The sequence below is a fragment of the Xiphias gladius genome, chromosome 2 (assembly GCF_016859285.1).
Source record: "Xiphias gladius isolate SHS-SW01 ecotype Sanya breed wild chromosome 2, ASM1685928v1, whole genome shotgun sequence".
Lineage (NCBI taxonomy): Eukaryota > Metazoa > Chordata > Actinopteri > Istiophoriformes > Xiphiidae > Xiphias > Xiphias gladius.
Genome location: NC_053401.1, coordinates 19,394,905 through 19,466,993, shown reverse-complemented (window position 1 = coordinate 19,466,993; position 72,089 = coordinate 19,394,905). Strand labels below are relative to the sequence as shown.

Sequence of the window (72,089 nt, the reverse complement as noted above, 5' to 3'; positions counted from 1 at the left end):
CCTGTAAGGGCACATCTCTTATCTATAGACTGCAGTGAATATTTGTTTGCATAGACAAGGCAGTGGTTTGTGGACTTCTTTTGGCTGACATAATCCCATAACCCAATCAGGTGAGCTCAAGTGCCCATTCATCAACACCACATTAATTGAATATTGTTCTAACATTTTCTGTGTCATAAGACACATTATTCCTTGAACTGTAACATGCAGAAGATTGGTTGGATTCACAATTTGCAAGGCTTGGGAGAAGCTAGACACTGAAGAGTTAATAGCTTAGCTATTTAGCTATTTTGTTCAAATGTTACAAGTGTTTCTGCTTGGTTGGAGCTTTGTCCTGACCTATTCTAATAACAGCAGTTTAATATTAGTTCAATCTTTGAAAATTCTTTCAAAAAACTTGATTTAGCCTCTATATCGATCCAATGATCACATAAATTTGGGACTGTATTTGAAGAAACCAATGTTTCAGCTGTTTTTCAAACAGCTTTGGTAACACTTACTTACAGTTCACTAATTTCCTAATTATTTACTATGACGTTTCCTGTAAAGAACTAAGTAATTTTGTAGTAAATAAAAGGAAAATAGAGTTCTGAGACTGTCACTAGTTTGTTGTGTTGAATTGTTGAAAATGTAGATTACTGTATTTTTTTTATTAAACTTTACTCTCAGCATATGTTGAATAGTATGCTGCCTATTTCTTCAAGATCGGCTGCGCACTAATTAAAAGGTGCCTTGGGAAATGATGGCAATTAATCAGAATGAATGAACTGAAAGTGTACCAACTGAACGCTGTCACTGTTTTCCATATTATTTGTACTAGTCTCTCCCAGGAACCGTCCTTTGAATTTACAGCTCCCTCCACGGAAATGACAGGAAACTATCGGATCTGTACAACAAAGCCTTGCTGGTTTTGTGTTGTGCTTTGGTGTGATTAGATATCCTTAGCCCAAGGTTTAGATAACCCCTGCACTGATCAGTGCTTCTCAGAATCATACTCTTGAAAGGTTACCAGTTGCACAACAATGACTCAAACACTCATGATGTCATTTCACTGCTTTAGGCATTCGTGTTTATATGTGTTTGAAATATACTGTATCAGTACAGGCGTGTAAACACTTACGTTAATGGGAATTCAGCTAACGCTCTCCTCCACAGAGACACATACATTTATAAGGAGAGGCCATACTTTTAGTGCTTGGTGCTGCAGAGACATTTATTCCCTGTGCAGTGGTGTTCGCAGCAGACTAAAACCTCATTCAGTCTTCTATCCTGATACAGTGGGAATAAGCTATATTGATTGATTAATTGATTAACATTATTCTCATGAGGGAAAACTGATTGGCAGTGTGGCCACAAGAACACAAGCCATGAAGCAAAAGTCAAAGTAAACATCAAAGAAAAAATGGTCATCACCAATATCTTAAAAAACTCATACCAGGAGGATATAATTCAGGCACTTAACCCCCTTTAAAATGACATTATGATGATAATTATGACTATATGTGATAGTCATACTATCATGACTATCACATATCTTGTCAGTAATTTGTCATTGGTTCACTTTGACCTTTCCCCGTTTCCTGTCTGCTCACTTGTATGTTTCACTGTTGTTAACACGTACTTTAACTCCCCGCTGCAGAGACACAGCCTCCCTCCAGTGACCACTCACAACATGCTGGACGACTCAACAGATCCCATCCTGTCCAACGTCAGACGCATCGGCCTCTTCAACTCCAGGAATGACCGCGTCAAGGTAGACACCACATCCTGTATGTTCACTTCATGTTGCGTTCATCATCGTTGTGTTGACCTCTGCAGTTCATGCGTAGCCTGTGAGTTGTGAATCCCCCGGTGACCATGAAATGCAAGTTTGGGCACGATTTTTCTCAGAACTAGAGAAGTGTGACTTTATGTGAACGAGTGTGGAGCACTTGCAGTTAGAACAAAAAAGATTACAGATGTCTGACTACCAAATTTTATTATCATACATCATCATGTAGTTATAAAAGACTGTTTATGGTGAGTGCTCTGTTGGTAGATTTCTTCTGGGGAACATGACTATGGTCAGTGAATACGTACAAATGAAATGTTTCGATTAAAAGCGGTGATAGAGAAAATGTCAGTATGTCATCACAGTCAGTAGAGTCTATCCTGCTGAGTTGATAAATGGCAGATAATTGCCAATGGTGACTTATGAACATTTGTTTTTCTATCCTATCTCTCCTCCTCCTTTCAGATTATCTTCCACCCTGAGTTCCTGTCTTCCACCAGTCCCCTGCTGCCAATGGACTACGAGGACTTTGTTCGCGGCTGTAACCTTGGAGTGTTCCCCTCGTACTATGAACCATGGGGGTACACACCGGGTAATTTTTTACCCCCACACTGCAAACCTATCCTACACACACACACACATGCAACTGCACACACAAATGCTTCATGCTCCTGAGGTACAGAGGCACTGCAGTTGTTACGCAAATCTCCACGGCAGGCACACAAAGTAACGATGGATTTGTTCTTCAGTATTTTGTATATATCTCATGCAACCTTTCTAATAAACCAGCCTATGTGAGCCTATGACACCTGGACACCAGTTCAGGCTTACAATGAATGATGTACTGTATTTCTAACACGTCATATACTCACCGCAACGTTCTTATCCAGTATACCCTGTGTAAAAAGGCCAATGCTGTAGGTGCACTGTTACTCACAAATGTACTGTAAACACATTTCCAATACTTTGAAAAAAAGACTTTATTCCAGCTTTGAACTACATTTACAACCCATATAGGTCCTGGAAACGATTTTCGGGAATCCATGGTTCAAAACTGTTAATTCACTTATTGGTTTTAGGACAACAAACTTTAACACCCTGATATCCCCCATCCTTATAGTTCCGTTGAGATGGTCTAATTAGATTTGTAAATATGAAATTAGCTCTTGCCAGACATTAAGTGCCCAAAATTCGTATTATATTCAAAATGGCAGCAGCTGTATTTTGTCACTGAACACTTGGAAAACCCCAAAAACAGATATAAATGACAACAACAAGCATATTAGGGCTGAAACAAATGATTATTTTCAACATCGATTAATCTGACACTTGTTTTCTCAACTAATTGAATAATTATTTGGTTTATGAAATATCAGAAAACAGTGAAAAATGCCCGTCACAATATCTTAGAGTTCAACATCACATCATCAAATGTCTTGCTACGTTCGACCCACAGTTGAGAACCCAAAAATATTCAATTTACTATAAATAGCAAATCCTTGCATTTGAGAACCTGAAACCATCAAATTCTTGGCATTTTTGGCTTGACAAATGACTTAAATGATTGAATACCAAAACAGTTGCCAATTTATTTTCTTTTGATCGAAAAATCAATTCATATTGCAGCTTTGAAACACCCGGTCCGTTTTCTGAGCTGTGCTGTGTCGTTCTGTGTTCCAGGTGAATGCACTGTAATGGGCATCCCCAGCGTGACCACCAACCTCTCAGGTTTCGGTTGCTTCATGGAGGAGCATGTCTCAGACCCTGCTGCCTATGGTATGGACACACAAACACACACACGCAGTTTGAGGCATTACGTGTGCACTTATCCTCAAGGACTGACTATGTTTGTCCTTTTACTCCCGTCTCCCTCTTCTCTCTCTCTCACTCAGGTATCTACATTGTGGACCGGCGGTACCGATCCCCTGAGGAGTCCTGTAACCAGCTGACTCAGTTCATGTTCAGTTTCTGTCAGCAGTCACGACGTCAGCGCATCATCCAACGCAACCGCACTGAGAGGCTGTCTGACCTGCTGGACTGGAGATACCTGGGACGGGTCTGTTTCTGCTACACCAGCAATAAATAGCTGTTTGATAAGAGGAAGACTATAAGATGATCTTTTAATCAGGCAGGGCAGGAGAGATGAAAACAGTATGCCTTCGACCTTGCTTCTTCCTGTTTCAATTTCTAGGAATGATCAAAAGTTGACATGAACGTAATCAACACAATAGTAGCTTGCATACAGTTAGAAGGAAATTCAAATTTAAAGCATGACTGTCTGGGAAACAAATTAGGTTTGAAACTGAGTTTTGGTTAAGATAATTTTCTGTAGGTTGTGTGAAAAGCAGAGCAAGCACAGCCCAGGTCCAAAATGGGGTTTAGACCCTATTTATCTGCTACCGAACAGGGTTAGGATTTACTCAGAAGAATGTATCAGATTTAAATTTGAGATGGAAACAGGAAACCTTCTACAGTGTATTCCCCCCCTTCCTCTTTTACCCCTTTGCTTTCATCCTGCAGTTTGTAATTATAAAGCTGAGATGCCTTTAAAAAAAAAAACCCCAAACAAAGGAGCAAAACTTGCAAGATGTGCAGTTACATGTTGTCTAATTGTTGATTTACATCTCCTCTGACTTGTGAATTACAGTTCTACATACATGCCCGCCATCTCGCACTTAGCAGAGCTTTCCCGGAGAAGTTCAAGATGGAACCCATGGCCCCTCTGAAGGTGAGCAATGCTGTACAAAATGATAGCGTTTGTTAATGAGTGAATGAATGAAATAGAGAATGAATACCTTTGCCTAGGCTCCAGTTGTCTAAATTATTTACTTTAATGGCAGAAATGGTTTTAACATTTTGAAACTGCATCTGGATCTGCATCAACATTTGCCCAATTCATTCATTTCGAATACTTGATGTGCAGTAGTTCACATTTCAATTAGAGATACTGTTATATGCTATAATGTCTGTCAGGCTTATTCATTTTATGTAGCAAAGAATTCTCACCAGCAAAGTGAGCACACTAACAACTTTACACTTACACAACTTGTTGAGCGCAATATCAATGGTGCTGCAAACGAAAGGAAGGAAGAAAGAGTGGAATGGAAGGGAAAGAGAAATGGGAGCAAAAAGGGAAAATGAAAAGAAAAGATAAAAAATGTTACAAGGGTAGTGCAAGTCTGAGACGTCTGATGTTGCACCTTCTTACCAGCACACGAACGCACCACCTGACAGGTACAATCCATGAGGGAACTGATTGTGATCGATAACCTATTTGCAGCAAGTTTGAAGTCTGTGCTAGAGTGTTTATTCATTATACAAATGAACTGAAAGCTGCTTGGCAAACTGAAAATCCTATACAGTGTAAATGATAAGCACTGTTTTTTCCAATAACTGTATCTCCATAGACAGAGGGTTTCCGTTACCCCCGGCCCTACTCGGTGCCCCCCTCTCCCTCAGCCTCCCTCCACTCCACGCCCCACCACAGTGATGTGGAGGACGACGAGGACGAGCCCTATGATGAAGACGAGGAGGCTGAGAGGGACCGGCTGAACATCAAGGCTCCATTTGTGCTGGGTGGCGTTCCTGAGGGGAAGAAGAAGCAACGGGGAGAATCAGGAAACTGAGAATTAATATGACTGGCTGCAGATTGTACACAGGATTGTCCAGTCACCCAGTGCCTCTGCTAAGTGTGTATCACAACATTGAAATCACAATCTGATTACCAGATATACTGTACATTAGTGAGGGAGATGTCACTTCCCTGTTACGGTAGACTTACCCATTTCCACTGCCATTCCACTGCTGCTGCTGCCAGGTCACAATAGAACCCTTAATTTTTTTTTAAAAAGACCCAAATGTATTTTGGAAACGGATAGCATTAGTAGTACTTGGCTGGAATATACTAGAGTAACCATGTTCCTCTCAGTCGGGTTATACAGAAGAAAGATGTCTGCTTCAGCCACTATGCAGATGACACAGTCTTATTTTCTAGTGCAATCCAGTGATTGTAGCAGCCTAAATAATTGTCTGCTTTAGTGACACAGTGAAATAAAAAATGCATTTTACAAGTTTTAATCCTGAGTCCTTGTGTTAATTGTGTAGTTTTTGCTTGATTTGTGTCAAATATATGACACAAACAAAAACAAAGCAACAACATTTCACAAAACACAACATTTCACAAAACACGACATTTCAGTAAACACAACATTTCAGAAAACACATTTCACAAAATACGACATTTCAGAAAACGGAACATTTCAGACAACACAACATTTCAAAAAACGCACCATTTCACAAAATACAACAACCTTTCACTAAACAACATTTCACAAAACACAACATCATTTCAGATTATGGAAAGGATATCTTTCAGCTCTTCTCGTTTGTGATTGGACAGAACCCACGTCAATAGTTTGTTTGCGTATGATGTCACCAACTGCAGATTGAGGGCAGGACATGATTTTCTACATAGCAAGCAATATCACAAGCTCTCAAAATGCCTATGGTTTGCATTGTTTGTGGTTGCTCGAATTGATCAAACCGAGAAACCACGAGGAGCTTTTATTGTGTACTGTTGTTGTTGTTGGTAAGGGAGAAAAATGCAAGAAATTGACCAAAAAACGCATAGAGTGTGGCATGCGCTTGGGAGGAGTCGGATAATGCTTGTGTTTGCAGTGACCACTTTGTCAAAGGTAACGTAATTTATGTGGCTATGTTTATGTAGCTAACTGTTTGTTACTTTGTAATACCCCTGTACCCTTGTAACTGAACAACATTACGTAGCAACAATACCTAATGCTAGGTAATTAGAAAGAGTTTTCTGGGGTAAATCTCTTTAGACTGCCCTAGTGCCTTAAAGGATATTGAGTCTGTAGACTGGGCTCCTACAGTTAACCTCTGGTCAGAAATATGGGGAGAGGAGAGGATGGAGTCCAGAGACGATCAACAAAGAACGCACAGAAGGTGAAGAGGCCTTCCTAGCTCTCCAGGAGTCAGCGGAGAACCAAGAGCCCAGGGAAATCCCTGAGATGTTACGTGAATGACAAGATAAATGAAGTGTATTAACAAGTGTAGCCAGTATCATAGATTATAGTTGGATAAGGCAGATGTAATTATGTCAGCAAATAATGTGAACTTTGAATTAGGCTTACACAATGAAGATAACTAAGTTCTCAACAGTGGTGGAAGAAGTATTTAGATATGTAATAATACTCCATTAAAAGTAAAAGTCCTGAATGAAAAATCTTACCTAAGTAAAAGTACATAAGTATTAGCAGCAAAATGTAGTTAAAGTATTAATAATAAAAGTACTGGTTTAGTCCCTTTGACTGATATATTATTAAATCTGACATCATTAGATGATTAATACTGAAGGATCAGTGCATAGTGGCCTGTTGCTGTTGTACCTGCTGGAGGTGGAGCTAGTCTGAACTACTTTATATACAGTTTTATAAATGGGGACACCAGATAAATCTGAGGGGTTGTGAGATTATTAATGGGAGTAAAAAAGAAAAAGAAATAAAGTTCTTCAATCTTTTTTCAGTTTCTGGATTTTTCTCTAATTTGTGATTTTTGGTAAAATATCGGATCATTTGAACATTTATTTAAAAGAGACCATATGAGAAGTTTAGAGGTAAAAATCATTATTTTGTGGCGCTGTTAACAACTCATAGACATTTGCAATGTGACCCCGATTACGCACAGCTTTTTGTAAGATACCAGAAGCCAAAAACCACCGGCAAACCACTGGTTTAATCTTTAACAATGTGTTGTATTTTTAAAAGCTTGTTATATTATCGATTTTGTAAAAGGTAACTGAGTTGATGCTACTGATGATGGGTCTGAGTGGTTCGCTTTCCTTGTGTATCTTGGGGAGTCCACGAATGCAAGGGGTGGCTTCCCTGGGGTACAGGCAGTAATATAGTGGTCAGTCAATGGCTTTCTCCTTTTCCAATTGTTGTTCGCAATTTATTACCTTCTTCTCATAGCTGCTGGTTGGATCCTGCCTCAGTGTCTCGTAGGTGGCTGTGTGTCTGAGTAGACTGGTCACTTTGGCATGGTAATCAGCTGTGTTTAGCACTACTGTGCATCGTCCTTTACTGGATGGCAAGATGGTGATGTTCTGGGCCTCTTTGTAGCGATGCCAGTGCCTTCCTTTCTTGGATGGTGACTGGTGTTTATTGATGATGTGACTGCTGATAGAAGTAGCAGGATGAATTCTGAAGTGTATAGGGCTATAATATCTGCTCAGATTCAGCCAAATGCTGCAAAACCGATAGGATGGTGCTTCACAGTATAGATGGGATCGAAAACGTACTGCGAAGGCAACCCAAGAGCTTCTCAGGCAAAGAAATGGAATATTCTTCAATGGCCAAGTCAGTCACCTGACCTCAACCCGAGTGAGCCTGGTTTTCACTTACTGAAGACAAAACTGAGGGCAGAAAGACCCACAAACAAGCAGCAACTGAAGGCGGCTGCAGTAAAGGCCTGAAAAAGCATCTCTCCTCCTCCTCATCTCAGGGGAGGAAATTCATCATTTGGTGATGTCCATGGGGTCCAGACTTCAGGCGGTCATTGACTACATAGGATTTTCATCCAAGTAGTAGTCTTAGTCCTCTTTGGAGCAAAATACACTACATGGCTGAAAGTTTGTGGATACTTGAACATTCCAGCCATATGTGGCAGGTGAATTCCAAAACCCTGTTAATTTATACAGCCTCCACTTAAATGGTTTCAGTCTTTCCACCAGATGTTAAAAGCTGGATGCAGGAATTTTTTTCTCATAAAGCACCAAGAGCAATAGTGAGATCCAGCTCTGATGTTGGGCAGTAAGGTCTGCTGTGTATGTGGGCAAGTGTCCACATACTTTTGACTACATCTTTCTAAGACAAAATGCCAAAAAAATAAAAAAAATAAAAAAATGGCAAATATTAGACTAATTACAGATTAGAAAGACTAGATTTTAGGAGCTCTCATTGGTTATGTCCTCCATGCTCATATAATAAAACCTCGATTCATTAGTATACTTGAAATGCCATTATAAATACTGTATGTTTATTTTACACTTTGCGAAAAGTAGAAAGATACACTCAACATGTTGTCAGGGAAGTTTAAAACCTCAGACAGTCTCAGACCAATAGTGCTATGAATTCAACCTCTTTTTATTAAAACATCACATTTCAAACATAGTCAGAGAATTCATATTTACAAAACAACAGTTCTTCTCCCTCACACAGGACTGAACAAGTGGCATTCAAAAACAAAGACGGTGTTTTCTGGCAACTTTACAAATGTATGAAAGACTATCAGAAGTATTCTCTCTTCCACACCGGCAGCTCCTGGAAATACACCTCCTCTGGGTTTTCATCGGCTAGAAGAGAGAGAGAGGGAAAATTGATATTCAATTATAGAATTAAAATAGAAATCTTGAGACAAAGCCAGAGTAGAAGACATGCAATCTTTCATCTGGCATTCCTTGAATGTCCTTAAAAGTTTGTGGACCAGAGGGAAAAAAGTGAAATTAATAAATGGCTCTGAGAGAATTGATCTCTCTCTGGAGCTCTTTGTCCTGTAGCATCAACAAGTCAAATTCAAATGAAAAGAAGGTAATTGTGTCCCTTTTTGACCTGAAATTAGACCTTTATGATGACATTTTTTACCCCAGACTGTACCAGTCTCCTTTAATTTCATCAAAAAAGGCCTTGAAAGTTTTTACTGAGATCCTTGAACTTCATGTCTCAGTGTGTGTGTGGGAACCCAGTATTACTTGCACCTGCTAAAAGTGTATCTAAAAGATTTCTCAAGCAGGTGTTCAGAGAGCAGGATCGTAAGATATTTTTTGTGCTTAAAACCATTGAAACGGCAAAAAAAATTAACTGTGGACACTGGTGTTGCAGTAAAACGTATCCAGTTCTTATCGACTAGTCATAGTAATAGTTATTCAGTTTGAGAGAAGGCATAATTTCTAGTGGGGATGGGGGTGCCCCACACTTTTTTAAATTCTATTTTGTCCCCCCAGCTCCGCAAAATTTACTGTTTGAGTTTAGATTCCTCAATGAAATCTCTTTTAACAATGTCCCCCGACTGTCCAGCTGCCAAAATCCAGATGAAAAAGCTCGGAGTTGTTCCCTTTCAATTTTTACAGCGCTCTCGCAGCGGTGAGCTTTATGACCAGCAGCGAGTGTTTTCTCAACTTTTTTTCGCCCTGGCTTTTGCTTTCCACACTAGATACCAGGACGCCCCAACCCTTTGTCTGCTGGAGGTTGCTGGGGCCGATTGAAGAGCTGCAGGCGCTACCGAGGACCGAAAAAAGCACCACCACCTCTTCTCCATGTTTTTTTGGGTTAAAAAAATCCTTAAAGGTATATTTGGATTTACAAACTATAAATACGAGAATTGAATATCAATCAGTCAAGTGGGGAAAAGATGGTTTTTTACTGAATAAAGATGCAAACACAAAATTATCTACAAATAAAGGTAAATGTGATTTGAATAAGGATTAGTGTCCTAATAATACAGCAATATACGTAGAATTTCCCTTATTCTTTTTTTAATACAATTTTTATGGAAAGCATGATAACCATGACATTTGTTATCGTACACACACACACACACACACACACACACACACACACACACTATATAATTTTTTTTTTTTTTTTGACTTAACCGTGCCCCACCTCTTCTAAAACCATACCTACACCCTTTAGTTTGACCTGTACACCTGGTCCAGCTGCTGTGTGTCAGCTGGTACAGATGCTGCTCTCACCTCCCTCTCTGGCCTGCTGCAGGAAGTTGAGCAGGACGGAGGCTGCCTGGTCCACACTCAGCTTCTCTGTGTTCTGACTGCGGGTCTCTGACATGGAACAAATACGAAACACAGATTATCTGTACACTTCAAGGACCAAAGTTGATTCTAGCTCCATGACTGTTTGGGAAACATTTGGGGAAACTTTCTTTTGAATCATCCCTACCAAGTAAAAGAGGTTAACATAGTTAGTTTTAAACAAAAACAAAAACTTCGTCGTACCTAGGTGTAAGGTGTCATAGACATCTCCTTCTTTTCGGTCCTCTGAGATGAATCTGCGTCCCTCTGGAAAGAAAAAAAAAGTTTTTGGAAGGTGATGTCTATTTTTGAAGAAAAAGATAACAGCAATATAAATGAACACACACAATATGTAATATAGCCACACCACTTTTACAACCCAGATCGTCCTTTTCAGAATAGAAGAGCTGTTTTTATTCAGTTACAGGGATTTTATATTTCACAATGGCTGTGACCTTTCGCTCTCGCTCTCGGTTTCCCAAACTGTCACCCTTCATCACAAAGTCATGTGTCAGTTTGGAATAAAATTTCACGATTATATTACACGATGTGTTTGTATTTATTCATACGATTCTTTATTCCATCATGTCGCCTTTATTTAATACTGAACCCTTTGGGTCTCCATACAGGCATATTAACAGTAGGTAAATACATACGTGTGCCCTTGAGGTACAACATAGCCTGCGGGGTCCAATTTCTCCGTTGGAAAGAGCCCTTTAATGAAGAAACAAAGGAATGGGATTTTGTTGCTGCATAAGTTTTATGTTTCTGCCTTTGCCTTTTAATCCTGCTCTCCTGTTCCCTAACAGTCATTCTGTCAGTATGATCATAAAGTCATCCTCAGATTATGAGCCCTTTTTCTTCAGATGAAACATCCCTGTCAATAGTTTTTATGAAGAGAAATAAACCAGCTTTACCTTCGGTGCACCCCAGGACTGTGAGATAAACGTCGCCAGTAGTAAAAGGGTGAGTACGTACGTCAATGTGATGGTCCTCAAAGCCTGTGGGAGACAGAGATAAATGGGAACAAAGGTTTTCCTTCACAGCCGGTAACACAGCAGCATCCCTCTCAGAGCATGACTGAGGCTGACCCGTACACTTCGGTGCGTAATTAGCGCATTACGCACAGAATGCGCGCACCGTGCACGCAGTTTACACAAGCCTTAAATTCATTGAGCAATTTTGGACCGTATGGAAAATAATGTAACTGTGAATATATACGTAGATACGATCTCTGTTTGAATAATGTTTTTCAGTCATATGTTGCGTAAAATGCCATAAAATACTGGACTACATTTACAGATTGTCGTTTTGTAAGAAGTCATTTGTCGTGGTGTTTTATCAAAAATGTATTTGCTTTAATGCAGTCCTTTAAAAAAAAGCAAAACAATGCATTCAACTGTTTTACGTTGGAAAGTAATCTGTATAGGCTCCTACTAGAAAAGGTGAAACTACGATGGAACCGGAGAAAATCGCAGATCTTTCCACCCAATTAAGCCAAAACTTCTCGTCCAGCGTACTTACTTTCATGGTGTCAGCGGTCCCGTGAGCCTGGTGTCCAGCAGAGAGGATGAGAGAATAACAGGTTCAGAGTGGCTGCAGGCGGTGTCCCCTCTCTTTGTATTTATATCCTCAGGGGTGGGGAACCCTCTGTGCTCCGCGCTCCTTCATGATGCCAGCAGCTATAGGTCACGCCAATTTGATGAAACGGGGGCGGCTGGGAAAGTGAATGAACGGAGCAACCGATCAATTCTGCTCCTCTCATTGGGGGCTGTAGTACACTGTAAATATTTCTGAATTAAAACAGCTGCCATAAGCACTTCAAGCCCCCCCCCCCAGTTTTTCAAAATTACTCATGTCGGAGCTGCAGGCCGTTAATGTAAAATGCGTACTGGCTCGGCGTGATGTCACTGTCGATAAGAGCAATAATATTTCCCCCCTCTTTGGGAATATTGATATGTTTGCACTGCGCTCACTGGAGCAGAACACCAATGGATGAGAGCTGGAATTATGGCGACCTGTCCAGGGTGTAGCCCACCTCTCGCCCATTGTCAGCTGGGGTTGGCTCCGGCCCCTGACGACCCTCAAAGGATACGAGGTATAGCTAAACGGATGGATGGACGGATGGGGAACCACGTCCACTAATGAATGGGATAATCGAGAGTCTGCAGAATGAGCGAGACCGGGGTCCCCGGATTTTACTGTCAGATTTTGATGTCAGACAGTCCACAGGGGTATTAACTGTCAGGGCAGCGACACTGCGCACTAGGGCCGGGAGACAGCCAGGATTTTTAGAGATACTGAGGTCATGAGTCGAAGTTCCCCCAGTCAGCCTCCACCACAGGCACCAGATAGAAAGAATGTAAAATGCATCATTATCATCATCATTATTTTTTTTTTTATTCAGGCTATTTGTTAATATTGTATGTGCAATTTATTTCCCCACACGAAGGTCTAAAGTTCAAGTGAAGGAATACTGAAACTTTGATTTACCTGAAAGAAATGTAAATATACTGTGCTAAATCTAAAAGTACTGGCCCATGCTTGTCTGTGGCATAACGTCTTAAATCCCCTTCCCCCACATTGTCCTGACACTGGAATTGGGGGTGATGCATCCAGGTGTGGAAGTAGGCAGGGTTTAAACATCCCTCTCAAGCTCTCTTTTTCATCCTTCCAACAACTACTTCCATCACTTTTCCTGCGAGCGACTGAACGCAACATCATGCATGTCTTTGAGAAAGTGTGCCATTATTCCCATTGGTACGATTCTTCACCTTCGCCGTTGACTGTAGGCGTTCACAACAGATGTAAAAAACTTCAGCCTTAAGACATGGTCAGACAACTCTTCCTACCCTGCACTTAAAGGATAGGTTCACCATTTTTCAAGTCTGTCTTAAAACAGTAGTCGAGTTCCCATATGAACATTGAAAGGGTTCTTGGTTGCTGTAATCAGTCCTCCTGTTCGTACTGCCCATTAAATGATACCGTCCTAGCACGCTTCCAATGGAAGTGATAGGGGTCAAAATCATCATCCCTCGCTCTGTGCAAACAAACATTTTAAAGTTCTTCTGAGGGTAATATGAGGCTTCCCTCTTACTGTTTCCCCAGACAGCGTTTCTTTGCTGGTCCATGGAGGACGGATAGTAAGAAAAAGAAAGAACTCTGTTCCAAAAGACTCTAAATTTGGAAGATATTCAATTGGTTTGACGAAGTCAGATTCCTGAAACCTCATATTAGCTTCAAAAGAAACATTGGAATATATTTTACACAGTAGGAGGACTGTGTATTTTGCCCCCTAACTTAGCCTACATTTGAAGTTCATTGCGACAGATCGCTTAATGGTCAGTGTGAATGGGAGAACTGATTAGAGCAAGTCTTCATATGGGCACCCAGGCCCGGCGCCAGGATGAAGTGACTGAGGGGGGCATTTAAAAACGGCCAGGGGGTAAATCTTTACATATGGTAAAACAGTGGGTTATGATTCTGCTATGCCTGTTTCTGCATTTTTTTATCCTGCGGGTGGCAATATAATGGCGTTTTGACTAGATGCGAACAATTCCCTATCTTGGGGGCTGTGGGCTGTTGGAAGTTCAAAGCCCCCTCTTGGCACCGGGTGTGTGGAGACTTGAAAAATTGCGAACCCGTCCTGTAATGCTGTGTTCATGTTATGTTGGAATTAGAATTACCAGTTTCTGACTTGGTATACGGATTGGTACAGTGTAAGCAGTAGGGGAGACCAGGGTTGCTTGCTACACTTTACACTTTCTGCCGCATTAGTTTTTGCATAATTTCTGATAGAATGTTCTAACCAGCAGCAAATGAAAGGTTAAGGTCACAGCTATAAATGTGTTTTATTGGTGATTTCTGATTAAAGTCATGTGCATTTAACATTTCATGTACTAGAAAACTGTTGGTAAAAGGTAGTATTTGAGTAAAAATATTTAAATTTAACACTACTGAAGCTAATAAAAACCCATTCCAACCTATTTTGTACAAACACACATTGTCCCTGTAGTGTGACATCGTGTGTTTAGTTTTACAATGCACAGACATGAACCTATAATAGACCTACCGTTATTTCTATTGTCTCTCTCTCCTTTTCTGTTTCTGTTTCTCTGTGTGTGTGTTTGTGTAAATCCATTCGCATGTGGATCAGTGTGTGTGACTGATCTCAATCTGACTCTGAGTCACAGAGTGACCAGAGGTACTGGGAGTGGAGCCAGCGAGTGAGAAGCTCATGTGCCCACTTTCTACACATAACACACTGAATCCAGAATTCCCCCGGCTGGCTGTTGGAGAAGGGCTCGACACACACAAGACAGTATTTCCCCTCTGACTCTGATGATGAATCAGCTTTGGAACTTGGTGTCTTGTTGCTTTCAGAGCCTCTTTTTTTGCATTTCTGTTTCCTCCTCCAGATCTTTCTTCATGGGGTTTGTTCTGACAGCGCCTCCAACTTTCCTGGGCCCAGGTTTGGGGGAAAGGCCGCAGCTCCTCGGGGGGGGCCATCACTATGCCATTCTCCTTGGCACAGTTAAGGCCAGTGACAGATGCGACTCGTGGTTGTCGAGGAGGAGGAGGAATGGCCTCTCCGTTGAAATTAACCTGTATCACGAAACTGGTTATCAACCACTTGCGGACTCTGGGTTTACCTATCCAGCTACAAGCACACTCAGGTAAAAGAGGCTGAGTTGTTACTGAGAAGTGACATCGTCAGAACCATGGATGAAGTACTTAATATAATAAGAGAAGAAACGACAAAACCAGCAGGTAAATTGGGTTATAGTGACAGCAGAAAGTGATTTTTCATCTGGTTAAATGTAAACAATATGATCAACACAACTAGAATAGGATAAGAAGGAGCAGAAAATCCAGAAATAACTTTCAAATATTCAAGTAAGGATATACTGTAAACGTGCATGAATTATTATTATGGTCTTTAGTATGGGGTAGGTATGTCTTGCCTTTTTCCGGTAATGAACAAACTATCCTGAATATGCGATGCACATAAAAAGTTAGAAATATTGTCAGACTGTTTCTGTTGCAGAAAGTGAGGAGAGAAGAGGAGAAAGGTAGTTAATGCTTGATAAGGTCAGACTGACTGGCATGTTGTATTTGTGATCATGGGGAATAGTTAACAGTGTGTGGATTATTTTTTCTGACAAAAGACAACAGAGGGTTTAGTTTTTATTTAGGTTTTTTTTTCTGAGATGCAGTGATAGAGTTTAAAAGCGTCTACACTGTCAGGAATCCTGAATGAGAGAATCTTTTTGCAATTAAAATGTTGCTTTAATGGGCATTATATAGTTATTTGGTGCGGTGAACTCTCCTCCATTTGTCAGTAGCTCTGTTTTAAAACCAGAGTGACAGATGTAAAGCCTGCAGCAGGAAAACGATTTGTCTGATCTATAAAAATATCTATTGATTGACTGCCACTTTATTCTAAACTCTTTGTTCATGTAGGGACTCCATGTTCCCAGTGATCTGATCTGTCAGTGGTCAGGCTGTTTGCAGGTTTGGATCTGATCCTCTTAAGTTAACCTGCTCTTGAGCAGTGTAGTGTGCAGCATAGGTTACTATGGTGATCTACCCTGGTTAAAAGTGAGCCAGCTTTGTGATGCTGGAAAACCTGAATTAAGCCCAAAGATAGCTGGATAACCCAATCATTTTGCTTCCTTGTACAGGCCGCTAATGATTTTGAAGGTCACTGCATACTATTCACATAATTTTTATACTTGTCAAACCATTCAGATCCATACAGGTCTCTGTATTCTTTATGTTTGTACACTAATTTCTTCAGGTTTGTCCTGTAATGTTTTGCCATCTGTGTCTTAATCTGGACCTCAGTGATGAATGGGAATACCGACTGTTTCATCCTTAGGGTCACCTCAGCCATATCTTTTCTATACTTTTGAATTTTATGGTATTGAGTTACTCCACTGCTTGAGCTGTATGCAAACATTTACAGGGTGTGTGGATGTTGTAAAGAGTCAGTGACAAGACGAGAATAAATGACCACCATCGATGGCAGATAAAAAGCTAACTTCCACAGTATATTTACAAAAGTGCCATACAACAAAACATTGTCATTTCACAGGTAACTTCAGTTTTCTCAATGCTCTGAAACAGAAAGGCCCACAGGAAGAATTCATTTATTCAGCTCTTGGGCTGTGGTGGCTGATGTCTGTGAAGAATTTTCTCTCAAAAACCAATGAAAATAGGAGAATCTGAAAATTTAAAACCTGTGCGAATCTGCTCAACAGAGTTTAAGGACACTGGATGGATGGATGGATGGATGAATGAAGACTCTAGCGACTACAGGGAGTCTCTAAGTAGCACATTCCGATGAAAATCAAAATGTGCAGATATTAATGTCTGTAGGTCCACAAATGTGTGACGCTGTAGCTGCTTCACATTTTACAGCTTGATTATGTTATAGGGTTAAGTTGAAGTTGTCAGATGTAAAAGGAGTTAATCTGTTTATAAAAATGCTTAATTGACTGCTCTAAGTCACTGAAAGTGAGATATTTCCATTTTGAAGGATCATACCAGTGTTTAACATGTTTTTGTCCACCATGGGATATAATTATTACAACTTGGGTCTTATTTTCATAGTTTTGGCTTTAAACCAAGTTTCGAGGGACACTCTGCTCTCCAAGAATACAGATTTGGCTTCTGGCACCAAAAAAGTTGCTACATAACTAATTCTTAAATCTTAAATGTTAGAGTTTAACTTTTAATTTTCAAAAGTTGGGACTTGTTTGAAAATTTTGTGCCTATAAGGTGCCTGATTTTAAGTACCAATACAAAGCAATAATTTTTGAGACACCTTTCGGTACCCTTTCTTTCATTTAACAAAGGAAACCTTTTAGTTAACTATTTTCAACATTTCTTTCTACAGACTAGCTATATGCAGCAAATTTGAAGTCTTTGATAGTAATGTAATAAATGAAATGAAACCAATGGCTGTTTGGAAAATAGGATGTCCAAAAACCAATAATATGCTTTGGAGAACAGGAAAAAAGAAAGAAAAGGTCACACCAGCATTTAAATCAGCAAAAGTTTGAGAGAAATCAAATAATTTCATAATAATTTCAAATAATTTCATAATTTCTGTTATCTGCAGCAAGCGGCAGGAATCTTCACAATGCTGACTTTCGAGGGAACAGAGAGCCAGACAGTCCAAATCAGAGGAAGTTGTTGTAACTTTTTAGCTGTGTCACACCATCTACTTTTATATAATTCTGATCTGCTGGAATGTAAACTATTGTACAAAAGAGACATGGTGTTTCTACAGTTAGGAGACAGGAAATGATGGCATAAATATGTTTCCTACAGTATTTTCCGGTTAGCGACTGAGCTACCTATCGTGCTACTGTCAGTTAGCAAACCAGCTAGCCTATAGAGCTTTTGCGTCCGACAAGCACTAGCATATCTCTAGCTGGTTAGCATGTGAGCGGTTAGGTCAACAGCTACAGCCTTGTGAGTAGTTAATACATTACCAAGCTCTTAGCACCACCTGGATGAACTTCACCATCCATGTGTCACCATGAATTAGGTGTTGCCACTTTCTGGTGTGACCAGACTTCAATACTATACACATTTATGGGGTAAAACGATTAACAAATACTAATATGATCCCATAGCACCTCACTATACATGAAGTCAAGAACTGATCATTTAAAAAATAATTTATATTGAAGTACTCATTATTCAACCATAAACGGAAATGACATGTAACAAAGGGAAAATATTACAATAGCCACGTTTGGTATTCATACAGCTGCAAGACACAAAGAAACAAAATGTCACAGAATAACTGCAAAGAGACAAAATGCTGGACTTAAAAGCTTTTGTCCAAATAAAGTTAAAGCAGAGGCACAGAAACATGACAACATGGCAAGCTGTCGGTCCACTTCTCATCCTTGTGGAGGGGGGTAGATTTGTCTGTTTGTTCCACAGAGTAAGAAAGTCACGTAAACAGAATCGATGAGGCTTTGAGGGAGTCTTCCATCCTCCATTATCATGCCAGATGCACTCAACCGTGAAAGGATCAATAGCATTTGAAATATTTATTGTAGTGACCTTAGTAACTCCATCCTCTAGTAACAGACTGGTGGTGCAACGCACTGATGAACCTTTGATTGGTAGTGCTGACCAGTGAATTTACAGATAGACAGAAAGCAGTCTTTGCCTGCTGAAGGAGGGAGGGATATGAACATATAACCTGCTTTAAACCAGCCCAATGGGAGATTGTGTTGCTTTATAAAACCTGCTGTACTCCAACAGCCTTATTTGGGTACAAAAAGTCACTGTTATACCATTGTGTTGCTCTCGCCCACTTTGTCCACATACTGAAAAAAAAGAAAAGAAACTGTGTTAAGTGTCACTGGTTGTTTTTCAGTCTTCCTCATTTATAAAGCATAATCTGACACACAGTCCAGGGAGCTGTTAATGAGATGCATAGTATAGGTGTGATTTTGACAATTAAACTGCTTGCTGGACTGCAACAGTTCTAATGGAAAGCATGCATGAATTAAAGAGACATACCACAGGTGAACAGGACAAGCAGAATTATGTCCTTTTTGCTTATTTTGTTACTATCATTTAGGAATTTAATTTAGCAAATTTGTAAACAAGTTAAAACCCGTTTTGTCACCAATTATATCTGAGAGCCGATTCTGTAGAAAAAATTAATGGCAATTTATTCAAAGAACAGAAGAATTTGTCAAAGTAGTTTTTGATGAAGTCATGAAAATTGCCCATATGGACACGTGGTGTCTCACATTTAATGTCTCTTAAAATAACAAACAAAGCCTTATATATAAATTAATAGCTGTATCTACAAATTAAGGGCCTATTAACATGTAGTTACGAGAAATTTCAGAGTGAAGCTAATTCATTTCAATGGAAAAGCAGGGATCAATGAATTTGCTGGCAGAGGTGAAGAAAATGTGCACAGAGCTTTCTTGTAGAGTTCGACTTTGTGAACTTTGACTTTGCAATGATGACAGTCCGACCTTTGAGGATATGGAACCCTAGAGAGTCAAAAACTGGAGACTCTGCTATTCTGTCAGAATACAACTGTAATATATAGATTTGGAACAATAACGAAATGCAGCAGGTTGATTACATTTTACCGCATTCTACCTTTGGCTGTAGAGAGTTTTAGTAATTTTTCAAAAACATTCAATTTTATAGCTTCTTCAGTCATTACCTTCTTACAAGTAGATAAGCTAGCAAGGCTACAGGAAAGTAGCGTACTAACACTACTGGCTTTTTTTGCTAGTCATTTGACCCTTGCTTTGCAGGTTCTAGCAGCCCCTTAAGAGCCTCCCATTCCTAAAAGGAGGAATCGGTCATATTGCTTAATTTAACCAGGCAAATCCAATTGTAGTCAAAACCCTGACCAAAGCAACAGCTTAATATTAGCTACGTTGCATCATCCACTTTAATATACAGTCACTCTGCTCTGGTAGAGTATAAACTGCCTCACAAAAGAGAAATGAATTGGTGTCAGCTGTTAAATAGTAGTAGTTAATATGTCTCTTGAATAAACTATTTAAACGTTCTTTCTGGTTAGCGACCAAGCTAGCTAGCTGGCTAACTGCCAGTTAGCGATAGTATGTTACCAGTGACTTAGCATGTTACCACTTTGTTTGCCAGCTATTGTAGATTGCCAACTATGTCTGCTTGCAAGTCACTATGTCGTCAAGCTTTCAGCACCATATATTCTACAAGGATGTGTAGGTGATTTTTGCCGTGTGACTTTCCACGCACAATTTCTGAAAAAGGTTCAGAAAAAAGGCTGCAAAGATGTTGAAAGTAGAATTAAATTAATAACTTGGACATCATAGTTGCCTTTGACTCTTGTTTTATATAGCTTATGAAATACAAGAAAAATATTATGTCTCAATATTGACCAATTCAAAAATCACCATATTATCTGTGGTTTGTGCCTTTAAAGTCAAATACATAAATTAAGGTTAAAAAAGGACCAGCTCCCTAAACAAAAATATACGCTTTCCCTTTGATTCATGAGAAAGATATTCTGAACATTGTTAAGCTTGTTAAATATGTAAGCATGCAAGGGAAAATCGGCAGTGACTGACCACGACTGCTGATTGTCCTCAGAGCCTTACGAAGGCTTTAATAAAAAAAAAAAATTAAATAAAAAATAAAACAAACACAGACAGAGAGACATTCACCTCTAAACAAAGCTTTGCACAACAGCATGGTAGGAGCATGTTCATTAGCCACAAAAATAACTATGCGTCTGCTCACTTGTAGTTCTAGATTTAACAGTGATGGACCCCACTGGACATCTCATATGCCTTTAAGGCTGGAGATGACCCTGACATCATTCCATTTCTAAAACTGCCTCTTTCACGTTGAAATACCACACCTTTGTGATTATCAAATCCACATGCTCAATAACTATGTTTACAGGCAGTCTCTTAACCGTATTATTAACCTAATAGAGCAGCTGTGATTTGAAGGAGCTGAGCTGTCATTTGATTCGGGCAATTGAGTTAATCTGTTGTGGTTGTGGTGTTTGAACAGGGTGATTAATGAACAAGAAAAAGAGCCATGCTGCATGTAAACATAGCAGAGCTGCAGGGTTGCTGCAGCACTACGAAATACTCACTGCACTGATGAACGGCAGGTTTAGGATAGAGCCGAGGACAGGTATTCTTCTGATAAAGCCTACTACAACTGGGAAGAAACCCCTGGATGTGATGAAAGTGAAAGCAAGAAAGAGAGAGGGGCAGAGACAAGATTATGAGATATGGACGGAGAAAACTGAATCCTGGCCATTGACAATACAGTAACTGCACAGATCAGAGTCAATTAATGTGGACACATAATAACAACTACATCTGTACAATCACAAATAACTTTTTTTTTGTTCCTGGGTGTTCTACCTTAAGCCATGCTTTAGATGCTGCAATATTCATAATATTTTGAGCCTTCAACCATTGCTAATCAAGTCTCAAATTGGGCTCTGAATTGTCCTGAGGGTGGGTCGTTCGGCGGACCTGGAGGCTTGACTGAACATGGATCTTCATCTCGGATGAGGTGGTCTAGATATACTTAGGTGGCAGCATATAATGTGTGGGAAAAACATGCTCTACTCCCAGTTCCACCTCTCACTAGTGCAGTGATGATGAAAAGAACCTTACTGGCAACCCACTGGCAAACACAGCCAATTGTGTTCAACAGAATGCACAACCATGCAGGAAGTAACACTATAGGGGACTGAACAGTCTCTGTAGTGGTGGGCAGGACCTGTCAAGGTCTTGTTGGCCTGTGTCAAGAATTTGTATGGTGTATTTTGTCTAGCTTTTTCGACTTCAGCCTATGAGTTCGGACCCATCTTCAATCAAATTCAGTGTTCATTTGGGCACTTGACTATTGTTTTAAGACAGACTATAAAAACTGTAAACCTCACAAAATAATAACACTCACTCCTGCTTCATTTGGAACGTGCTAAGAAAACATTGGAAAAAATTTGAATATAACATCACATTTCACGACTTGATGGGAAATTCCCATACAGGTGGTTTCCCTATCTGCTTTTTCTGTTTCTTAGCTTTTGCCTCCTTTGTTTCCTCTCACCTGAACAAGAGAAAGAAGCCGTAGATCTCCAGCACAACTCCGATGATGGGCCACCCAATCAGCACCACAAACACGCCTCCCAGGAAGAAACTTGTGGCCTTCATCTTGTGCTTCTGGAAGAAGAAGCGGAAAGTCCTCTCCAGTCCGATGACGAAGGCGAGGCCAGCGACAAACAGGATCTACAGCAAAAAAATGAAGGGTGGTACAATATAAGAGGGTTGTGTGTTTTATGATACCATTGGCTGTATTTGTTATACAACATTTCGGATTCTGTACCACATGTAACACCTGAATGCTTGCAAATCCAGTGTCAGCACCAGGTAACATAGAGGAAAGAAAGTTGCAACTGTAGGTTTCTCAGGAATACACAGAACATCAGTTCAATGAAGCAACAACACTCACATTTCCAATAGCCAGGAGTGCTTTGTCAAAGAACAGGATCATCCCGAAGAATAGGAAAAACACGCCGAAGCCTGTCAATCCCATTCCAATCTCTGCAGGATATGGATACACACACACACACACACACACACACACACACACACACACACACACACACAAGAAATGTTTAATAATTCCATCTGAATTTGTCACTACAATAAAATGCACAGATGGGTACCCTCTGTTAGAATGTGACTGACCACCATGTGGTGCCACCATAAATTGTGTTGACTGTTTAACTCAGAAGCACACATTGAAATCACGTGAATCAAAGTGAGATTTGCATTATTATATATGACCCCGACAGGTGATAATGTTATGCTTCACTTTTTTCCAACTGCTTCTTGCCAATGCCACAATCATCTTGATAAATATTTGATAAACACAGGACACTGTCTGAAAAGCTTTATCCTGCAAGTCATTGTTTGTTAAGTTTATAAGTAGTCCACTAATTCATATTAAACCAATTAAGTTATGAAATAAACATCAATGTTTCCAATAAGAATCACAGTGAAAATGAAAATAGTAATTTCACTGGAGCTTCCACAAGTGCTCCGTTGTTCACTCTGTATTTGAACCTAGTCAAGGCTTCTGAGATTTGGAATTACAGTTACTTTCAACTCATGGGTTTACGAGTGGCTACACAAGTATGTAGTAAGAGTTAGCTGTTGGCTATTTGGGCAACAGCGTATGGCATGCAATGAGAGAAAAATAAAAGCTAACTTTTCTAGCACTGAATGCTAATTGCTAGTTAGCCAACTGCCGCGGCTCGAAGCCGGTTTGAAAGAGATGGCAGCAACCTACTGAGGTGCCCAAATAACAAAGGTCTTACTTTGGGAGTCCGTTAGCGAAATCATCTTGACGACTAATAAACGGGTAAAGATACAACAGAAGTAGGGGAAATGTTTCAATAGCTATTCGGGTGCTCCTCTTAAATTAATTTGGATGACAGCTGCCACTGCAGCAACAGCCACGTCTTCCGGAAACACGCTTTCTCGCAATATCATCTTCCGGAACAGACCTGTGTCGCATTCACAACATCAACTCCAACACCTTCTTTCTTTTAGTTATATTAAGTAATATTCTGACATTTGTATTGAGCATGTATATATAGTTCATCTACTCTACTGATATATCACACGAACACTGGAGTGCACAGTACAATAATATTTATTAAAAAGAGAAAATTTCGACTATCCAAACGTGTTTATAATTTTCAGTTTACATGTTTCTTGAATGCATCAAAATTAACGCGGGGAAATTTAATCCTGCGATACCTCTGTCAGGCAACACTGACCAGGATTTGAGATGGCAGGAACTTTTGCGTTGATCCAGTCCACTTAGGATATGTGGAAACCATATACTGTATAAAGTCTACTGATGACACACTTTAGAGGCAGGCCATAGTTGGTAAGGGTGTGTAAATCCTGGACTTGGAGGCGGAACATGTAGGCAGCCTGGCAGACTAAATCTAGGGCAAGCGTTTGAGTGAACTTTTCACCCCTTTCCAAAGGGTTTTTTTTTTTGCCACCGCGGGCTGTCTATAGCAACCGTGAAGTGCATTCGGCAACAAGAAAGGGGCCTGGACGGAGTTGTTGAATGGTAAGTCAGTTGTATGTTAGTCTTTTTCAGAGTTTTATCCCAGACTTATACTGTAAGTTACCCCGCAAGAAAGAGGGACAGTTCTTCAACGGAGCACAGTGTATCTTGTTTGCTAGAGGAGAGGACGGTGACACGAGAGAGATATTGTTACGAATAATACGATGCTCCAGTATCCGGGGTTGGTTAAAATATCCACAAACAAGCTAACAGCTAGCGGTAACTTCTAGCTTACTGTGTGATTTATCAGGGGCAACGCTGTCGAGGCTTAGCTTAGTTAGCCTCCTTTATGATGCTTCGTGGTTTGATGGTATTGCAAAAAAAGTTGGCATTTATCATTGATTTGTAACCACAGTTTTATATGTTTAGTAGAGGTGTTGCATTTGTTTATAGGTGAATTCCAGTGGTAGCAAATTAGAATGAATATCCCCTGAATAATAATAGCCTAGTTTCAACCATTTAGCGAATTAAAATGTATAAATACTGTAAGTGTTCACTTCAAATTATTGAATGTAAAACGGTGAACAAAAAGTGGAAGTCGGGTATTTGCTCACATAAACAAGCAAAAACAAAATTATATGAGCACGCATGATAAAAGTGCAGTCAGATAAGTATAAGTCAGAAGTAGCCTCTCATGTATTATCATAATGATAATATGATAAGTCCACGTCTTATCATATTAATAATACATGAGAGTGGTAACAGTGGTTCAAAACTGAACTTGATGAACATGTTTCTCTGTCTTACAGGGCATCAGATCAACATCTGACAGTGTGAAAGCTAGCTCCTTTCTGAGAAAATCAGTCTGAGAAATATGGATGGTAGTGGCAGAAATAATGGTAAGTCTGTTCTTTCAGCCAAGAGGCTAAAAAAAGAAACCGTTGAGAGATTTAGTCACTGAACTGCTTTGTATCGGTTTTATTTGCATGAGAAATGACCAAAAACGTATTGAAGACTGAACATTACTAAGATGTAAACAGTCACAGGGCTGTCTGTGGTGATCCTGCAGTTGTTTTAATCTCATGGGGACAAACAGCAGATAACTCATCCACAGCCCCAAGAGAGACTAGGGTTAGTACAAAGAGAAAGAGATCATTAGCTGTGGAGGTGTGAGCCTCAGAGGATTAATACCTGTACATGTGTGAGACCTGACATTATCCTCCATGTTGACACTATTAACATAAGTCCAGTGAGAAAACCTGCTGTCCATTTAGTCTACTTAAAATCTAATACTGTGTCCCAGTTAATACTTCATACTAGGATTGGGTATTGTCACAGTTTCAAAAGCCACCATACTGGCAGGTACAGAATAGAATATTTCTGGTCATTCTAGCATATACAGTAAATGTAATAATACCGACTGTTGAGGAAGTTCATTTCACATGAAACTGTTATCAAAGTAAATTTTCCAATATGTCAGACTCACATTATGTAAACACAGCTGTACCTAATACTAAATCTTTATATCATGTTGGTTGTTCCAAGTATATTCATACTGGAACAACCAACTACACATGTTGTTTAAATGGAAACTAATATGACACAATTGTTTATATTTGTGTGTGGGGTATTGCACTGGTAAGTCAGTTGTATGTTAGTCTTTTTCAGAGTTTTATCCCAGACGTATACTGTAAGTTTCCCCGCAAGAAAGAAGGACAGTTCTTCAACGGAGCACAGTGTATATTGTTTGCTAGAGGAGAGGACGGTGACACGAGAGAGAGATTGTTACGAATAATACGATGCTGCAGTATCCGGGGTCGGTTAAAATATCCACAAACAACAAACATATTTGTGTGTGGGGTATTGCACACTCACAGTTCCCCACACTGCAATGCATTGAGGAGAGGAATTGAACACAGCTGTAAAGAAAATCATCCCTAGTCAATGAGAACTACGAAACTGTCTCAAAGGAGAACCATTTAAAAACAAACAAAAAAAAGGATGATTGAAGCTAAAAAGTGTAAACAATCTTGGGAAAAACCCTTTTTACTGACTATCTTGTGAAAAAAAAAAAAAAAAGAGCAATAGCTCTGATTTCTATAGGATGGTTTTTAGTGCCAGTTGATGTCACCATCTGTTGCACTAAACAGTGACCAAAAACATTGCAAAATTTACAATTAGGAATGAGTTTTTATATATTTAAAATCTTCAAAATTCAGTTCAGGACAGCAACACGATTCCTTAAGTAAGTTTCCCATGCCAAAGCATTTAGGTCTCCTTCCTCAGTACAAACAAAGCATTAATTTACTCACAGTGAACTATATTGTGGTCACGTGACCTCAGGTTGCCTATGTCCAAGGACTGAACAATTTTTCAGCATTTTGATAAAGTTGATAAAGTTAACCGATATTGATTGAAGCACAGCATTTGTCCAAAACTTCAAAACTCAGTTGTTAGACATGCTAGCAACAGGACTCTATATGGATGGAAATGTCGGTCTTTTGGTCAGTCCATGACTTTGGTCAAGAATGATATTAAACAACTACTACTGGATTACCATGAAATTTAGTTCACTTTCACGTTAAACCAAATTTCATGCTCATCTGGCACCATCATCAGGTCAAAATTTAAACGTGTTCATGACCATACCTTTGTACTAAAAGCTAAACTAAAACTACTGACTTTGATTTGATCTCATTATGTGCATCCAATTGGGGGAAAAAAATTGTGTGGCAAGAAACATTGTTGGCTTTTGCTCTCTAGTGGTTGTACTCCACGCCTCCATTGATATATCCATATCAGCATCCAAATCAACTTGGAATAAGTTTTTTAGGATAAATAAACAACTACTTTCAATAGAAAGTAGCTAAATCCTGCTTGAAAAGTCAATAAATGTTCCTAGACTATGCTAATTAGCATATTCATGATGTCATTTTGATGACATTTTCGTTTTTGCATCCTGCCTAGTGCAAGCCAGTTTCAGCTCTTTATCTGTTTCCTTTTTTTCCTACTCTCTGTGCTCACATATACAGTGATTTAATCAAGCCGAATTCCCAATAAAGCCGTTCTCATTTATATATTTTTCTGTTTTTGTTGTCAGACAACCCAACAAGGATGAAATAATGACTGAAACGTGTCCCGTTAAAAACTACATATTAACCACCAACCGCTTGGAATATTCAGATTTTATAATCGGGGCATCTTCTGACAAAATCACCACATACATAAGTTAAAGACACTGGCTTTGCTGTGAATTTGGCTATATTTTCGTGTAAAATGATCACTCAGAAAGAAAGTTGGAAGCTCATTCACGTCTATGTCAACTGCTAGGTGGTCAATTGAATGAGATGCATAGAGAGGTGTGCCTGTGGAGGAAAAGCTCGACCTCAGACTCACAGGGCACTACTGGCGAATGTAACTAAAAAAATTTTAGCAGTTGGAGGTAGGTCTGTATCTACAAGAGGGTGTCTATGTCACTTATGAGACCCTATAGGACAGAGCAGATAACTAGCTCAGTTAAGCCTGCTGACAGTATTCCTGGTGTGTTTGCTCCTCTTCAGATGCGCAAGCAGAGCTGGACTCAGTGGAGGCTGAGTTGGAGTTGGTGGAGCTGCAGATCACGGAACTCCTGCAGAAGCAGGCTGAGCTGACTTCTCGTAAGAATACACTGCTGCAGCGGTTGGAGGAGGCCTGTGACGCTGCACAGTCATCATCCTCATGCTCATCTTCCTTAAAGTCATCTGGAGCTGCTCCTGTAATGAGCAAGCAGGAGATGCAACGCTATGATGGCACAGGTACTGTACACACATGGCTACACAATTAGAGTCAATAGGTTTGTGTGTTGTCTTCTCTTAATCTCTTCATGTTTGGTAGATTTTCCATGGTCCAAAGAAGTGGAGCAACACCTGAAGGACTCGTTCCATCTCTCCAAGTTCAGACCACTGCAGCTGAGAGCCATAAATCTGACCCTGTCGGGCAAAGATCTCTTCTTGGTTATGCCTACAGGAAGAGGAAAAAGCCTCTGTTACCAGCTGCCTGCAGTCTGCTCCAAGGGTACACTGAGAGACACACACGCTAAGCCCCTGTCCTGACATTGCTCATGCTCATACACTTACTTTTATTGTTCATAAGATAATTCTGTTTTGTTCTATGAGTACATACACACTCATTAACTGATCTGTCCTACTGTAACCACATGTACATCTGTGTGTATGTGTGTGTTTGTCAGGTTTTACACTGGTTGTAACTCCCTTGGTGTCCCTGATGGAGGACCAGATCATGTACCTGAAGTCAATCGATGTGTCCGCAGTCATGCTGAATGCGTCCAGTAGCAAGGTAATGATGGGCTCACTTCAGCTCACCTTTCAGTCTGTTGATTTCTTCTTATGCTGCTCAGTGACAAACTAAACAAACTTTTCAGTCCACACAACACAGTGTCAGTGTGTATCAGCTCATTGTTTAGCTGTCCCACAGCTTTGCTGTTTTGGTTCAGTCTTACCACTCTCACCCGTTTGCGGCCATAGCAGGCAGCGGTTTTCAGTGAAAAACCTCTGATGACACAACCATACACTGCACTTACTCGGCATCAAACAGCAGACAGACGCAGTTAGCGACTGATGGTGAACATAGTGTAACATCTAGCTGTTAAAGAGCTAAAAGACAGCGAATATTGGACTTAAATTCATCAGGTGAGCACAAACACGACATGAATCAAAGCTGATGTTGCTTTGTAACTACTGCATGTATAAATAAGCAGCTGTTTGGTAACAATTTTGCTACATCAACTTAAAAGGTGATGATGTGTTTATGTTGTGCTTACAGCTTGATTCCTCTGCTCCCAGGTGGCCATTTAAAAAAAAAACAACAAACAAACAAAAAAAACAATTATTTCAGTTCTATCTTTACATTTTCAAAGCTGTGAACACCAGACTAAATTCCATTCACCTCCACTGTATTCATGTGGAGGCAGAAAGACAGATACCTCAGAATTGGCCAAGTAAAACCAAAACAATCTGGCTAGATACATCCCGAGGTAAGAGAGAGAGAGGAAATATTTTTTAATTTGGGTGAACTGAACCTGTAAAGAATCTAACTTTTATTTACAGGGATTATGAGTTTAATAATTTGAGAAATTAACATTCATTTATCCTTCAGACCTGCACAGTTTGCATGCTTGCAGCTTTCACTCTGTAGCAACATACTTCTACAGTTACTGTTTCTAGCAAACAATAATAAAAAAATCTGCTTCCTTCTCTAGCAATCACCTACTTTACCATTCGATCTTTTCTAACATTCTGTGTAAAGTGTGTCGTAATAGCTGATTGCTGAAATGCTAATCTTGAGAACCACTTGGATACGGGAGATGTCTTGCTGCCCATGGGTCACGCAGCTGTGCAGGATTCCTGAGACAATCTTAATAGCTGATGGACTTGTTGTTTCAAACATCACTTTGATTTTAGGAAGCTTTGCAATGAAGTCCTCACGTGTCATACTGTTTTTTGGCACCACTCTGGCTTTTTTTAAAAATGTGATCATCTCTGTGCTGATATCAGGCTGTGGATCTTGTCTCCAAATTCTGCTGATTTTAATTTGTTGCTTATTGTTAATTGGAAACTGATGCATGGTGTGGATTTAAAAAAAAAAAAAAAAAAAAAGCCTAATAGAAAATTAAAAAATATATTTTTCTACATTTACATATACACTCTGTTGGGCTGGGTGGTATATCGACTTTTTAAGGCATATCGATATATTTTCAAACGAGATATAGGATGAGACAATACTGTTTATATCAATCATAGTTTGATTTTGCGTTACGTAACCTGGTTCTTCCCTAAAGCCGTGCCAGTGTTTGTGTCTCTCCTCTCTCACACTCTCCACGCAACCCTGCCCCCACTCGCCCTCTGCTTTTGCCCGCAAACCTGGCCCCAATCGCTCACAAGTTCTCCTGCAACATGGAGGGACACACGGCACTGGTACACACACTGCTGAAGATGATTGTAAATGTGCTGTATTTTAATCAGTCTGTTATTGTTATTGAAAACAAGTGAATGAGCATCCTCATAGGGCTATTTATATTTAATATAAGATATTTATTTTATTATATTTTCATTTACATGTTTTTGCAGTTGTATATTTTCAAACAGGGAAGGAAACAGTCTGTTTTAACAAAAGTGCTTGTAATACTGAGATATCGTGTATACCATTAAGCCTAAAAATACCGAGACATGAGGGTGAATGATAAATTTGTGGCCTAAGGTAGAAGGAGTCAATCTCTGATCCTAAATGTTTATTTTACAACATAGTCCCCTCCTACATTAACACATCTTCCAAGTTCTCTCTGCCATGTGTGAATCCAGCAGCCCACTTCTTCACCATGCTGTAAGAAGGGGCATCCTTCCCTAGTGTTGCCACCATGTCCTCATGGACCCCTTGGGTGATAAGCCCATGAGACTGAGGCAGCATATCACTGCACGAAGAATGGTGTTTATTTTTTCAGACAGTGCTGACTTACAATTTTTGGTTACCGGAAAAAGAAATACCACGAAAGTTATTAACTTTCAAATTGTTGAACTACAGGTGCATGTATCGAGAGCTGTATAATTCATTTCCTTCTATTATAGGCCACGAACTTATCAATCACCCCTTGTATATTCTTGATATGAATTGTGAGTACGAACCTGTATAATAAGGCATTGGTGCATTTATATTACAGGCTAGTGTAGTATGGCTTACTAGTGGGGCCTAACAAAAAGTTTATCCGAAGGATCCTGGATCACTTTAATCCACCAATGTTGTAGAGTCATCTGACAAAAACTGAATTATGTTGATTGTATTTACTGTAATAAAACATAAGTGCAAATTGAGGACAACAGAACAGAGCTTTCTACTGCTGTAACCATACATAGTAATTTGTTTTTGTATGTCAAATAGGTGTTAGAAGACACTATTTTTCTTTACAATAATATGGATGACAATAATGTTTTGGTGTGAAATGTCTGCTTTCACATGAGAAAAGTGAAAAGATAAAAATTCTTATTTTTTTAGGAGCACGCTAAGACAGTCATGGCTGGAATGACAGATCTGAAGGCCCCTTTCAAGCTGGTGTATGTGACTCCAGAGAAGATTGCCAAGAGCAAGCTGCTAATGTCTCGTCTGGAGAAAGCCTACAACGCAAACCTGCTGAGTCGCATCGCTGTAGACGAGGTGCACTGCTGCAGCCAGTGGGGACATGACTTCAGACCAGGTGAGAGGTCCTCAATACCAGGATGTATCCTCTTCAGATCAAATATGAGTTTTAGGTTCAGAGATGAAAAAGGTTTGTGTGTTTTTAATGTATAGATTATAAGATGCTGGGCATCCTGAAGAGGCAGTTCCCCAAAGTGCCACTGCTCGGCCTCACAGCCACAGCAACCAGCAGCGTCCTCAAGGACTGCGAGAAGATCCTGTGTGTGCCACAGCCAATCACACTCACCGCCTCCTTCAACCGAACCAATCTCTACTATGAGGTGATAACCATGGCAACTACACTCACTCACATGCACGTTTCAGCCACCGGCATTAGTTAAACACACACCAAATGTGTCTTTGGACATACTTCCACCTGCTCAGGGGCACCTAAAGGACCTAAAAGGCGTTTTTGCATGTTAAGCCCATTACTACCATTTGCATGAACTCAAGTTCGATTATGAAACTTTCTGCCAGCCATTGTCTTCACTTCATTCGAGTTCACTATCAAAACCAGCTTGCAACTTTCTTGACAAGTCCAAAATCGAATCAGAGAAATTTACTATAGAGTTATCTCAAAACACTACGTCTTTTGATACTTACTAACACCTGTCAGACTTAACAAATTTAACAACTCAGTTTCCGACCTCCTATAGAAAATATAACAGTGACACTAACTGCCTGTTTTTTTTTTTTTTTTCCTCAGGTTCGTATTAAAGACTCTGACAATGATGCATCAATAAGTAACATCGCCTCTCTGATCAAGAACAGATACAAGGACCAGTCAGGTACTGCAGCATACAGTACTATTGAATCACAAAATTAAAAGCAATTATAAGGCATTTCTTAAAGGCTGATGTGCTCAAATCTACGAAGTGATTTTTAGACTTGACTGATTTAGATTATTTGAACTGTGTATATTCACACTGCGTATTTCCTGATGTGTGTGTGTGGTTTGTTTGCCACAGGGATTGTGTATGTGTTCTCACAGAAGGATGCAGAGTCTGTGTCATCTGAACTCCAGAAGAGGGACATTCTGGCCTATCCCTACCATGCTAACATGGACCCTGATGATAAGTCCCGGATTCACCGCAAGTGGACCTCCAACAAAATCAGGGTATTAGGGTGTGACACACATGGTATTTTTTGGTGGTGTTTCTAGAAGCATTTGGCCAAGATTTACTTTGTCCTTTGGTTTACGTTGATTGGGATGATCATAATGGAGGAAGATGATGGGCCAAGGACGCTTTGGTATTTTTTGTAGCAAGGCGCTGATGGGATCGGGGGAAAAAAAACATTTTCATAAATTATAGGTGGGTGTACTTTCATCCCCTTTAAAAACACAGGACTCTCCCGATCATGACGAACCAGCCGTTTGAGAATGGCTTTCCGAACTGCAAGAAATCTGTTGTTGTCTGGGATGTGTATCAAATATGAATACAGCAGGTCAAATATACCTTCAGGAGCAGATGATGTCTCCTAAATTGAAATTACTTTTGAATTTACTCTGGACATGTTTAAAAATAATAATGTTTGATTTTATTTGTCATCACAATAATCCATAACCATCTGCAGTTGAATACCACCAAATGAATGTAGAATTTTTTTCATGTTGTCCTTCTTAATTTCTGAAATTATTTTTGCAGTAAATGCACAAACTGATTAATTACTTTTGATCAACTACTTGATTATCATGTAAACGGCATCCAGTAACTACAAAATGGAGCTGAAAACTCAGCCAAAAACCAAAGGAAGATAAGATGTGCAGCAATCTTGTATTAAAAAACTTAAGGGTAAAAATAGATACTGCGGCTGTAGGTATCATATTTGAACATATCAGTACATGATTGTGTTGTCCTCCAGGTGGTTGTAGCCACTGTGGCGTTTGGCATGGGCATCGACAAGCCCGATGTCAGGTTTGTCATCCACCACACCATCAGCAAGTCCATCGAGAACTACTACCAAGAGAGCGGACGTGCAGGTAGACACAGTTTTCATTACATCTCTCTAGTACTTTTGCAAATATACCTCATTAACATTCCTCTGCCTGTATCTTCCAGGTCGAGATGACCGTCCAGCAGACTGCATTGTCTACTTTGGCTTCTCTGATATCTTCAGGATCAGCACCATGGTGGTAATGGAGAACGTTGGTCAACAGAAGTTGCTGCAGATGGTCGACTACTGCCAGAATATTGACAGGTAGCGCACATGCACAGGGGGCTGGTGGTGGTGGTAGTGGTGAGAAGAGACAATCAAACAGCCATTTGAAATTAATAAATAAATATCTTGTGTAGGAAACAAATCACCAACCTCCTAATCTGAAATATTCATTTACATTCCATTATATGTTGGAAGAACCAGAGCTACCACATGCATGTGGTCGTGCATATGCGCGTGTACTGCAAGTACACCGAAGAACTTACATCTGTGTGGTACTTTAATGACTCCTCTCACCCCCCATACACACATTCTCAATACTTCACATAGTGTGATAGATGATGGCTTTCAAAGCATGACTTGAATGTGTCTTGAATGTCATGTTTGCTCTGTGAAGGTGTCGGCGCTCTCTCATGGCTGTTCATTTTGATGAGGTGTGGGACGGTGAAGGATGCAACCAGATGTGTGATACTTGCCGACATGCAAACGGTGTGTTTATGTGACATGTTTTAATAGGAATCAGGCTTGCATGTTTGACTTACACAATCAGTTTTGTTCCTCGTTAAAAAGGCGTCATTAGTGACCCAATTTAGTGATCATCTAATCTCCACTCCTCCAGACTACGCTACTGTGGACATTACCCAGCATGCCAGGCAGGTGGTGCAGATTGTGGAGCTGTCAGCGTCCATGGATGAGAAGCTGACTCCTCTGAAGCTGGTGGAGGCCTGGATGGGAAAAGGCCCTGCCAAGCGCAGGAAGATGATTCAGACCACCACACTGTCTCGGCTGCAGGCTGAAGCTGTGATTGTGCGGCTGCTGGTGCAGGGATACCTCAGGTGACATCATGTTCTATTGTCTGTATTCATTTTGTTAGGATTTTTACTTTGTTCATTCTTTCAAATTCTGTTTATTTTTATTAGTGGGATAACATTTTTATTAGTGGGACATTAGTTTAAGCAGCATCAGTTTAAGGAGCATCAGTTGGATATCGATTGTTGTCAGCTATGCAGTTGTTATGCAAGGGATAATACTCAACAAGTTAAGTATTTTCTTTTACGTGATTGTATGTTTGCATTGCTAGGCAACATTAAGTAAGGGGTTTGGGAAAGCTGGGCTCCTAACAAGTTTCGATACTGGGAAGGAGTGAAAAATTTCATGATTCGTCTCACTCTCTCTGCATTCTTCTTCGTGATATTATTAAAACTGTCTCTCCAGCAGAGATAATGTTATGTAGCGCTCTGTCACACAAAGAGGGGGCCTCTCTCTCCCACTGTGTGTCACAAACACATACAGTCCATGTCAGCTTTCACTATCTCTCCGTTACCTGTGTTAGTTCTCCACATTTTTATGTATGGGTTTGGTCGTTTCTTCTCCGGTCTTCTCTCTTTTCCCCTGCAGCAGCAGCTGTCCCTCAAATTCAGGCTACCAGCTTCAGTGTGGCCGACGTTATTTAGGTCCTTTATTTAAGTCCATTCTCCTCCTCTGACTGTCAGTTAAGCCCAGATCCCCACAATTATTGAACACAATTATTAAATTAGCGTGGTTGTCATGGACAAAATTTTATCTTATTTTTCAGCTGTTTTGTTAACTGAATAACCCTAACTCCAAACACTTTAGCTAAGTCTCACTGTTGCTGTCTTTACCTTCATTTTGCAGTAATTTAGACAAAATTTAGACACAACAGCTGTGTCCTCAATTTGGAAAAAGCGGGTTTTTAGGGTAAGGGTTAGGGAAGTAGTGGATAAGATTAGGGTATGTCTCCAGGAAATTAATGCAAATCTATGTAACGTCCCCAAAAGTGACCAAGGTCATTGTGTGAGAGAGAGTGAGTGTGAGAGAGAGACCACATGGTCTTTAAGACTACTGCTCTTTTCTCTGCTCTTATGTCTTTACGTGCCAGGTCTATTTCTGCCAGGACTGCATCTCTAGTGGTTCCTGAAATTCACTTGTGAATGCTTATAATGCATTTGTCATTGACTTTGTCTTAACACATATAAGCCCACAGCAGAACTAGTTTTTTTGTGTGTGTGTAATTAGAGAAAGTGAGAGAGAGACAAGAACACATGCGCACATACATACACACAAGACCAAGAGAAGGAGAAGGAGAAAGAGGGGCTAAGAAATCTCCACTCAGGAAAGCCAAGCTATTGCTGCAGACAAACTTATTTTTGAGACCAATACATAAAATGAACCAGAATACAAAATAATAGTTACTCTTTCCCTTCTCCATTGCTGCCCCCACCCTCTGGAACTCTTTCCTGATGGCCACTAAATGCTTTGCCAACATCCGCAGCTTTAAAAAAGCACCCAAAACTCACTTTTTTAAGTGGCTTTTAACTCAACTTGCTTTTAACACCCAGCCCTGTTACTGATGCTTTTATGTCTTTTATCCCTTTCTCCTCTATATTTGTTCCTTTTCCCCAACCTACTTCTAATACTGAGATCAGCTATACTGACATTTAAAATAAGTGACCAGAGAGAAAGTAACCCCCCAGTCCTCCAATGTCCAGACAAAGACAAGGACAATGTAAAGACAAAGCTTTGGTGTTGATAAGAACACATTGTGGGACAGTTTAGAATCTGTCTGACACAGGTATGTAACTCTTCCTGTCTGTTCTTTTTGTTTGTGTGTATTTACCACAGAGAGGATTTCAGCTTTACTCCATACACCACCTACTTCTACATGAAGCTGGGCCGCAAAGCTCCTTTGCTGAAGAATGAGACTCACACACTCAGTATGAAGATGAGGACAGCAGAGTCTGGATCTGCTGGGGTGAGTATATGCTGGCCACAGTGATATATCACGAAAACAGTCAAATAGATGCCCCACCATGTCAAGTATATTCTGCATCATATGTGTATACTGTCTGTTGTAATTAAGGGTTTTTCAAAACTCAAGTTCACCTTTAGTCAATTGAAAGATACTATCTTAAGATGCGCTAGAACACATCATCAGTTTTGTTTCTTGAGGTCATCGGGTGTTTTGGGTCTTTCAACATCTTACCCTTGCTCAGGCGATCCAGCCAGGGCTGATAAGACCCCGGCTTGTATCCCACCAGCATTGGCCCACGGATTGCTCCTCCTGATCCCAAACCATCCAAAGGCCCTCTCTGCAGCTTCCATGGTGGACTTGATGGCATTCCTCTTTGCAGCTTCGGTGATGCCAAGTAGGATGAAGACCTTGCAGATTTGCCTCCTCTATGTGGTCCTCACAGGGAACTGTCAGCTCTATCAGGAGTACCTACTTTTTAGAGGCTGATTTTAGAGGTTTGGAGATGGCCTCTGCAACCAGCTTCAGCACCTGGTCATGTCGCCAGCAGTAACAGCCCTCCCCCTGGGCTGTTGGGCAGCTGCTGAGGTTGTGCTCCAGGGAACCTTTTCTGGTCTTGATTGTTGACAGTGTTACCTCATACACCAGGAGAGGCCAGAGGACTTGAGGTAGGATACCGTGTTGGTAGATCCAAGCCTTGAACCTACTAAGTAAGCCAGACTTGTCTACTGTAGTGAGCCAAGTTTCAAGCTCCTTGATGGTTGCTTGGATTGCAGTTGCATCCCTGAGGCTACAGTCAAGGCTCTTGACTGGTCTCTTGTTGACGGATGGGATTTCAACACTATCCAATAAGGAGTGAAACTTGTCCAACACTTTCCCTTTCTTCAACACCATCGCCCTGGATTTGGTTGGTTTGAAACTCATCCATGCCCAGGAGATAAGCTTTTCCAGGCCTGGAGGATCCACCTATCACCTAGCACTGATGTTGTGATGATAGTAAGGTCGTTTACTTTTCAACATAGTCCCTTCCTATATCACACATTACAACGGTTGTGGAGCATGTGGATCCCTTCTTTGTAGAAATCAGTGTCTTGGACCTCCAGAAAGTAGTTCACACCAGAGATGATGTGATCATCACTGTCGAAATGGCGACCACTGAGCTCCCTCTTCGTCTTGGGGAAGAGGTAGTAGACTAAGGGTGCGAAATCGGGTGAATAGGACAGGTGTTAGACGAGTTCAAATCAGCATTCCTGGATGGCAGCCATAACCCCTGTGGACTTGTGGGCAAGAGTACTCATCTTGTCAGCTTCCCACGCTGAATCTTCTTGATTTTCTCCCATAACTCTCTCACAAGATCAGCGTAGGTGGCCCCTGTAATAGTGTAACCCTTTTCCAGATAGTCAATCAGCAGCACTCCTTTTGCATTGCCGAGAAAACGGAGGCTATCACCATGCCTGTGGACCTCACTGACTTGACTTTTTTGGGAGACAGACACTCTAGGTGTTTCCACTGTTTTGATTGTTCTTTCATCTCTGGCTGGAATTGGTGTACCCAAGTCTCATCCATGGTTACAAATAACTGGAGAAATCTCTCGGGATCCGCCTCAAAAATGGTAAGATTGTCCCTTGACATGTGCCAAATCTGCTTTTAATCATGCCCAAGGCGTTTCGGGACCAAGCAAGCCGACACCTTGGTGTTGGAGTTCATTGTGGATAAATGTATGGACATATTCCTGGGAAGTTCCCCACATCTGTGGCAATGTACTGTTGTGTTATTTGTGGGCCTGTCAAAATCGTGTAATGGATCTTGTCAATGGTCTCCTGTGTGGTGATGGTGACCAGCCTTCCAGGACACAGGTCATCTTCCAGGCTCTCCCTGCACATTTGAATTCACCAGGCAACCTCTTCACCATGCTGTAAGAAGGGGGACCCTCCCCTAGCGTTGCCACCATGTCCTTGTGGACTTTGTTGGGTGATAAGCCCTTGAGACCGAGGTAACAAATGACTGCACAAAGGCCAGTGTTGTCCATTTTCTCAGACAGTGCTGACTTGCAATTTTCAAATTGTGGCTTAGGAGGTAGAGCGGGTCGTCCACTAAGGTCGGTGGTTTGATGCCCGGTTCCTCCAGTCTGCATGTCGAAGTGTCCTTTGGCAAGATACTTTCCCAAATTGCCCATGATGTATCATCGCTGTGTGTATGTACAGAAAAGCGCTGTATGAATGTGTGTGTGATTGGATGAATATGGCATGTAGTGTAAAGCACTTTGAGTGGTCGATAACGCTAGCTTTTGCAGATAGTTCTTAGTGCCATTTTTAACCCACTATAGTTCAGATAATTTTTTAATCTTGGAAGATGTAAACTGCCTTGAAGGCATATAAATGTTGTCCTGTTTTCTGGTATAGCAGCTACTTTCACAAGCTGAAAAAACAAGGTTTCAGAATTTGCAAAAACTATTTGAGCTAGCTTTACACAAGTACTTTAGCAAAGTGATGTGAAATCTTAAGTTGAGTCCCGAACTTATATTGGAGTTTTAAAGCAAACACTGTTTTTGGGAAGTAAACTTTCTCCAAAAAAGAGAGGCTTTGGGAGAGAAAAAAGACATTAAAATAATGGTACTAGCAGCTGTGATTTCTGCTTTTGATAAGTAAACTTATTAGCTCTTCTCTTCCAGCTGACATGCTGTAAACAGATCAGTGATTCATACTGGCCACCATATACTGTAAAAACAATTTTTCTGTGACAACCAAATAACTGGCAAAAATATTATAATTCCAGCAGATGTCGGGCTCTTCTTTTTACTGCTCCACTATACTTTATTCTGTATCTCCTGTGTTTGTTTATTGGTGTGATATTTTTTTATTTTTTTTTTTCCCTCCAGTCCCCTCCGTTCTCTTTGTGAAGTTTCTCTAATCAGTTTCTTCTTCTTCCAATGTGTGACTGATGTGTCTTTCCTCCATATCACTTTAAAATGCACACATTTTTTAATTGTCCTTTAAAGTCCATAAAGGTAAGTCAATTGAATTTAAGTTGTGATAACTTTTTCGCTTGTAATCTGTACACTGATAATCATTCAGTCTATACAAAAGCCTGTTTTTCGCATAGTGATGCCTGTTTTTTTTGTGTTTTTATTTTCAAGATCTGAAACTCTGTAAAAACATATAACCTTCACACCATTACCACATAGCTGCTGATAATGCTCATTAGTATTCTAACTTGATTAGTCATAGATTAAACCACTGTTGTTCATGTAGATTCCACTGCTGATCTAAAATACACATTAATGTTCTTCTGTTTTGCCACTGTGATTGGCACAGCTGTTTTAAATCTGTGGGGCAAAAATATGACTGGTATAGAGGATAATAAATCGCCTTTTTGATTTATATTCCATTTTAACAAACATTTTGGCATTGAATACTGCACCATTATGAGCTTTAGCACTAAAATAATTAATTAATTATGATTTTGATAGAAAATAATAATAAAAAAAATGTATGTATATGTACGTGCATGAAAGTTTATTCTTGACCTTGGGTATAAAAGTTTGACAAAATAATCTGAACTCAAGGTCCACTTTTTAGCTTTGCAAAACTATTTACTGGTCTTCCTCAGTAAATTGTATTGGCTCAGTTGTTTTTGATTTGGCTTGGTTGTCATCATGTGACCAAAGTACAGAATGATAATGATGAAGACTGTGAGATGTGGTTGAACAGAAAAAGCCTAGTGGTCGTTGAGTTAAAATAATTTTAAGTAAATATTGAGCCATTTATCAAGATAAAATACCAAAGCTGAGTTTTCCCTATATTCAGACCAGTTCAGCACTGAATATTAAAATAAATTAAGCAATAATGCAAATTGCTGGTAGTTTCAGCCCTATTCTTGCATTTACTGCATTAATTACTGGCTAGTAGTGCAAAAATCCTCAGGACGGTGATTTCAAACAGTTAAGTTCACTCAGGTGAGAATGTTCCATGAAGATCTGGATAGATTGAGCATGGAACCTGAAAAAAGATGTGATTTAAGAACAGGTTCAATTGTTCGGATCGCTGTCCTCGGCTATTGTGGTGATAAAATTGAAGATACTGTCATGTACATTCTTGTCCAGACTTGAGTGTCCCATGTCCTCCTCTCTAGTGTCCCCTCGTCCATTCCATGTAGGTGTGAACCCTCAGAGGTAAAGACTGTTGTTAATGACCTGCAGGTAAAAGCTGCGAGTGGCCAGGGCAAAGCCAAAGAGGGAAAAAGATCAGTTCAAAGTGCTGGAGACGCCCCTGTGTCCAAGAAAATCAAGAAAGACCTCCCCTAGTCCCCCCAACCCACTCAGAAGACAAGCTGACAAAGTACAGTCTATTATTCTTTATTCTGCTCACTACTGCTTCTTTTAGCATGACACTGTCCAGACTTGTACTTCATTCTTCACATTTGGATCAGACTGTCTGGTTATTGGAGGACTGATGAACATTGAGAATCTATTCTTATTTAATTGATAATTAATAAAACGCTTTATAAGTCCTGAAATAATAAGCATGATATCATCTAATCATTCCTAACCAGCAGGCTTGGGCGATAAATTGATGGCACCACAACTTCTAAAAGCTGTTTTGTATGGGTTAATCTGATTCAGCAAAATCTTCTGGTGACACTGTGTGCTAGTTACCAACAGTCCAATGATGCTCTCTATTTTTAAACTAGGTTCACGGTCTTATGAATTTTTTGCTGCTCATTAGAACTGTACATCTGTAGCTACATTTTAAATGTGAATCAGCAGCATAGCCTTCCTTATCTAGCCTTTAGACTCTTTTGTGAAGATGTATAAACCAGGGCTGTGGCTATGTCAGAAAATCTGACAATTGCGTTTTTAGAAGGCAGCAAACAGCCTTATCTTTATCCACAACTTTTCCAGATACTTTGGTGTCATGATTATCTGTTCAGCATGGGGCACTAGTTGGCTCCATTTTATGTAACAAAGAGAACATTAGCCTAGTTTAGTGATGGGAACAGTGGTACTGCGGTTTATGAATGGTCGGGACTGGAGTACAAGACACAGCCTAGCATTTTGTCTTGCAAACATTTTGGGGTATAAATGATTCCATTTGACTGACAATTTTTAAAATCTTAAAATCTAAGTATTGCCCAAGCCTGTTACTCATGGTCTCTCAGTGTCCATACTCAGTGTCCATACTCAGGAGCATGCTACTGCTAACTTTCACTAACACTTCATCACACTGGCTGACATGGTCAATTTATTCTCACTAACTAACTACATAAAGGGGTAGGATAAACTCTGTTACAGTATTCCATTTTAGCTACATGTTGCTTTAGAAGACCTATAAGAAAAGAACAACATGGTTGCTTTATTTGGCATATTGAACTGCCCTTATAAGCACATCCTTTGGGTTATTCCAGGATGATGTTTTAATGCGTCATGTTTCTACTGTTCACTAACATTGGTTATCATGTTTACAGGACACATCAGCTGTTAAAGCCAATGAGAAGGAGGTTGATATAAACTTTGACCCCACTGCCATGGACAACAGCTGTCCCCCAAACCCCAGACATAAACTATGTAAAGACCAGAGGAACCTGTCCAGGAAACAAGACCTGAAGCCAGTAAACCAGACAGACAAATGGACAGAGGAAGCAAAAAAACAACTGCCAGACAGACATGGAGAGGAAGAGGAGGATAAGAGAGGATCCATTAAGACCCAACATGTAGTTGAGGTTGATGTTGAAATTAACATAATAGATAACGTAGGTGTTAGCGACAGTCAGAAAACACCATCACATCCAGTCAATCCCTGTTCGAAAAGGACATCCACCACCCTTCAGAGAGTGAGGAGGAAACCCCGTGCTAAAGTAGCAGATGTGGACGTTCCCTATCTTACCCAAGTCGGTGACACCCTCCCCAACACTGTGCCCAGCTCTCCATCCCAGGCCTCAGTCATCTCTGAGACTGCAGCTGAGGAGCTCTGTGAACTGAGGAACTACTACAGCAAACAGTTGAGGAGAATAAACTACATTTCCCATGAATACCTAGGGCAGCCTGCAGAGCCAGGAGTGCTGGCATGCATCAGGGAGCCTCTGAGGAGCCTCCGGCTGCCCCGCAGGTTGACCATCGCCCAGACAGCCCGCAGCCTCTGGACACGAGTCAGCAGCAGGCGGAAACTGGTACAGCGCTGACATCAGTCTGAAGTTCAGTCAGCTGCAGAAAACCACTCAACAACGTGCATAAATGTACTGTCATAAAAGTTTGGAGTTACTGTAATACTGTAATCACAGTGACTTCTTTAACTCCTGTCACAGTTAAAGAAGCCACTGTGTGTAGGATTTAAATATGTCTGACTTTGCAGCATTCTGATGGTCAGTTTGAAGATACTCGAGTAAACAGAAACCCATGCTGACAAGCAACACATCCCTCCACAGATCTGACCTGGGAGCACGACATGAATGGATTGAAACCAAAACATAACACAACAGTTTGATTTCCCCACAAACAAAAATGTATGCCATTAACATAATACTAAAGATGTTATAATTACACAAAGTTAAATTGACTTCACAGGCTCTTAAAAACGGGCCGTTTCTCATACCTTAGCCGCTGTGTTGCCAATTAATGAGTTTTCATGAATATGAAGTTGTGGACCTTAATTTATAGGTGTACTTCTCTTTTCTGTTATCTTTGTTTTGATACAGAAAATCTACTGAGTAATCAACTGAATGCCAAGGGGGGGGTTGTTTACAGATTGAGATTGATTTGAGGCATTCAAAGGAACTGTGATGAATTAACATATGCAGTGGAATTATTGACAGAGCAGTATATTGAAGGTATGAAACTAAAACTAAACAACACTTTTTTCTGCTTCAGCATACATTTCTGCTCTGTACATCACATGTGCTCTACTTTGAGAAAAATTAGATCCCAAAGGAGGAAATGTGTACTGTCTTTTGGTTTCTTAATGGCACCCCCTGTCTGTGCTTTAACCAGAAATGCAGCTGGTTCTCCTTTCACATGGATGTAGGATTTCTTTTCATATACCCATTCGAATAATTTCATTTTAAATTTACTCGCATAAAGCAGTAATTTCTCCCTATGATCACTGGCTGACAGTAACACTAACAGACGGTAGCCTGAGACACAAAGAGACAAATACTGCAGTAACTTCTATCATCTAACAAATATAAAGCAATGCCACTGTTTCATATCATTTTTATTATACTTAAAGGCCACGTGTGTATAAGTCACACACATCATGGCCAGAGTCAGTAGTTTGAAGTTTTATTAACATTATATATCCCCTCTAATAGCAACGCAAGCTTCAGATGTCTTCTTAACTGAGGTTACGGGTGAAGGAAAGTGACCCATTAATATAACTGATCAAAGGTTCTGAACTCAGCTTTTGCTACCATTTTGTAGCTGAAAGTTTTACTTTGACTTGTGCTGGAAATCTAGTCAGGAAAGCAACAGAGATGAATCGTTGAGCTGATAGAGGCCGATACAACGATGCTTTGTTTACTGTGACACCGGCAGGCTGGACCTCTTCAGTTATATTTACTGTTGGCAAAATCTTCAAAATCCTCACATTAAGTCCAGGAGGTTTGGATGTAGAAAAAACGGAAAGTACGGAAGAGCTTTGTACCAAGCCTTCTCTGATACTCTGTATAATTGGTTTGTCTTTTTTGATCCAGAAGTTTCCCAGGTGGAATGCGTTGTATTCACTTGCACATTTTTTCTATCAAAATGTTATAATCAGTTTAATTAATTTTAACAGTAATGTTCTGAAAAAACTGTATTCTGAGTGTTTTTGTATTTTCTATAACTTAAAAATAATGTTATGATCTTTTATCATGATATATTTCTTCTGTTAATGACATTATATACTGAAAGTATCAGCTGACAGTTTCACTTATTTCTGTTTTGATAATTCCCAAAGAATTATTTTTATCCTCAAATAATTGAAAACATATCTCTGTGCACCTGAGTTGGAGGACACCACAACTTGAAATACACACACACACACACACACACACATTGTCTCACCTGCTTTTTGTAATTTTATTGCATTTCAGTGTCAAAAATCCTTATGAGGTATATATATGAAAAAAGTATTCCAATAGTTCTATGGATGATGGGTAAATTACCCAACAGTGGACCACAAAAATTAGGTCACATTTGATATCCAAGTAATTAGGAAAAGATGAGATCTTTTCTTTAAAAACTGTAAAATTAAAACTGTCAAAAGATGAGACAACAGTAGATAAGGACAGTATTGCTAATATTTATCATAAATGTAGATCAACTAGCATTTCAACACCATCCATACAACCGACCCCAGAATTGCTCTCTTGGTGTTTATTTTGTTCAGGGACAACGCACATTAATAAACATCAATGTTAATGCAGATCGCATGTAAATCTCATAACATTACAGACGACATAGGTGAAACAGTGCACGATGAAGTAGATGTAGATTTAGGTAAAACATGCATTCATGAAAGTCCATCTCTCAAAATTAAAACATTTATTACATTTTAAATAAAACATTTTTGTTATTTTCTTCTGCTATTAGATACATTTAAATATATATTTTTGCACAGAATATATGTATTTTTTTTAAATCATACCATTCTGTGAATTTGGTTTTAGAAAAAAAGTCAAAATCTAGATGAAGGTAAATGTGTGAGTGTGTGTGTGTGTATGCATGCGCATGCGCTTCAACGTTCTTCGGTTTAACCATCTCATTACTCCTCCGGTTTATCATGTAACCCCTTGGGGGTCTTAAATTCTGTACTCGCTTGTATGTGAAGGTTTGCAGGGTCAGTACATTTCTAACAAACATTTTTGGATCAAATCAAAACTCGAGAGTAGCAGTTCCTGAACTGCTTAAAACCATGGCTCCCCATTATGCTATTTTCAGTGGCTCATTAATCCACATTTGGTGCTCTAGTGAGTATATGGGACAGCAGAACGTTACACGTGGGACTGATTGAAAAAAAAAAATTAAAAATTACAGTGTGTACGTTCATGGGAATGAAGGGCCAGTGTGCGAATCTGTAGTCCGCCTGCCTTCTCATCCTGAGCCACTGCAGGGAGCCAGAGTTCTCTTCTTCACAGGAGAACACACTAAAGAGAATCCAGACCAATATTCAAGCCTTGGTGTTTTCTGCCATCCAAATGCATTTGTTTGCATATCATAGACAATTTTCAAGACACTCAAAGACACCTGCTGTTTCCATATTTCTATTTTGTCAAGCCACACTCTCCTGACAGACAGTTAACTTTAACCTGAAGTATCAGTTTTGGATTTTGGGATAATCTTTTTTTTACTCATATAATTGTGGGTAAAACAGCGAAACAAACCTAGTGAGAACAGGTGATTAGTGAAGCAGACGCTGCTATGTGAGTCAGCAGCTCCATACATCTTTTCATACATGTACTGTATGGGCATTAAGATTTGTTTCTATGCAGTCTTTTTATGAGCCATTATTAATATGAGTAGGTACTGGAAAGGTTAGGAGGTTAGAGGGGTTTGTCTTATAACTATGGCCATTGAAGGCATATATGTGTTGTCTCCAATCCAAATCTTCAACAATGAAGCTGTGGAACATTACATCAGTTGCAGTATGGACAAACCGTGGATTACATTTCTGCACTGTTTGAGTCACCTTAGGACCTGTTCTGACCACTGGTTCAACCCAGTTCAGTTTAGATAAGGAGCAATATTTACTATCCCATAAACCAAACAGGCCATCGTTACAGTTGACAGCATATGTATTGTGAAAACAAGCATATTGGTTAGCAGCAGTGATATGGGAATTAAGTCTCAGTTTCCATCCAGATGGATGATAATCAGGCTGTGAAAAATAACCACACTGCAGCTGACCCAGCTCCAGTCCTCCTTCAGTTGGCCCTGTGGTTCTGGAACCAAATGGTCTCAAACTGGTTTAATGAACATGACAATGAGTACAGTGAACTTCAGTGGCCTCCCCAGTCGCCAGATCTGAATCCAGTAGAACACCTCTGTGATGTTGGAATCTGGAACTGAGGCCATTTTGAGAGCAAAGGGAGGAACTACCCAGTATTATTGGTGTTCCTAATAAAGTGCTTGGTGAGGTTATGGTATTTACAGTTTACCGGGATGCATTTGAGCTTCAATTTTTGCAAACAGCAGCACTGAGTCCAAAACAAATGTCCCCATTGAATAAGAGCACTAATCTTAAAGGTGCACTAATCAAAAATGTTGTATGAGCAGTTGCTTGTTACACAACACCTTTATGGAATAAAGAAATTGCTTACATAGAAAGTGTCACTCATACTGGCAAACCCACAGAGAATTAGTTGTACAGAGCTTTTAGCCTCTTTTAGCCCCATTGCTTTGGTTTTTGGCCCACAAACGCTGCCGTCATTGACCTGGTTTCCAGCAGCAGCACAGCTCTGATGAACCCACCTACTACTCTACCTGCTCAGGCAGACAGACACAGTTAGAAACTAGCTGGTGAACATGTTGGAGCATTTGGCAGCTAAAGAGCCAGATAAAAAGAGAGCTAAGGGAGGGCTAATATTGTACTAACGGTCATTCAGACAGATGAATGACTATGTTCCTGAGTCTGCTGAATATGTAAATAACTTACTGTGCGACCAGCATAACATGTTCACCAAATCAGTTTTATGAAGTGATTATACGCCAGTGTTGTGTTTTCAACTTTTTGTGCTGCCCCCAAGTGGCCAAAACACCTGATTAATGTAGCTTTAGGTTACAAGAAAAAAACAGAATATATTGAATTAGTGCTGAGCGATTAATCGATCAATTGATTAGTATATCGAGAGAAAATTATTCAACTACAATTTTGATACTCAGTTTTTTAATCATTTATTTAACAGAAATGATAAACATTTACTGGTTCCGGATGATTTTCTTTTTTATTGTCACTGTAACTTGAATATGTTTGGGTTTTGAACAGTTGGTCAGATAAAACAAACAGCTTGGAAACATCCGGGATCTGGAAAATTGTGATGGCCGTTTTTCACAATTTTCGGCTCTTTTATTGATGAATTGATCGATAACAATATACTGTACTGAGATGAATTGTTAGCTGCAACCTTATAACGAATATTACACTTTGCTGCAATACATCAGACATTATATCGTATAAATAATGTCTTTCTCAAGATTATGTAGGTTGCGTCAAGTCTGAGGTTAAATCTTTTGAAATATGTGTGCAAAGGTGCTATTTCAGCAAAATGTCAGATACAACATTTAAGAACTCATGTTTGAGGTTGTCTGAGTAAAATATTTTATTACAATGGATTTGAGACAACTATGGCACATATACCAAATTATGTTTGTTGTATGTGAAGTCTTTATGCTAAGTGAATAAGTTTATTTATATAGCGTCCTTATAGAACAGACATCACAAAGTTATTCACAACGAAAGACGGAAGACATAAAATGCATGCATGAAAAGAGAAAGAAGAAAGACCCATAAGAGAACCTTGGGGAATAACAATAGACAGAGTTGCAGTTCCCAGAGCCATTGGTAATTAATTTCCCATGGGGCTGCTTGGATACACAGCTTACAGGAAAATAGATGTAGTTGCTTCAAAGTTGGATTTTAATGTCTTGAAATATTTAAGGTCATTTTATGGCTAAGTTATCCTGTTCTTGTCCACTCGGCATCCATACGTTGAAAATCCTCATTCTTACAATCTAAACCGTATACCAATACCGAACCTGATTTCTGTTGTTAAGAAAAGGAGGTAAGCCCATGAAAAAAACCTGCCTATGTACTACTCAAGCTGTTCCACTTTTTCTCGTTTCCTCCTCTCCTCTCCTCTCCTCTGTGTCTGGATCTGGTTCTCTGACAGTCCTGTGTGGAGAGCCAGCAGCTCTCTTGTCTGGATGTTTGGGTAGTAACTGCTGAAACACTCTCTCCAGAGAGGCCGGAGAGAGTGGGGCTGAAAGTCAGCCTCACTCTCCGGTGATGGCCTCTATCAGCTGCAAAACACACACATAAACACACATTCACATATACGTTCAGCTGCTTTATTTCAATTTATCCAACCATGATCTTATTTGCATAATTATACATAATCACTGTGCATTAGTCAGTTCATGCATAGACCCACACGCTTCTTTTTTAATTGCTTTTCATGCCTCTTTCTTGCTCATATTCATTCACATACAACAGCACACAAAGCAATTCCCCAAACTGTATTTAGAGTAGATGGTGCATTTAGCATGGGGCTTCCAATGAATAACTAATGAAATGTATTTTGGAATCAGCTTCAAAGAGAATCATCTAGAGAAAAGGAGCAAACACACTCCACAGAGTGTGTTTAATAACTAGCTTTAGAATACCTGATTACACATTTCATCTCTGTCTGGGAGTAACTTATTAACTTCTCTTTCTTAGTTTCTGTCTGTGATGTTGCATCATTTGTGTTGGAAGGTACATGAAGATACATGTGAGTTCCCATTAAGTGTTTCACTAATTAGATTGATCTGCCTTGTTACGTGACTGAGTATTTTCAGAAGTCATTGAAAAAGCAAGCAAAGAGGAAGACCGGCTGGTCCACTGGACTGTTTGTAAAGTCTGTTTGGTCACCCTAAACAGCCAATGGCCTGATTGACCATGCATGTATGTTTGTGAGACAGCTCTTATCTCACTGATCCCAGAACTCACCAGGAACTTCAGTTCATGGTGAACCGGGTTGAAACCCAGTTTTAATCCCCCGTTAGTTGCTCCTGTCCAATTTGTCGAATCAGGCTGATTTTCTGCCAGACCGATTTTTATTTGATATGGGGGGGGGGGGGGGTGTCACAGCTCTGATGAACGACCATTGATCTGGGACGTGGACAATCAAACGGATTTCTGGTAGGTCAAAAATTGTGGTTGTTCAGCTTGAGCCATTCCATCGTCTGATTTCCAACATGGCTGCTGTCAGAAGATCTGTCACAAACTGTAGCGAGTTTGTTTCAATATTAGTGGAATGAATATTCACTGAAGAATAGACAGACCATATGGTCTGCATTTTCCAGCCATCTTCATCTTCATATTTTTCCTTTTTCTTCTTACCTTCTTCCCACAGTAGAATTGCACAAAGTATAAAATTATTTTCATCATCGTTGGTGAGGATGTGTTCGTCTGGTTTAATAATCTTTATTGGAACTGTCACTTGACAAAATCGAATGCGGGTTCCGTACTTACGTTCACTCTTAGCGCCACGTCATGGCTGGTCTGTTGGAGCATGGAAATATGCAACATCACATTTTTCTATCTGAGCCCCACCCGTCAAACCAGTACAACGACAGCAGACAAAAGACAAATACAGAAATCCCTCATGTGAGCCACACATGTTCTAACACATTCACGATGAAAATGAAAGTGCAGGTGGCGCAGGTGTTAATCAGCTAATGTTTACCATGGTTGCCATCTTGGTTTAGTGTTAGCATGCTATCATTAGCTAATTCGCACTAAACATACAAGTTCACAGACTATCGGACAAACTGAAATTCTCACCTGATCCGCTAAATTAGGGGATGTGAGGGACTGAGATACAGGCACAAGGAGTCAAATAGAGGGTCTGATTGACCTAAGAATGAAAGCACACTCCAAACAATCTCCTGAATTAACAGCAAAAGATGAGGCCCCATAAAAGAAGGTCAACTAATCACAACTAAACTCAGGCTATGATAACTTAGTAAAAAGTGAATATGACTGATATAATTGAACAGAAAGAACTGACCAAACAAACTGAACAAAGGGGATCATACACCAAAAAACTGGTTTTAATGTTGTGGCTGAATGGTGTGTGTATATACAGTATATACATATAACAGGAAATAATATATTCTCGGCCTGTCACATACATATATTGTCACTCTCACATGAATATATAATTTACACTCATGTATTTTTCTCCTCTGTTTGTTATACTACACATTGATTGGAACAGGAAGTTCCTCCTTATCCAGGAAGTCCCTGTCAAACCAGGACACACAGTAGCTGTTGATATTAAGAAAAAGTTTTCATGCCCTAAAACGGTTCCAGCTTGAGAGGCTGAGCAGGCCAATGAACAGTGAGATTAGAGCTCTTTTCGGACTTGATAACAGAGGTCTAGCAGAGATGATGATGTCTACCATTAGTTTGGATTGGTTTAGTTTGAAGCCCAAAGCCACAACTGTTTCATCTGGAATGATCAGTACATAATCAAATACAATATAAATGTTTATTTTATTATGATTGGCTATTTGGCCAGGTTAAACAGCTTGTGAATAAAAATGCCCTACTGATGGTGTATTTTGAATTTTTGAATACCTTTAGAGGGATATTCAGCTGTTGTGGATGCAGTTCCCTCTGGGATGACCACTCTCCTTCAAAGTGCAGAGTAAAATATGCAATGGTCATAGATAAATAATACTGTCACTAAACGCCTAAAAAAAAATAAAAAACATTTTTCCGGTCAGGGGCAATGTTATCAGTTATAAAACTCATGATATCTTCCCATAAAGAGTGTGCATGAGTACAATGCCAAAATAAGTGTAACCGCACTTCAGGGTGGCACTTACAAAAGTTGCAGTCAGAACAGATGTCATTCTTAGAAGAGCAAAAAATATAAAATCGTTGGCACGATAAAACCAGTGTATAATTTTAAGGGAAACTTATTATATGATGTTGGTCATAAAATATTTAAAGGGAAACTCCATATGGATTTCCGTATAAATAATACATGTATACAAGTGTAAAGTATAAACATATGTGAGTGACAATATATGTATGTGAGAATGAAAATGCATATTTGTAAGAGTCAAAATATATGTATGTATGGGAGAGACCCAGAATATATTATGTCCTGTATGGACCCTCGTGGCCCCTCATAATTCCCCACACCATTATACCACCACCACCAGCCGGACTGTTGACACAAGGCAGGTTGGGTCCATGGATTCATGCTGTTGACGCCAAATTCTGACCCATCCACCTGCTGCCTCAGCAGAAATCCGGATTCATCAGACCAGGTAACACGTGTTTTTCCTGTCTTCAACTGTCCAGTGTCGTTGAGCCTGTGTCCACTGCAGCCTCAGATTTTTGTTGGCTGACAGGAACCTGACATGGTCTCCTGCTGTTGTAGCTCATCCACCTAAAGGTTTGATGTGTTGTTCATTGTGAGATACTTTTCTGCTCACCAGGGTTGTAAAGAGTGGTTATCTGAGCTACCCCAGCCTTTCTCTCATCACCAAAGTGTTTCCGTCCACAGAATTGCTGCTCACTGGATGTTTTCTATTTTTGGCTCCATTCTGAGTAAAAAACTCTAGAGACTGTTGTGTGTGAAAATCCCAGGAGATCAGCAGTTTCAGAAATACTCAAACTAGCCTGTCAGGCACCAACAATCTATGTCACAGTCAGAGTCACTGAGATCACATTTTGTGTGAATATTAACTAAAGCTCCAGACCTTTTTCTCCAGGATTTTATCCACTGCACTGCTGCCAGATGATTGGCTGATTGGATGGAAAGTGCTACCTTGAAAAACTGTGTGCAAGTGTACCAAGGAGAATTGGTGCTATTTCAAAGGTAAAGGGTGGTCACACCAGATATTGATTTAGGTGTTTTCTATTTAAGCATCCTCAAGACTCAACACCTAAGTCACTTCATAAAAAGGTGAAAAATTAATATCATCGCTGAGGCAAGGACATACTGTAGCCTTCAGATTACAAATTCAAAACGTTTTCAATAGTCTCTTTAGTCGGTCACCAATCATAACAGGGTTAGGATTGACTCCAATGGCCATAGCTTTAAATCAGGTAGAATCACCATTGTGAACCACTGGCAATGTCATGCTGTAGGATAATGGGTCAACTGAGAGCCTGTTTATGGTCTGTCTGTGCTCTAATTTTAAATTTCTTTTTTTGTGAGTCCTGCATAAAATCGCCCACATGGGCATTTAAGTGTTTAGATAACAAAAGTAGTATTGCAATTAGCATTTTGTTCCTGCACCCTCACTGGTGTTTGCCATTATTCTGACTGATTCGCCAGGGGGGGAATTACAGACCAAGCTAACAAGAGAATGAGGGAAGTGTTAGTAAAACATAGTCTGTACACGCCCACACAGTCCTCAGAAGAGATCTAATCAGAGAAAATAAGGGAAAAGAGTGCACAGGACCTTTAATTAGAATGACTTTTTCAGTTAAAATATCCTTGAATGTTTTAGTTTTGAAAACACTGCGAAAGTGTATACAGAATCCATAATGATTTCTCCCCGTGCATCAGGATTCATTGCTATCAAATCCAAGTAAGGCTTCCTCCTTTATTTTTTATAGCATATAAACATATTCTATCGACTGTATCATGAATTTTTGATATGGAGTGGAGAAGATGAATGCAGGCACAGGTCATTCAGAATTCTGGTGCTCAAAACCAATAATCTGATACGTACAGGAGTGTGTGAGAGACAGTGTGTGTCCCTTCTGTGAACCCTTTCACCCTCTCTGTAGATCTATAAATGTGTTACATAATATCTCACATCTGTGTCATTAGAGAAATCGTGACAGTGACTATGTCTGAAGATGTAGCTCCTCCCCTTGGTCATCGACCACAGAACATTAAATACCCAGTTATCCTGCTCAGTATCTTATACGACCACTAGATGGGAGCCATTGTACACAGAACGCGTTCCTCTACAACCTGTTTGCTGAACTCTCAGAAAGTTAGAGAACAAGGAGGCAGGATCTTCAGCATTTAGTACGCCGCTGCTGTTTGTAATTGTTTTGTATTTTGAGCGTATAAGAAAATGGCACCAGACAATCAGCGCTGACTATAGCTGCAGTGTGATTAATCTATTATGACCTATGGTGACTGCCTCAGGACTTGTGGTTATTTTAATAACTTCTGCCAGTAATAGGGAGGCTATAACGCAAAATACGAAGGCATGTTGGATAAGTGTGTCCACCTTATGGACTACAATAAATTGTGAAAAGAGTCCTGCACTGTCCTACAAGTGGAAGTGTACTGGTATTTTACTTAACAGGGACATATTAGCTTTTTGTGATTTGCTCTGATTTACAGTCCTGATTGAAATTACTAGCGCCCCTGAATTTTTTAGTACACAATTTAGAACATCTTCAGGAATAAATGCAATTTAACCAATTTTGTAGGATCAAATTATTTTTGTAAAATTAAAAAAAAAAAACAGTGAAATAATAGAAAGACAAACTGTACCCCGGACACAATTATTAGCATCCTTCACTAATATGCTTTCACAAAGATATTTCAATTTGGATTTAAGGATAATAGCATTTCCCTCATTTATATATCTTAACTATGGAAGGATAAGCAAAGTTCATCTGTAAGGATGGTACATGCACACCTCCACTCTACTAAATTTAGTAATAACTTGATATCTAAGCTATTATTTCCATTATATATATACGTCATTATATGTCAATATATGTCATATGTCATCACCAGATCTTCATAGGTTCAACTAAGGTTAGTGTGCAGTTTTAGAAGATCCAAATATAAACACAATGCAGACAAAAGGATTTGATTGCCCATTATTACAGCCTGCTTTTCATGAATATTGTACTATTTTGTACATTTGAATGATTTTTCAGATAAATTAATATGTTTTCCTCAGACATTGCATGTGGAATGATGCAATTTACCATGAATGTGAAAATTTACTTTACAACGAAGAATGACTGGTTGGAAAGCTGTAAAAGTCAGTTTTAATGCTTTACCTCTGTCACTTCTTTCCTCTGTGTGGAGACTGGGAGATCTGCCGGTTTGGACAGAGAATGGTCCTTTAGGTTGCTGGGTTGGACTTGGCGGGCAGTGAATGCTAGGGCCTTTGGGTGCTGGCCAGTCAGAGCAGACTGGGCTTTCAAGAGGGAGGCCCTAAAATGGACTGTTTTAAGACAGAAAATGAAAAGAGGTGCGGCGGCAATGGAGAGTATAATCCTGTTTTAAGAATAGTAAAACATGCAATCAATTTCAGGAGAGCCACTGGAATAAGAATAAAAACCTGAAAAAGTGCATGTTATATCCCATATAGCTGCATTACTTGATTTTGATATGGCGAATGTGTAAGCAAACAGTTCCACATTCACGCAACCTTTAGCTCTGGTTTGGTCTCCACCAACCCCTGAGAAAAATATCTGGCTCTTTAGCTGGTAAATGCACCACTATGTTCAACAACTAGTCTCTAACTTTGTCTGCTGTATGCTGCTGAGCAGATAGTATACAGTGGGTTTATCAGAGCTTGTTTGATGAAAACAGCTGCCTGCTGCTGCTGGAAACAAGGTAAATGAGAGCGCAGTTTGTTGGACAGAAAACCAAAACATTAGCTACAGGAGAGGCGCAGAGGTGGTGATAATTCTCAGTGGGTTCACCAATACGTCCAAAACCTTTTAAACTACATTTAGCACAGTGAAGCATTTGATCCATTGTTAATATAAAAATTGTTTGACGAAACAATTCAACTCAAGGCCCATTTACAGGCTTGTTCTGGAGCTTTCAACTGTATAAAATGGTCTCCAAGATAAAGATGCTCAGTTATCATGGGATGTGATTCTCAAACAATAAGCACTTTTACGACTTCTTGGCCATGTTGTCTGTTCCACTGATGGAGACCACATGATACAGTTTCAAGCTTCATAACAAGCTACAGCAGTAAGTGGACCTTGAGTTGAGTTAAGAATTGCCAAAAGTAGAAACAGAGAGAAGCAGCCAAGTGCGGACTGCATTACGTGTGTCATTTGTTACGTCTGTTGTTAGACCAGGAGGCGGAGGAGGATGGGGGAAAAAAAATTAGAGAGAAATAAAATAAAATAAATTAAGTTTTTTTCCAGCTGATATCCAACAACACCTCTGGCCTTTGATATTGCCTCGCTAGCTGCTATGACCCACTAGCTAACAAGGTCAAGAGGAGTTTTAGATGATGATGTCATGATGATGTCAATGCAATGTTTAGGACATTGCATTGACTTTCATTCAGTGTGGACAATGAGGATAGCTTTGCAAACTTTGCAAGCTTTGGTTATTTTAATATGGAAATATATATTGATGTTGCCTAACAGCTTGGGCAGGAGACTCAAATCCCACACAGTGAAATGTGTCAAAAATTGTCCAGTATTTATTTTCAATTATATTGTTATGTATCAGTAGGTTGAACCCTCCGACACATGACACCATTCTCTAGCCCCAGTGTAACCTAGCTTTAAACTGTCTTTGAACCCAACCCAGCCATACCATGGCCTGCTCAGCTGCACAACCACCATCACTGTTCATCTAGCTCCACTTGCCTTAAATATGGCACATTTTTAGCCACCTCTCAGATACAGGTATGAGAGACAAATTCAAAACCGAAATGACCGGGTGATAGACCACATTGTCAGCATCATTGTAATCAAGCAGGAGTCAGTGCATTTCCCCCTCTCTCTCTCTCCCCTCATTTCCTGTCATCTCTATACTTGGCTATCTTGGCACAACATACCTCCAAAGAATAACTGAATAAATAAAACAAAAGAGGCTGGCAAATTACTGTAGCTGGCGAGCTTCCTGCTAACATGCTAACACTAGTCAGTCACAATACCTCTCTGAGCTAGATAGCTTGTTAGCAACCTAATTACCTTACAGTATGCCCTTGTTGCTAGCAGGACAGTAATTGTACCATTGATTTCTGTGAGTCTTTTGTTGAGTGGTTTATACTTTGACAGTGAGATTTATAAAAGTGGACCAATAATAATGGATAACAAGGAAAGTTGTCCTACCCAGACAGGTGTACTAACAGGGGAGTAAGGGAAATGTCAGTCAAGCCAGGTTTGTACACGCCCCCACAGTTCAGTGAAGAGGTCTAATCATGGCACATAAATGTAGGAGGCCAACAGGGGTATAGGGGCTTTAAGGGTTTGAACAAACAACCAGTGCTGTTGTTTTCCTGGTGTAGACATGTTCACCTGTTACAACAATGAAGCCATGCTGATTCTGCCTCCCGGAAACACTACATTTACCCATTGTCTTGAACTTTGCAATTTGAACATACAGAGCAGCAGAATTATAACACAGCGTTTGACTTGTATTCTGAATTGATTTGGTAAACGCCACCTAAACTTGTCTTCAGAATATGCAGACAAATAAAAATACACCCCGTTTCCACACACCAAAAGACTGCATAATTGTTCTGCAGGGAGCCAAATGTGCCTGGCATTGACAAATGTGGAGCACATCTGTCCAGAAGACCTTTACTAAATAAGTGAGGGAACTTTTCTGAATGCGTGGGCAACAGTTGTGAGATTTTGTGCCAGCAAAGGATGCTTCTCACTGTGATTCTTTGAATTCATTTACACCTGTACATGTAGCATATAAGTTTCTCTTGGGGATATTATTATTTTCCAGAGGCAGAGTGTGGAATAAGGCAGGAGATTAACTGAGCCGTGTGTAAAAATATTGATTATGTTTGGAGCATTCAGAGAGGGGTAATTACCTCCACAAAGGAGAAATCCAGATCATTCACTACGAATTTGAATTTTTTTCTCTTAAGTCTGGTGTATGTTGTTTGACATTGGCCTCGGCGGACGTCTGCTCTCTCTGAGTGCCCTTCTACGTATCGACTGTGGAGAGCCCGCGTGTGTGGCTGAGAACACATTCAGTTGATTACAGTCTGTTTATTTTTGGTCACAAAGACTTGCTCTGAATGCAGGAACGGCAGTGCACTTTCTGTGTTGTTGGTGTGCTTGTGTATGCGAGTGCATGCGCCAAGTAGACAGTGGAGGCAGGTGCTTGCAGTCAGCTTCACGAGTGTGAGGAGAATCTGTGATTTCATCTCCAATCTACGAGAGGAAGGAGCAAGAGACAGAAAGATAGGGAGAGATTTAAAGCACTCCCTCATTCTAAACTCCTACAGGGCCTGTAGAGTCGTTGCGATCCTGCTATTTTTCAAATGATTTAGCTGTAAAGTTGGCTGGCTCAGTATTTCGTTTCGTCATGCAGAGGGCAGGCCTCTCTTGTGTTTTACTGTTACATTACTATTACTGTTGCAAGCCAGCTCAATCAATACCAGACTGATACGGAGCAGTGACATCATTATGCACTGATGTGTTAAAGGAATAGTAGGTGATTTTTAGAGACTGACTTTTGTTATTCAAATTAAGGTTTTTAAATTAAATGAGTGTGATAACATGTCAGAATCTTATCAGTGCTCATGGTCCCATTGATGGGACATTTCCTTTCAAACAGCTCAGGCCTAAGAACAATCCCTCAAAGTTTGGAAAAAAGGACCGTCAATCACTCATCCAGTCCAACTGAAATTAAATTGTATGTTTTTTTTTTTACTTACATCATACATTTTTCTTTGTGGATGACATTTCATGTGTTCTCCCTTGAGAAAAAGTATAACTCAAAGGGACAGATTTATCAGAGACGCAGCAGAGAATCCCTGCTGTGGAAGGCACAGGTGAGCTGTTGTACCACAGTGTGTGAACGAACAAAGCTGTAGGGAATGGCGAACTACAGCAGACTTACACAGTAAAGCTATAATTATATACCTCTCCAGTATAATAGGTTGTGTACTAAAGTGGGCTGGTCTGGGGCAAGAAACTCCTGGGCTGAAAACGAGTCCCACTCCTGCCCTGGATACAGTTAATGGAGTATTGGAGTCACATTGCTGGCAGATATACACTGCCATAGTGTAGAGGAGCTAATGGTGGAGGTCAGGCTGTGGAAATGATGGAACTCGTTAGACCAAAGCAGGGAACAGAAACCACCTGGGGAGGATTTAAAAGCCTCCTGACAACAGGCTGAAACTGGCTGCGAATCCCCTTCAGAAACACAAGTCTGTCAACGTGTGTGGTGTGACTTCTGTGTGAGTGCATGAGGTACTGTGAGTAATGGAATCAGAGTTGACAGTGAGGCGCAGGAGCTGTCACTTCTCCTTCTATATTGGATAATGTGTTTTGCACTCTTTGTAACCCTTTCACATTTATGTAATTGTAAATGCATAAAGAGGTTGTGTTAGTTCATAACCCAGTAGACTGTAACAGCGCTTTTTCATGGCTCTTGCTGCTTTCTTGTAAATCGTACATTGAGACTTGTGGGACGACACCAGATAGCCATACTGGCTAGTCTGTTTGGTTGGCAGGCAAACTAGCTAGCTGTTGTAGTTAATTAACAGCTAACAGATGTAGGTCACTGTGTTTGCCATGTGTTGGGATTTCAACATTTGGCAGCTTTCCCTAATTGCTGCCGCTGATTTCCAAAGAGAGAGCAGGCCAGTGAATGGTTGGTTTCTGCAGTAGAACATGATTTGCTCACGAGTGGAAAGGACAAATACATATATTTTGCCTTTGTTAATGAAAAAAAGAATTGACAAGATGTATAATGTCAAACAAGCCAAATGGTGTACAGACTGGGACACAGGCCTGTAAACCTCTAAAATGCTAGTTGAAACCTGCTGTAGACACCTACTGTTTTTTGTTTGTTTGTTTTTTCACTTATTGCACTACTCAGAAATCACTGTGTTTTACCTTGTTGGATGCTTAGAAGAGTTTATTAATCTATGCACAGTGCACACGTTAAATATGTACATAAGCCCAAATGCGTCCCAAAAATATATGAATTCTTCTTTATCAATTATCGAGCAATGTAGCAATTGCAACAAGATTAGAGTCAATTTCACCTGTGTTTTCTGCCCCTCTCACCATTGTTGGAGCTAAAATATTAGGTTCAATAGGTTAAATACCTAATGGGCAATGTTAATACTTCATTATTACTATTGTACCTTACCAACCCTGAAAAAATAAAATCAATACAGAACACATAACGGTGAATGTCTACAGTTTTTACCCAGGGATTTTGTGTAGCTTCACATGGTTCACCAGAAGAAGGTACTAGCTCGACATTGTTCTGTACGTTGGCCAGAGATGCAGCTGCTGCTGATAAACTTTCTGAATTAGGAGCCTACAGTTATCTTTAGCTTTGCTAAACCTGATTTAGTTATCTCACAAAATGTTATATAATTTGTCACTTCTGGTGTGAGAGTTGGTACAGAACAGAATGGCAACTGTCCACTAGTATGTGGCTACATTCAGCTTGGTTGTTGTTGGCTGTATCAGACTGTTTGAAAGCTCTCAGTCTCTTGATTCTATCTGTGCAAAGCATTTTAGGATCCCCATATCACTGCAACAACTGTTTTTCATTTTGTAGTAGGTTAGCACCCACAACAGAAAAGTAGCTCCTTACCCTTCTGGTCATTTGTGAGGGAAGACGCATGTCCAAGTGCTAAAAATTACAAACCATTTTCATTGCAAGATTCCAATGATCAAAATGCACCCAAGCTTTAGTCCAATAAATGTGTTGTACTTTTTCATGGAGGAAAAGTACAAAAACTTGACAATTGCTTCATTGCTTGATTGATTGAGACCAGTGTTATTACTATAATCAAAAGGGATGAAGAACAGTATCCTTTTTATTATGGGTACATTGTTTTTGGGCGTGTGCACAAAAACGGGGGTGTCTGGTAACAGGTCAAGCTTTAGAAGTGCTGGTGGGTGTGTATTTAATTTGTGTAGGGAGCCCGCCTCGCTGTTTTCCTCTTCTTCCAGTCTTTTTGCTAAGCAAAGCTGATTTTTCCTGCTGTTTCTAGCTCCATACTTAGCACACAGCCACCAGTCTTGTTAAACTACTTATTTAACCATAACCAAAATCTTTTGCCAATGTTAACATTGGCAAAAGTGCTTACTTTTAGTTGCCTAAACCTAACCAGACCTTAATCACAGAGCTGGCAGATCAGCAAATGCTCATATGAGAAATCCTTGGGTTATTTTGGAAGCTACTAGGGAGGCTTCAATCCAAATGTAGCACAAATTTAAAACCCTTAAAAAAGGTATAATACGTAACTTTTCCACATTAAAATGTCTAAAAATGACAAGACCTATCTTATATATTTTGTCGATTTGTATACTTACAAATCTAGAGAACCTAGAGAAATCCATAATTTTAATCAAGGGAATGGTCCGTTTTATTTGTTTGCCTGTCAACGCTGTCATATCCCCTTTGCGCATGCATCAGCGTTGTGGTTGTCTGTCAGAGGTGGTCAAAATTGAATTTTTATCCATTTTTAAGTCACATTTTTACAATACTCTTTTTAGATCTTTGTCGTTTATTACTACAGTTTATATTTTAACTTTTCACTGGTGCTATAGAACTGGTTCTAAAAATTCTCCACTGCAATTCTATGATGCAAAAGAAATGAAGCTCAACAATGCTACACCCATTTTAGTCAGAGTAGTACCAGGCAGCCTGTCCATTTTAACCATTTGGCGAGCCAAGTGTGCCAAAGAGCTCTTCCTCCCCCCTGACAGGTTCTCTAACTGTACAATCTCTTGATTTCCATCACTAATGGCTCTCTGTACACTATACTCTAATCAGACATTTAATTTTTACCTTCAAATGGAGTAGTTTTTGATCGCACAACAGCCATTAAATCTGGCAACTTGGATTGCACCAAAATTGCACCAAAACTGCTTCACAGCCAAACTGTGTTCCTGGGGGCTTGAGTTCTGCGTTGCAAATGGCAGTGAATCAACTATGATTGGAGCTACAGGGTCAACTTCTTGAACACATGACCCTGTGAGCTATTATGGGGCTTGAAGTTAATTTGGGGATGTACACCAGTAAAACTAGCGGCGGGCACAAAACTCTGAGTTCTTCAAATCAGTGTCCTAGTGTATCTACAATTTGGAGTACTATAGAGGAAGATAAAGCACTCTTTTCAAACATTTTTGACCATATAAAAATTTAATTTTTGATGAAAAAGCACAACCGAAATGCAGAATTTTGTCTGTGTGGCCGGGGTCAAGTTTGTTTTCTGATTTTAATCTGGGCTTTAGCAATTGTGTTGCTCATATTGTGACCTGCTTGGCGTGGCTACAAAGGCAAGACAAATGTGACTGCTCCTAACATTTAAAAAGTTGATATTTTCAATTCAAAATGTTGCTTTTTTTACATATTCTCAAGTGCCAACTTCTGACCTTTTAAAATTGTGGAACACACTCAGTAACCTTCTAAAAATGGAGGCAGCTGGTCACGTTTTGATAACAGATGCGACCCAACCTAAGTACCGCTTGGGTGGAAAAGTTTAACCAAATTTTGAGAAATTCAGCAAAAGAAAATGCATATTAATCCATATTTCCATACACTAATGCAAATATTAAGAGTTTGTTCTTCAAGATAAACAGGTGACGGAATGAATTCTCCATGCGTGCGATATTTCACGTGCCAATTAGAAATGCCAAAAAAAGAAAAAGAGGTTGATGGAAACCCACAAGCTGAAAAATCTTATTTCACCTTTAAAACTTTAATTACTTTTTATACAATATTTTATACAATATTTATAAATATGACCATTTTAAATTGGAAGAAAATCACAAATAAAATTAGTATTTGCCAAAGAATTTTAATTATTTATTCTATTTTATTTATTTGTAAGGGGCAATGTACAGTATTAAAGGGCAACTTTGCCGATTTTAAACATGATTTGTAGTATGGGGAATAGATGTATATGAATGAGTTTAAACTTCCTTTTAGTTTTCCCTGTATTAAGATATTCCTCTGCCTTCAGCTGCAAAATGATAACGTTTTTTGGGTCATCTGACACAACAGCGTATGGAAGAGGGTGGCCGCTGGTTACAAATGTTTTTTTTTCTTAAAATCAAATAAATTCTATGCATGCATTGTCATGAATCAGGGGTGTTTATTAAATGTAGTGCATTAACAGTTAGTACACAAATTAATTGGTGAAGTTAGAATTTTTCACAGATTAAAGAATATCAACTCAATAACTCATTAAGGCATTTGAACTCTCTTGTGACTGCAGGTTATCAATTTATTAATATTTTAATATTTGAGTTACAAGTGATTTCTTTGAATACAGCGCCTGGACAAACATGGGTACCCTTGCAATATGAAAACAATACACAGACACATGAATGTGTAGTTGCTGAATTCATCCAAATTTGACCCAAAATTTAAAAGTGAGTAATTTTAAGCTGCAGTTTGTAAATTATTTTTTTCAGCGGTGTAATCTTGAGCTTCAGCTCACCTTTAGTGGAGCACGTAGCAGCATTTTAAGCTCTGTGATTGGATGTTTCTTGCCGAAATGCACCGGGTGAGTTGTAGGTAACTAGATATTTTGTAACACAGTTTTTCATCTTTTGTACTGACGATTAAACCAATACTGGCAGAGCTTAGAACATAACATATACAAAAATATCTTCTCCTATTTCGCAACTCTATGGAAGTGGAGATTGTAACACTGTTTCTGTACAAAGAGTGAGAAAGATCAGAGAGGCCAGAGACTATCTAGAGGGGGTTACCATCTCTCACCATACATGACAAACCTATTCTGCATTTTGGAACTGTGATGACCAAAATCAGCCATATCTATGACAACAGAACAAATATCCATCTGCTGATGAAGACCATGAGATGCGGTTGAAACCTTAGGAAAAAAGCTAGCATGTAGGCACCACCTAAACACAGACTGAAAATGGTGGCAGCATCATGTTTGTCAAACTGTCTCTCGCAAACTGCAGATGCAAAGTCCTGCAGGGGTCTGTCATGCTCATGCATGGTTCTCAAGTATGGTGTTGTTTTGATAAGTGAAATGTGTCAAATGGAACAAGAGAAACAAAGCAGGATGTTATACTCATGCATGTTTGCATGATTTGAAATATTATTGTATATAATTATATGAACTGACAGTTTTATGAATGATATTTTTGAGCTTGCACTTTATTGTGGAATTAAATAAACGAGGCCCCTGGTGTGATTGCAGTCAAAAGACATTAAAGTGGCACAGTGACACACTCATCCATGTCTTTAAAGTGAGGAAAAAGTTGCTTTGGCCTGCCTTCTAGAACATCCTGTGCTCTCATTTCCTCTTCTCTTGCAGCAGCATTCAGGGACATATCAGGTTCTATGTGCCACAACTCTTGTCAGACTAAAAGGTTTTATCCCTCCTTTGTTCAGCCCATCTCATCTCTTCACCCCGTGTTCATTACATGGCCTCCCCTCTGGCTCACAGTGGAGGGAGACTGACTGACAGCTAATATTCTTGGCTCTGACAATCATTCCATTATTCTCTCCTCTCTCCTGGATCCCTGTGTTCCCGAGGAGAAAGAAAGGAGAGGATTTTCTCATTGGCTGGTTGACTTCTTAAACTCTTTGTGCTTCGTCCATGGGAACGGCTCCAAAAACCAGCTGAATGTTCAAGGTTTCCCCAGCGCCTGTTGTGAGTCTCTCAGTGACTTTGGCTATCGCTGGTGAATTTTCATTAAGACGCTTTTTGGTTGCCAAGCAAGGAGTGGAGAACTGCTGTGTGGCTCTGCTCGTAGATGTGTTTTAATCTTCTGACTCCTGAGTCTGTTCAAGCTAACATCTTACTTCCAAAAAGAACAAACACATTTATATTTAAACAAAGTGATTCTTGACTTGACAAGCAGCAAGCTACTTGCTATGAAGTGGGTGGAGAAGCACAAAACTTTGGGGATCAGGCCTTTTTAAGGAGTTCCCTATAAATGCTTTAGATCAACTTGGAGGAAAGTCACTGACAGTATTACATTGAAAAAGGTACACAGTGCAGCTGCTGTACGGCACATTTATCTGAGGCTGAGTCTTTTCTTTTTTTAAACCAAAAATTGTATCTTCTTTGAATGAATTTCAGGTAAGAAGATGCCACACAGATCTAAATGTTGACTTCGGCATGTTGTTGAAACTTTCAGTCAACGTATTAAATATAAGCTTTGGTTAGCTGACCTTTAAAGCTTGAACTGGATTGCTGCATATAGATTTTTTTTTGAAACAAGCCTGACCATCGTCTGTACAAAACTCTACAATATTCTGAAAATTAGGACACAAACAGGAATATCCATTTACCAGATTTGGCAATGACTGAATGCACGAAGACAATCTGCCAGAGTGTCCTGCCTGGTTTCTTACCTGCCTCTAACATTCCAGTTAGGACTTTTGAACTGTTATCGTTGACTCTGTTGGGCTTGTGGGTACTGAGTTTTTCTGAGCCATGATAGTACAATCTGGCCGGTATGGACCCACCTGACTCTGACTCAGCGAACAGGGAACTGCTGGAACAAGCAGACATTCTGCTCTGCCATGAGTTGCTACTTACCTCCGTGACCAACAGACTTCAAGACCGTGCGTACATGACTGGATGGACAAGTAGGTCCAGCAGTTCTTCCCTTCTGCCCAGTCTACATCTGCACCTTCAGGTCCTGTTTCAGTATGGGTGGGCTCAAACAGTGAACCATGAAACCAGTATTTTGGGGACTCGGGATAGTGTTGCTCATTCCTTGTTCACTGTTCCCTGGTGTTTGGGCTCCAGTCTTCAACCTTTCTCACTGAATGTGTGTGGCCTACATTGTCTCTCTTTCTTCTGGACGAGCTAAGCTGTGGGGAACCCAGAGAGCATTGGCTCTATGGCCCTACTGCATGCCCAGTTATTCTTAGCTAATCAAGTTCATACCTGGGCAATTTTCATAGACTCTGACGTGGACAAGAACTTTTTAGACGCACTCCAGATGGAGTCCCTAGACATTCCTAAGCAAGCCAGTGCTCTGGAATGATACCTACCAGCGTCTTTCCTGCACCACCTGGGTATGTCAGGTAACCACCATGAAACACTTATGTTTCACATCATTAACTCCCCTCAACTTAATTTCGGGCTGGAGTGATTACTGCCCTGCTGTGTGGCTTAAGTCTGCTTTGTCTCTGGCCTTCCCAGACACATTGTATCAGATAGTGGGCTACAATTCACCATTAATTTCTGAAAGGAATTTTGCAGTCTGTTGCAGCTGGGGTCAGTCTCTCTTCTACCACCCACAATCCAGTGGCCAGACGCACTTGGCTCTGAGGCCAGGCTACTTTCCTCTGGACCTCAGACCAGTACCATTGGGCCACAGTTGTTTTTGGTCTACAGCCCCCTCTTATCACCCGGGGCAAAGGGTACGGCTAGCCGCAAGGCATTTGCTCCTTATGATCAAGTCCCGGAAAACTGGTTCCTCATATCATGGGACCTTTTCCCATCTCTATGGTAATCAATCCAGCAGCCGTCCCGCTCTGTCTTCCTCGCTCCATGAGGATCAACCCCCACTTTCCATATGTTCTGTGTCAAAACTGTAAAGGAGAGGGCTCTGCTGTCCCCTCTTTATACCTGCCTGTTTCACCCACCATTTGCCAAATTGTCTTTGTGCATTCAGCCAAATTTTCCAGCCCTTTTTTGAGACTGATCACGTTGCAATCATTTGTTGAAAACACCTGCTCCTCACTGACCTGAATTGGTTATGTGCGATATGGAACCGCAACATAAGGTTAGGCAAACTGCAGGCATAAATGATGAGCCTTAATAAATTAAAAAACTGCTTAATGATTGCAAAATTAGTAAAATTTAAAAAAGCTTATTAGTTTTATGAATTAAAATCAACATATTTAAATCATCATTATCAATATCATGTTAAAATCAGTGTCCTAAGTGTTGTTACGACTTCCAGTAAAAACGAACAAACAAACAAAAAAAGAATAAGAAATCACTTTAAAGCTTATCAAAGTCTTGCATTTGCACAACAGTGGTATTAACAAGTGATATCATAGTTATCTGCATGTACTGTAGCGAGGTATGTCAATTGCCAGGAACACGGTACCTGAGAACATGGTAATAATGGAGCTCATTCACTGGTGCATCGTTTGCACTAAAAATTGAAGTTAAATATAAAGTTATTTAGTATTTCATATGCATAAGGCAGGAACAGGATACAAAAATATTGAGATAAGACTGTAACTGAAAACGAAAAAACCATGGTGAGGGAAGAATCCAACCATCACTCTGGAAAGTCTACAATATTCATTGGATGGAATTGGAATGCAGGTGATTGCATAAGTGTTGATGAAATTGCTATTATGTCTAGTCTGCTGACCTCTTGAAGGCCCCACCCATGTTGTCTGGTGCTCCCTTCCCATGGCTAGCCTCAAAGAAATTCCACGTTATTTCTTTGAAGCCATACTTGTAGGGTTCTGTTGAGAGATGGAAGAAATTTCCCTTTTGTCAGTACTGTATTGCTGGACTGTCACTAAAAAAATTAAGTAGGCTGACTTCAGGGTATCTTTCTCTCAGTACCTTTAGAATTGGATCAAGGAGAGCCCAGATGGCCACAGGGTTGTGACTTCTGGAGGGTGATATGGAGCAAAAGGTCTGTATACCTTCAATGTAGAGCACTCCAGTGTGCAGACTGGCCTGCTGGTGTCATGATCTTCTCTCTCATCCACTGAGATAAATGAATGTTCTCTTGCCCCAGAGTTTTCAGCATCAGGTGACAAGTGTGGAAGCATTTCAGTTAAGAGCAATACACGAACATGATTTTTTGAAAAGTTCTGCATCTAAATGTACATGGAGGTACTTGGAGATGAGAGTGATCTCTACATTCAGCTTTTCGACCTGAATATGTGGGTCAAGTTAAGCCTCAGATAGTATCGGCCCATTGAAATCCTGACAACATCCCTTAAACTTGGTGTGGAACATTGTAACTCACTCTTAGGGCTCTTAGAGCTTATTGGATATGGGTAATTACACTAATGCTAGATTGTCTGAAAGAGATTGATACAGTGATTCTGTGGTTACAGGCAATTATAATCTAAGCCCCTGTCCAAGAGCATGTTAGACCTGTGAGAAATATCAATCTGTTGGAGTTTGACAATTTTTATAAACACACACATGCATATTTCAGGATAACTACAGGACAGTAACTATGTCTCAGTGTTCTCCCTTGTTCACCAGCAAGTGCATTGCCCAGTGAATCAGATATTTTTAGTGGTGTCCCAACACCTAGTGATTATTTATTTGCTCATATAGCTGGCACAGGGAGGTGGCTAAGCAAACTAAGCAGCAGGATTCTATCAGACTATAGTTTACACACACACACACACACACACACACACACACACACACACACACACACACACACACACACACACACACAGTATTGTAATCACATTCCACCTTTGTCAGAGGAAATGGAAATACGACTCTACCGTGTGTAGAACGACTCGCAGTGTGATCTTCTATATCGCCCTGGAACACGGGCATAGCCATAGCTCACCATAGCTGCTTGATATCAAAATTACCATATCCTTGTATCAATCATTCAGCCACTGTACAAGATGGCTGATTACTTCCTTGACCTGCTGTTCAAAGCTCATTAAGAAAATGATTAATAAATGGTTCATGTGCAAGGCACTAAAATACTCTCTTCAAAAATGTACAAAGTCAGACCTACTCTGATGAGCAATTGTTCAGGTGTAGATCGAAGACGTTTCATGGCTCTGCTGAGGCTTCAGACACTCTTTGCACTCTTTGCAATACAGAGGGATTGATCAGTTGCCATAGTTGTGGCATCCAAAACTCCAAGACTGGCATATATTATAAAAGTGATACGTCCACCTCCATGTAAGATGATGTTATAAAACTCAACTCAGCAGGCAGATTCTCTAGTCATCACCTCAAACAGAATGGATTCTGTAAGATTTGAACTGCTCAGGCTATAAATGTTCTGTGTGTAAAAACCAAAGAAATGAACTAAAAGAGGCTAAAATATTCCATGTTGCTGCAGGGTTTGGTGTTAATTCTTAATGCTTGCAACACTATGTGTTACCCTTTGACATTACATTGCTAATGTCCAGCATGTTGATAAGGTTTCCGTTTCTCTGTTCGGTTCTTTTCTGAAAAGCACCCTACCTACAGTAAAACATGGAGGAGGTTCTATCATGCTGCTGGGCTGCTTTGCTGCCTCTGGTACTGGAGGCACTGAATGTATCAAAGGGATGATGATGTCAGAAGATTAACAAGGCATTTTAGAGCAGGATCTGTCACCAAGTGTCAGAAAACTAGGTTTGAGGAAAAGATGTTGGGTCTTTCAGCAGGACAATGACCCAAAGGACACTTCCAGCAGCACAAAAGAAGGGTTGAAAAGGAAAAGATGGACTGTTTGAAACTGGCCAGCAATGACCCCTTATTCAAATCCCATTGAAAAGCTTTGGAGAGAAATCTGAAATCTGCCATTACAGAAAGGACTCTGGCAAACTTAAGAGCTTGAACACATGGCAAAGGAAGAGTGGCAGCAACTACCAGCAGACATGTGCAAGAAGCCATCATAGATGGCTATGAGAAAGGTTCAGAGGCTGTCGTTGTTGTCAAAGGGTCTGCAACCAAATATTAGTGAAGGGTGCCACTAATTGTGTCTGGGGCACATTTGGTGTTTGTATTATTTCACAATTATGCAAGTTTTCTTTTTTAGTTTTCTTTTGTTTTGTAACCCTGGACATTTTAAAATATTTTGATTATACAGAATGTATTAATTTGCATTTATTTCTGAAAATATTCTAAATTCTGTACTTAAAATTCGACAATTTTGTGTCACAGAACTCCTCTATGACTTTGCTCAAACTCTTTGATTTAATGATGCCGAACTGCTTAAGCCTGTCCATTTTCATTTTGGCATTGTTATGCCTCCCCATTATTGATGTTTGGAGCAACATTCCAAAATGGCTTTATCCTACAGAAAAGCGAATAGGATAACTCTAGATGAGGCATCTCCAGCATCAATATCTAATACAGTTTCAGCATTGTGTCAGACAGAATGTTTTTTATTTTTTATTTAAAATATTGTTTCCTTCTTCCTTGCCGATACTCCGCTATTATCATCTCGACGTTTTGACTATGGGCATGTTTTTTTGCTTATGATTTCCCTGATAGGTGAACCTAAGACATGGGTGGTTTTCTTGTTGAACACTTTGTGGGAGATACCAACATATTTTTGGCTGGACCGCAACAGGCCAGCACGACTGAGTGCTGACGTTACCCCTTTGGTCGTTGCTCTTTCAAAATGAATTGGTGCTAACAGTTTCTTTTGCGTAATCAGGGGGCATTTACAGGCAGTGTTGCCAACATAGCACCTTTGACGCTAGATTTCCAGAATTTTACATCCATTTAGTGACTTTTCTTCACAAAAGCACCTAACGATTTTTTTTGACAAACCTTAGCTACTTTCCGTAGAGGAGAGTCGCCAGTATTGCCCCGCAAGCGTGAGGTCGGGCTTTCCCTCCACAGGCACACCTCTCCTGTGTCTCATTCAACTGACCACACAGCAGCTGACATAGACATGAATGAGCGTCTAACTTTCTCTCTGAGTGATAATTTTACAAGTAAATCTAGCTGAGATCACAGCACAGCCGTTAGCTTTAACTTATGCGTGTGGTGATTTTGTCAGACGACGTTGCAGTTTTAAAGCAGGATTTTAGCAGCAGAGTAGCAGCTTGGAAACAGCTTGAAAGTGACTGCTGATTAACATGGAGTCTTAACGGGCTGCGTTTCAGTTATTTCATATGTGTTCCATTGTCTGACAACAGAACTAGAAAATCATGTAAATGAGAACAGCTTTATTGGGAATTCAGCTGTATTAAATTAGTGTATATGTGAGCACAGACAGTAGAAGAGAAGCAAACAGATAAAGAGCGGTCCAGCCATATAACAGGTTTGATCAAGTCTTGTTTTTATCTTAGAGACAAATTTGTATTTTCTGTGCAACCCTGCTGTGAGAGCTCCTCTGAATGAATCGTTCTCTTTATAGATTGCAGACGTATTTTTTCCTTTATTTGGTGCATAAGTGTGATGTGAAAAACAAGGGTCTCTCTGACATAGTAATGAAGTCTTTGCATCTGTACATCCATCTGAGTATCCAATCTTGGAAAACCTTCTGAGTGGTTTGATGTCAACTTCAGCCTTAATCTTTGACATATTTTTCTTCCCTCCTCTGCGTTTCTTTGATCTTCTGTACTTTTCTATAGGTACTGATTTTTGCTCTTTTTAATCCTTTTTTTGCAGTGGGTATGTGCGCTGGTGTCTGACCCCCCCTCAATGCAAGTGCTGGGTGGTGTGGAGGCACTGCAGTCTCCACATCTTTCTGTCATCTCACCATAGCTCTGTTTTTGCTGTCTTTTCCTCCATTCTTATCTGACATGTCTTTGCTCCCTTACAGAAATTTCACTGATGCTCTTCAGCTTTCCTTCCTGCCTTTGTTTCTTAATTCTTTCTCTTTCCTTTCCTAAGTATTATACTTATAATTAACTGGGTCATCCTTCAACCTTTTACTGTGGCCTCTCAGTCGCTCTGCTCTAGTTTTTTTTGGCATGTTGGGGTTTTGTCTTTCTCCCTGTAAAGTTAATCATACAAATTAACATTACTGAAACATTTTAATAAATAAATAATACTTATTAGAAAGCAGTGGAAAAAACAGTGCTGGTCTGAGCCTGAGTACAACTGCTCAAAACCTTTTTGTTTGTTCCAGTGTCGACGCCATCTAATTACAAATTGTCTTTCTTGTGTATTTAATCACCTGTGTCTGTGAAAGCTTTTCTAATTTATCATGCCGACTTAAAGGTGTAGTCCGCATTGTAATCTAATACAGTTTTTGTTAAATTCAGTGAATATCTCCTCACGGTCCTCTAGCTGACTGTTCTGTGTGTGCTGAAAAACACTTTATACAGAGTTCTGGCTCTGTATATGGGAAACAAAGTGGCTCAAACCAAACACTATTCCAGCCAATCAACAGGTTGCCTCAGGAGCAGGGAAGGGAGGGTGTAATTTGATTGGCTGTTGAGCTCAAATCAATCGCAGACTGCACCTTTAAGTGTTATATTTCAGCTGGTATTCAAACCACATCACTTTACAGAATTTTATACTGGCATGGAGTTTAAACTAAAATACTTGTGATTTGCATAACTGTGCTCAAATGGGGTCCTCTCACATTGCACACTCTTCTCCTGATTGCATGTCTTCTTCGGATAATTGTGCCTACAGGGTCAATGAGTACCCCAGACAACACTGTAAAGGAAAAATAAATTATCATTTACTGAATGTCCTCTGACAATATAATGATTTGACCCTAAAACTCGAATGAAACAAAGAAATAAAGAACAAAAAAAACCCCCCACAAATTAGATAGACCCCTTAATAGACCAAATGTTATTTCTATCGCATCTAATTTTCTGACTATTATACAAATAGATTACATTAAGTAGAGTATGATCTCACATATTGTGGAGAAGTATTTAATGTATGGTTAGAACTTTTCTAATATTTTCAAAACAATGTGTGTGGTAAATGAAAATGACAGGATGCTATGGAAACATTCCTCTTCAACAGCGGAATTGGTTGTGTATGCATGAAATAGATTTATATCGGCAACAGTGAAGAAGCAGGCCAGTACAGGCAAAACTTCAACTCTCCAACAACTCTTTATTACACATCGCAGGAGGAACAAGTGGCAGATGCCACCGTTGCCCTGATTGACCTTCAAAATTCCCTCATGGAGATTGATCTACTTTTGAACCCTGGTCACGTCAATGACTTAACTGCATCTTTCTTTGCTATATGACAGATATTTGATTTCACCAGAGCGTATAACTTTTCCCCATTGATTACACTACTACAGCAATTGCATATATAAGAGAGCTAACGCATCTATAATGCTCTAGGAAGCCTTCGAAGTAGGGGATTTCTGTTCAAAGACGACGCATGAGGGAACGCTAAGTCACAATTGACCCTGTAGGCACAATGATCCGAAGGAGACGTGCAATCAAGAGGAGAGTACAATGTGAGAGGACCCAATCACTTCTAGTGAATTTCTGTC

General features: G+C 39.9%; 4 protein-coding genes across 7 annotated transcripts in view; 2 read left to right on the top strand and 2 right to left on the bottom strand.

Annotated features, from left to right (window-relative positions):
- The window catches only part of gys2 (glycogen synthase 2), an 18,402-nt gene extending 12,801 nt beyond the window's left edge, over window positions 1-5,601 (top strand). For both annotated transcript variants that reach the window (XM_040150651.1, XM_040150660.1), the window contains 6 exons: window positions 1,640-1,753; window positions 2,237-2,363; window positions 3,452-3,547; window positions 3,664-3,827; window positions 4,419-4,499; window positions 5,179-5,601. In XM_040150651.1, coding sequence (XP_040006585.1) covers window positions 1,640-1,753; window positions 2,237-2,363; window positions 3,452-3,547; window positions 3,664-3,827; window positions 4,419-4,499; window positions 5,179-5,397 — 801 coding nt within the window. In that variant the 3' untranslated portion in view covers window positions 5,398-5,601. The remainder of the gene's footprint in view (window positions 1-1,639; window positions 1,754-2,236; window positions 2,364-3,451; window positions 3,548-3,663; window positions 3,828-4,418; window positions 4,500-5,178) is intronic.
- A 3,477-nt stretch (window positions 5,602-9,078) lies between these two features.
- Window positions 9,079-12,128, bottom strand: spx (spexin hormone). Its single transcript, XM_040153261.1, has 6 exons — window positions 12,123-12,128; window positions 11,516-11,599; window positions 11,255-11,312; window positions 10,803-10,865; window positions 10,542-10,628; window positions 9,079-9,143 (listed from the first exon to the last, which is right to left on the bottom strand). The coding sequence occupies exons 1-6, from the start codon at window positions 12,126-12,128 to the stop codon at window positions 9,079-9,081; spliced, it is 363 nt and encodes a 120-aa protein (XP_040009195.1).
- Window positions 12,129-16,618: 4,490 nt separating this feature from the next.
- Window positions 16,619-23,658, bottom strand: golt1ba (golgi transport 1Ba). The gene is made up of 5 exons (XM_040143948.1): window positions 23,491-23,658; window positions 22,620-22,711; window positions 22,218-22,396; window positions 21,247-21,328; window positions 16,619-18,952 (listed from the first exon to the last, which is right to left on the bottom strand). Exons 1-5 carry the CDS (start codon window positions 23,513-23,515, stop codon window positions 18,914-18,916), a joined length of 417 nt encoding a protein of 138 aa, XP_039999882.1. The 5' UTR covers window positions 23,516-23,658; the 3' UTR covers window positions 16,619-18,913.
- Window positions 23,659-23,959: 301 nt separating this feature from the next.
- recql (RecQ helicase-like) lies at window positions 23,960-44,227 on the top strand. Of its 3 annotated transcripts, XM_040143916.1 has the most exons (16): window positions 23,960-24,260; window positions 25,007-25,096; window positions 27,758-27,991; window positions 28,071-28,250; window positions 28,426-28,532; window positions 31,242-31,440; window positions 31,536-31,702; window positions 32,128-32,209; window positions 32,390-32,538; window positions 33,285-33,402; window positions 33,482-33,620; window positions 33,976-34,067; window positions 34,198-34,414; window positions 36,222-36,351; window positions 40,547-40,685; window positions 41,812-41,925. In XM_040143916.1, the coding sequence occupies exons 2-15, from the start codon at window positions 25,072-25,074 to the stop codon at window positions 40,649-40,651; spliced, it is 1,944 nt and encodes a 647-aa protein (XP_039999850.1). In that variant the 5' UTR covers window positions 23,960-24,260; window positions 25,007-25,071; the 3' UTR covers window positions 40,652-40,685; window positions 41,812-41,925. The 3 variants fall into 3 exon arrangements, with proteins under 3 accessions (XP_039999850.1, XP_039999868.1, XP_039999859.1); XM_040143934.1 differs by lacking the exon at window positions 40,547-40,685 and having other exon boundaries at window positions 41,812-44,227; XM_040143925.1 differs by lacking the exon at window positions 28,071-28,250.
- Window positions 44,228-72,089: the final 27,862 nt, after the last annotated feature.

Excerpts from the sequence above, each read along its gene's own strand:
- spx (XM_040153261.1), bottom strand. Across the intron at positions 10,866-11,254 it reads GTTGTACCTCAAGGGCACAC|AGGGACGCAGATTCATCTCA; the intron begins GTATGTATTTAC and ends TTTTCTTTCCAG. Across the intron at positions 9,144-10,541 it reads GCAGCAGGCCAGAGAGGGAG|CCGATGAAAACCCAGAGGAG; the intron begins GTGAGAGCAGCA and ends TCTCTCTTCTAG.
- golt1ba (XM_040143948.1), bottom strand. The coding sequence starts at position 23,515 with ATGATTTCGCTAACGGACTCCCAAA. Across the intron at positions 22,397-22,619 it reads CACTCCTGGCTATTGGAAAT|ATCCTGTTTGTCGCTGGCCT; the intron begins GTGAGTGTTGTT and ends TTTTTGCTGTAG. Across the intron at positions 18,953-21,246 it reads ACCTGCCGTTCATCAGTGCA|TATGTGGACAAAGTGGGCGA; the intron begins GTGAGTATTTCG and ends CTTTTTTTTCAG.
- recql (XM_040143934.1), top strand. The coding sequence starts at position 25,072 with ATGGATGGTAGTGGCAGAAATAATG. Across the intron at positions 28,533-31,241 it reads TGAATGCGTCCAGTAGCAAG|GAGCACGCTAAGACAGTCAT; the intron begins GTAATGATGGGC and ends TTATTTTTTTAG. Across the intron at positions 33,403-33,481 it reads CCAAGAGAGCGGACGTGCAG|GTCGAGATGACCGTCCAGCA; the intron begins GTAGACACAGTT and ends TGTATCTTCCAG.